This window comes from Quercus robur, chromosome 8 (assembly GCF_932294415.1).
Source record: "Quercus robur chromosome 8, dhQueRobu3.1, whole genome shotgun sequence".
Lineage (NCBI taxonomy): Eukaryota > Viridiplantae > Streptophyta > Magnoliopsida > Fagales > Fagaceae > Quercus > Quercus robur.
The window spans coordinates 9,005,364-9,077,452 of record NC_065541.1 but is presented as its reverse complement, the minus strand read 5'-3'; the positions used below and the strand labels follow the sequence as shown (position 1 = coordinate 9,077,452).

At 35.0% G+C, this 72,089-nt stretch overlaps 1 protein-coding gene and 1 long non-coding RNA gene across 4 annotated transcripts; one reads left to right on the top strand and one right to left on the bottom strand.

Annotated features, from left to right (window-relative positions):
• Positions 1–33,747: 33,747 nt before the first annotated feature.
• On the top strand, positions 33,748–66,786 carry LOC126694468 (glycine-rich protein DC7.1-like). Of its 3 annotated transcripts, XM_050390741.1 has the most exons (3): positions 33,768–33,959; positions 66,172–66,224; positions 66,366–66,786. In XM_050390741.1, exons 1-3 carry the CDS (start codon positions 33,869–33,871, stop codon positions 66,510–66,512), a joined length of 291 nt encoding a protein of 96 aa, XP_050246698.1. In that variant the 5' UTR covers positions 33,768–33,868; the 3' UTR covers positions 66,513–66,786. The 3 variants fall into 3 exon arrangements, with proteins under 3 accessions (XP_050246699.1, XP_050246698.1, XP_050246697.1); XM_050390742.1 differs by lacking the exons at positions 66,172–66,224; positions 66,366–66,786 and adding an exon at positions 34,596–35,025 and having other exon boundaries at positions 33,748–33,959; XM_050390740.1 differs by having other exon boundaries at positions 66,172–66,786.
• Positions 35,590–37,727, bottom strand: LOC126694469 (uncharacterized). Its single transcript, XR_007645779.1, has 2 exons — positions 37,076–37,727; positions 35,590–35,837 (listed from the first exon to the last, which is right to left on the bottom strand). It is a non-coding gene; the product is annotated as an uncharacterized LOC126694469 (long non-coding RNA).
• Positions 66,787–72,089: the final 5,303 nt, after the last annotated feature.

Sequence of the window (72,089 nt, the reverse complement as noted above, 5' to 3'; positions counted from 1 at the left end):
GATGGAAGTGTGACTGAATTGGAGTCACGTGATGTTGATTTCATTGAAAGTGAATTCCCTAACATAGGTGAGGTTGAAAAGAACTTGACACTTTATGAAATGATGGATCAAGAGGTAGGTGCCCCAAGTAGACTAGTAGAGGACAAGGAAGGAATTCCTGAAACTCCTAGAGACAGTGGGAGCGACTCACAATCTAGTGGGAGCACACCACTACAAGTTGATCCACAACAACCTCAGCCACGTAGAAGCAACCGTGGAAATATTCCTCGTCGTCGTTTTGAGATTGAGGGGGAAGCTTTCATGATTGCTTCACAGGATGATGATGAGCCAAAAACTGTGCAAGAGGCTCTCTCATCTTCTGTTAGTGATGAGTGGATGAAAGCAATGAATGATGAAATGGAGTCTATGAGGAATAATCAGGTCTGGGATCTGGTAGACCTACCGTCAGGGCGTAAAGCAATTGGGAACAAATGGGTTCTTAAAATCAAACGCAAGGCGGATGGGTCAATAGAAAGGTATAAAGCTCGATTAGTGGCAAAAGGATACACTCAAAAGGAGGGTGTTGACTACGAGGAAACTTTTTCTCCGGTTGTGAGGTTTGCCTCTGTTCGACTCATTCTGGCCATTGTTGCAAACTTGAATTTGGAATTATACCAAATGGACGTTAAGACAGCCTTTCTCAATGGAGAACTAGATGAAGAAATCTATATGGATCAACCTATTGGCTTTGTGACCAAAGGTCAAGAGCAAAAAGTGTGCAAACTTAAACGATCCATATATGGTTTGAAACAGTCATCTAGACAGTGGTATTTGAGATTTCATCGAGCCGTTCTAACGAATGGGTTTACGATGATCGAAGAAGATCATTGTGTCTACGTAAAACGATCCAAGGGAAGTTTCATTATTTTGTCATTGTATGTCGATAACATATTACTGGCCGATAATGACATGGAGATGATTATCGCCACAAAAGGGTGGTTGTCCTCTAACTTCGAGATGAAGGACATGGGTGAGGCAGATTATATTCTAGGGGTTAAAATCCTTAGGGATCGCTCAAAGAAACTTTTAGGTTTATCACAACAAACCTACATTAAGAAAGTTCTTGAGCGTTTCCAAATGCATAATTGCAAACCCATAGATACTCCAGTTGCCAAAAATGAGAGCTTAAGCCTGGATATGTGCCCTAAGACTAAAGATGAAAAAGAAAAGATGGCTCGTGTTCCTTATGCTAATGCAGTTGGAAGCTTGATGTATGCAATGATGTGTACTAGGCCTGATATATGTTATGCTGTTGGATTAGTCAGCAGATTTCAGTCTAATCCAGGACTTGCTCATTGGAAAGCTGTCAAGAGGATATTAAGGTATCTAAAATGGACAGCGGACTACGTCCTTTGTTATCAGGGTTCAGATTTGCGTATGATTGGCTATAGTGATGCTGATTGGGGTAGTGACCTAGATGAACGCAAATCTACATCTGGATATGCTTTCTTGCTAAATAATGGCGCCATCACTTGGAGTAGCAAGAAACAACCCTGTATAGCATTATCAACTATGGAAGCAGAGTATGTAGCATGTTCAGCAGCTGTTCAAGAAGCAGTTTGGTTGAGGAGGTTCTTTCAGAATCTTGAGGTTGTTAAGGATGCTTCAGATCCCGTTACGGTACATTGTGATAGCATGGCAGCACTTGCCTATGCTAAAGATTCTAAGTATCATGGTAGAACCAAACACATTGACATACGATATCACTACATCAGAGATATGGTTGCTCACAATGAAGTGGTTCTAAAACACATTTCTACAAGCCTCATGATTGCTGATCCTCTTACAAAGCCTATAGGAAGGGATGTCTTCCAGGCTCATGTTAGGAGTTTAGGGCTACGTAGAATATGATGATATGTTGTTTCTAGTTACCATTTATTGTACTCTTTTGGGATATTTTGTTTTAAATACATATGATGTTATTCAGTTAATAATATGTATATTTGCACACACATATACCATATGATGAGTTCTGTGGTATGAAAGGTATGTTGGCAGGTTTAGGTCGGCTCACTCACACGAGCAATCGCCTCTGGCACTTGAGTAGTGAGTAAAGATGAGACATTGTGTCATTCAATGCTTATGTAGCATATATAGATGGTTGACACAAACAGCTGTCGCCTTAGTTGGGACTAAGATGAGGTCTATAATATATTTATCTTGATTAGACCGTACATGGATAGCCCATGATCCATGTAACCTGTGGTTAGCCAGATGCGAGAACTTATTTGGTGCCTAATGTGGCAAGCGAATAAAGGACTCGAGTTAGGCGCTTAAGTAGCGACTAGACTAAGATTTGTACGGTGCATTGAGTTAAGACATACGCTCTTACTTAAGAGAACTCCACCGTAGCATGTATTTCATACTACATGTGCTTACTCGACCAAAAGTGGAGGTGAGAGAATAAATCCCTGCTTCTTCACCGTGTGAGTCCTATGGACCTTTCATTAAGATCCTTTTTTATGCCCTTGTTACTTTTGACTATGTCATGAAGCTGAGGTTTTGATGTCTGCTACTTTGGCATGTTACCTATGTCCATGTTGGATTCGGTCTAAAGGGACATTGCTGGGAAAGCGATTGGACCAAAGTTAAAGGACATGAGTGCAAATGGAAGACTATTTTTGTAACACATCCTTATATTTGTACTCACTGTCGACAGGTTATAGCGCTTAAGGTAGCGAAATAATCGTGAGTACATCTAGATAGTTATGTTGGATCAAGCATAAGTCTGAGTATTAAACTCAAGAGGGGTTAGAGATGCTTGATTCGATGTGTTAATATATGTCTAGGGCATAACGAGACACTTTAGGGATGTTGTTATGCTGGTCTTGGTATAAGATTTAGTATAGTGCTCCCAAATTTGTTTTTTCGAGTGTACTCGACGGTCGCACAACCTATTTGCCAGTATGAACACACTGAGAAACACATTGAGAGATGGATAATAGGGCCATGCCCACAGTGGATGAGTGGGAGATGTTAGAAACTGAAGAGAATATGGATGGACACCCAAAGTGGGCATGTCCTTCTGTATACTTCAGATTGTAACATCTAGGAGTTATGGAGTAATGGTTTAGACCATTACTCTACCCCACTAAGCCCACTATTCCACTCAGTATTAATGGAATGGTGTGTATATAAACACCAAGAGTGGTACCCATTGGATAAAAAAACGAATTCCACATTTCTCATAGTGTTTTTAGAGTGTTGTGAGGTTCTTAGGTTGTGGATTATGTTTGCGTCACTCTAGTAGTGTGCAACACCGTCGGAGAAACGTTTTTTTGGGTCGTGGGTTGCAAAAAACTGGAATTCAAAACGTGTTTGGATAGCTGGTCTACGTGGAGGCTGGCTCTAGACAACGTAGAACAATCTCAAGGCTCCTGTGTGATCGTCGGTTTAGTCCGAGAGAGGTATGCCGAAAAACCAATTATTTATATTCCGCTGCAAGTCTATGTTTCTTACACAGAGCTTCCTCCAGTTGCAAATATTCTTATTCGCAGATGCTCAAATTAAGCTTGTACTTTGTACTTCTTACATGTTTACTTCAACAATAGATGTATCTTGTAGAGTTTTGTTCTATTGTTATTTGAAATTTGTTCGTAATATTGGGTTTTAGTATGGACATCATGCATCCTAGCTTATTTCAAATCCATTTTTTATGGCACACATATGGTCACAGTTTTCTATTTATATTTATGCCAACAATGAAAACTAAATGATGCAAAATCTTTGGTATTTCTTCAAGTGAACTTCAAGAAAGCTTCAAAATAGAGGCTGCCAAAAGAAGGGTTTGTGATATAATGTAATATAAAAATGTTCACAATTATGTAATGTTCAACTTATGCAATTAATGGCATTCCATTAATATATGGGTTCCTGAAAAAGCTTATAGCTTGAAATACTGATGTATCGATCCATATTCTTTGTTATGCTCATGAGAAATATTTTTTAAAAAAATTATCAAGAAAATAGTGGAAATTTCTCCTATTAGGAAGAGGCCAATATATGACTTGCGTAAGTCATTGTGGTTTGCATTAAGTCACTACCAAGTATATAAATTTGGGATCAAATCATTCTCCTTAGCTAACACTAACAATGTCACCTTATTCAATTGCTTTGATTCATATTTTAAGCTTAAAAATGCAATAAGCACTAAAAGATGTCTGTCTCCCAATAAGGGAAGAAAGTTCCAACCAAAAAATGAACATTTCCAATTTGCCATGAATTGAAATATCAGTAAGTGTTTACAATTGGCATATTGTTTCACAAAAATAACACCAAACGAATCAATAATTACACCTTTCTAATACACCACTCCTTTAGTGCCTCCTTGAAGACTACATGTGATGCAAATACGAGTCCCTATGTTAGATGTACATTCTTCATGTTAGTGTGTTGGTTAAACTGGTTAAACTCAGGGAATCTAGACCTTGAATTCCTACATCATCAGAAAACCCTTCTACAATCCTCAACTTATCACCATGGTCTGAATCTCCTTCATTGTTCCAACCCAATAGAATCACATTGTAATTGAAGGGGTGGTACATTTGGTATAGAAGGTGAATTTGCAAGGAGTGACAGTGGACATTCATCCATGGTTGTAACACAAAATTAATAAGAAGATTAATAGAAAGAGCTGGAAAAAGAAAAGGAAGAAGAACAATATAGAAAATAGGGGGTAAAAAAACACAAAACTCCCTATGCATAAACTATTCCCTCAAAGCTAGAGATTTTTACAAGTCTACTTATTTAAATGAAACAATATGGAGAATATAATTAATTGTAAATGGCCAATACAAACAAATAAACACCTCGCACCTAGTGCTTACACCAAAGGATTCAAAAAAAAGAAAACAAAAATATGTAATACTCTGGATCAAAATGCATATGAAATAAAATCTCACTAATAACATGCTCACTCAGTGATCAAAAATATTTACAGTGCTTCAGACACACCCCACATCTAGGCTAATGAACTAAGTGGTATGAGACCCTTTATGCGCTCAACAAGATGCTCACTGATGAATTGAGTGGTATTGGTCCATCGTGGTCTAGGTTGTGCTATCAATTAAGGCTTGGTATTGGTCCATCCTTACCACACACGTGTAGGTTAGATTCGGGGGATTCCTTCCTGTCCCATCCAACACTTCCTAGAACCATCAACCAGTAGGTGTAAGACTGCTTGATCACTGTTCAGGCATCACTTCCATATTAATGCGGTTAGAGAGTTGGTTGAGAGGCAATTAATGCGGAGGTAGCAGCTTTTGAAGATATTTGTCTACCTTTTTATTCTTATCCTTGGTCCAATGTCCTACCCTTAGTTGTGATGTAACTTCGAAGTAAGTCCGTGATGATAAGGCATTCAGATTTACCTCGAACACATGTTACCGAGAAGGTTTTTGTCCTCGGATGATTATTGGGCCCTATCTCATATTGTCTCTACTCCTCTCTCCATTTTATTCCCCTTATGACCTTATTTGGGCCTCCTCAGATGGTCTAATATCCTCAGATAGAGACATAGGCCCAGTTAATACTGCTTTAACGATACTTCTTAATTAACTGGTCCCCACAATAGCCCCTCAAAATCTTGCTTTTTGACTCCTCGGAAGAAAAGGATGATTTTGATGTCCTTATCCAATCTTGTTTTTGGTTTTACTCTGTATTCCTGACCTCTTATATGTCTTTTTGTATGCTCTGGATACGCTCCTGACGCTTCGGCGTCCAGAGCGTGCCAACATTAAATTTTGGCGACGCCCCTGTCCCCCACGTTCAACAGTAAGATGTAAATCGTACGGTGGAGGGTTTTTCTTGTTTTACTATTGGGAACTTTCCCACTTGTACCTTCTGCGCTACTATAAATAGCTTTTCAAATCAATTTTCTCTCCTACTTTCAGCAATCACAAAATTCTAGAGCTTATACATTGAACCTCTCTCTTTCTTTTTCATTTCCTTGTGCATCAACAAATATTAGAGTTTTTTCCGAGGACCATTTTTCAAACCTGTAAGTCTTCTCGAAACCTTTTTAGTTTTCATCTTAAACTTGTTTATTTTCTTCGTAAACCTTTAGGAGAATGGGTAAGTTTCAATGTCTGGTTGAGTCCGAGGAGGGTATGAGAAGCTTCCGGGCTAAGTATAGGATCCCACCAACAGTGGGTGTGAGGTATGCGGCCCAGGGTGAGTGGGTCGGTGCTAGAAAAACAGGAGAGGTGGTCATTCCCATGATTGCCTTCATAGAAGGTGGGATGACCATTCCCATGGGTACTATTAATAGGAATTACCTTAGGTTTTTTAGGTTATCTCCTACACAGTGTGTCCCGAACATGTTTAGGGTCTTAGGAAGTATAGAAGTCTTAAACGAGAGATTGAACCTCAACCTGACCCACCATGATGTGAATTGGGTGTATACTCTGCATAATTTGAAGGGGCAAGGATATTACCTCAAGTCGAGGTACCCCGCCGTAAGGCTAATTCAATGCCTTCCCATCTCAAATAAGAATTTAAAGGAGGACTTCCTTATTTTTTCCAGGGAATGGCACGATGGTCTGCCCTGTCCAATGGAGGAGGGAGAACCAGGTGGAAGGATGGCCGTAGACTCATGAACTCTGGTTTACACATTTTTGTTGTTGTTTTGTGTCTCAATATTCTTGTTTCTAATGAAACTTTCTTTTAACTCAATGATTTCGTAGATAAGCGCTCTACTAAACCCAAACTCAACTTAGTCAACAAAGCGAGCTTGGATAGGGTGTTGCAAGCCGAAATATATGTGAACGAAACTGACGGTCAACTCCGAGCAGCCCATTTGATTCTTGGATACACACCTCTGTCGTTCGCCTTCCAAGTTCCTAAATACGTAATCAAAGCTCGCGACCCTCGGCTCCACCGTATCAGCGTTGCCTATCAAGGGTTCGTCATTCCAGAGGGTGTTCTGCTCTCTAGAGACACTCCCCGCACCCAGCCACTTTTCGTTGCCACTCCTTTAGTAGGAGCATCCTCATCCCAACTCGTTCTCAGGGAAGAGTAGGACAGAAGAGAGGAAGGGGAAGAAGAAGAAAGAGAGGAAGAAGAGGAAAATCCAGAGGAAATTGTAGACTTGTCAGACTCCTTGGACGAATTTGAGGTTTTTAATCAAACTATACACTCTGAGGACGATTTCGACGAAATGGGTGTACAAAGGAAGCCCCAACGAAGTCTCATGGAGCTAATAGAGAATCAGCCTGGGAAAGGTGCACCGGGGAAATCTGCATAGTCTCAGATTCCCCCTCCTCCCACCAAATCACCTCCTTCTGCTCCTCACCAACCTCTTCACTAGCCTCCTCATCAATCTCAACCGGTTAGAACTGAAGCTGCTGATTTAAAAAGGCGAAGGGAGCAGAAAGGGAAAGATGTGGTGGATATTGGAAGATTCCATCTGACCCGGGAGGAAGAGGCCCAACGAGCTGCGAAGCAGCAAAAAGTCAGTCTGCTTCTCAACGGGGCCTGGAGAGGTCAGACACTCAACCTCCTGAGCCACAAGCTTGGCTGCCAGCACCTACGCACGATGGAGAGCCCCTGAGGGTTGACGCATCACTCAAGGATTTCAACGGTGGCATTGGGTGCCACGTAGCCTCGGCTGTGGAGGAGGCTTTGTTGCTTCTACGAGATATGGCCGAGCTGAAGAATATGAGGAAGAACGAACTCTTCCTTAACAACAAAAGATATCTGGGAATGGTATAGTACTAACTCTTTTTCCCTTCTCTTTTTTTACTTGCAATTATTATTTACTGACATGTACTTTTTATTGGCTATGGTGTTGATCCTTCCCTTTTAGGTTATCCAAAATACTTTCAAATTGAAAGAGATTACCAACAACTACTTCCAGCAGTTGGAAGATGAAAGGAAAAGACGTACGGCTGCCATATAGACATTGACTATATCTGAGCATAACCTTGCTGAGGTGAAGAAAAAATTGACTACTGAGGAGCAGGCTCGCCGTAGTGTGGATTCGGCCTTGAAAGGCGCACAGAGACAAGCCGAGGACCAGAGGAAGTGTCTATGCGAGGCAAACGAAGAATTGAATGCTGCCAAGGAACAGCTGGCAGCCCTTAAAAAGCTGTTGGAGGAAACCCAAAGGCTAAAGGATCAAGCTGAAAAATCCAAGGAGGAGGCCGAGAAGGCAAGGGTTGAGGCCGAGAAGGCAATGGACGAGGCCGAGCAGAAGGGTTATGACCTCAGGGTAGCTGAGACCGAGGAAAACCTTAGGGTAGAGGTCCCAGTGGTATGCCGCATTTACTGTGCCCAAACTTGGGATGAAGCCCTTAACCGAGCTGGGGTTGAGACTTCATCTGAGTTGAGGAAAGCAAAGTATGTGTTTTACCCTTCTGCAATCCAAGCCTCAGATCCTCCTCCACTAAAAAAGAAGTGACTTCCATAACTGTTGATCCAAATCCAGAAGTATTGCTTCAGGATCCTCCTCCTCCTAGCCAACAAGAACCAACAAAAGAGACTAACGCTTCCCAAGAAGCCTCTTTGGATAAAGTTGCAGCCGTTCCAGAGGTAGAGTTAGCTTCTCAAGGCTTTCAGCAAGACTTGGCTTCTACAGTCATGCCAGCTAAGGGAACTTCTAAAGACAAAGAAGGAATAACTACCTCGGAGGCAGACAAATAAGCCAACCAAACTTCCAAGCTTCAAATTAAGTTGAAAAAATAGGCTTTATTTTGTAATTTATTTAGAAATTTTGTAAGGGATTTTGTTTCTGTTTGTTTGTTTTTTTTTTTTTTTTTTTTTTTTTTTTTTTTAAGACTTATCCTAATGAAGTATGCATTTTTACTTTTTGGAATTCGTTTGAGTTGTTGTTTATCTCATTTTTGTGTTATTCATTTTGTCATTCTAGTTTTGAGTAGTTTCATCTTGATTGTCCTTTGTTTATACAAGAGAAAAAACATAACTTACACACATTAATAGTTGGCAGCTAAAATGGATGATAACCATTGAGACTATAACATCACATAGATATATTTTGGATACGTATATATCCATTCTAATAAATTGAAACTTAAGGAAGCGTTCAAAAGTTGGATAAAGTTAAGTCCAAAGCACTTCAATTATACATTAAATGATGCTCACAGGCCTATTGGGATTTATATCTTCACTAGGTAATTAGGAACCCTGTGATCTGAGGATGGTACTTGAGGGTTTATTACTTTGAAATGCCCAAGTTCATGTGGTACTAGCATTTTAATAACAAGGGGCTGTATTAGTTTCCATTGAACCCGTTTAACGCTCCAATAGAGGTCATAGGGTATCAATTTCCACTAAGTTTGTGGTCCGAGGAACCTGACACAACTTAGTTTTTGTTTGATACTTCAATAAATGTCATAGGGTATTAATTTCAACTAAGTTTGTGGTCTAAGGAACCTGACATAACTTAGTTTCTGTTTAATACTTCAATGGATGTTATAGGGTATTAATTTCCACTAAGTTTGTGGTCCGAGGAACTTGACATAACTTAGTTTCTGTTTAATACTTCAATGGATGTCATAGGGTATTAATTTCCACTAAGTTTGTGGTCCGAGGAACCTGACATGACTTAGTTTTTGTTTAATACTTCAATAGATGTCATAGGGTATTAATTTCCATTAAGTTTGTGGTCCGAGGAACCTGACATAACTTAGTGTCTGTTTAATACTTCAATAGATGTCATAGGGTATTAATTTTCACTAAGTTTGTGATTCGAGGAACCTGACATAACTTAGTTTCTATTTAATACTTCAATAAATGTCATAGGGTATTAATTTCCACTAAGTTTGTGGTCCGAGGAACCTGACATAACTTAGTTTCTGTTTAATACTTCAATAGATGTCATAGGGTATTAATTTCCACTAAGTTTGTGGTCCGAGGAACCTGACATAACTTAGTTTCTGTTTAATACTTCAACAGATGTGGAAACACATGATGTATGATTGGCTTAAATTAAAATAAACCCAAACAAGACTACTTTTATTAATAATAATACCTCTTGAGAATGTTTACATTCCAAGGATGGAGTATAGCTTTTTCATCTAAGTCTTCCAGATAGTAGGCTCCTATTCCTGCTACTGAAGTAATCCAATACGGTCCTTCCCAATTAGGCCCCAATTTTCCCCAAGCTAGATTCTTGGTGGTTCCCAGAACTTTCTTCAGCACCAGATCTCCTACAGCTAACGGCCTCAGCTTTATATTGGTATCATAGCCTTGCTTAAGTTTATACTGGTAGTAAGCCAACTGGACCATTGCATTCTCCCTTCGCTCTTCGATCAAGTCCAAACTTTTTTCTAACAGCCCATTATTACCGTCTGAGGTAAATGCACTAGTCCTTAATGTTGGGAAACCAGTTTCCAGAGGGATGACGGCCTCGACTCCATATGTCATTGAGAAAGGAGTCTCTCCTATTGACCGTCGAGGCGTTGTTCGATACGTCCAAAGGACATGTGGCAATTCTTCCACCCATTTTCCTTTTGCATCATCTAGCCTCTTTTTAAGTCCGTTAACTATAACATTGTTGACAACCTCAGCTTGCCCATTCCCTTGAGGATAGGCCGGAGTGGAATATCTATTCTTTATCCCTAAGTCAGAACAATATTGCCTGAAGGCTTTACTATCAAATTGAAGGCCATTATCCGAGATAAGGGTGTGTGGAGTTCCAAACCGTGTTACAATATTCTTCCAGATAAACCTCTTAACATCTACGTCTTTGATGTTAGCCAAAGGTTCAGTTTCGACCCACTTAGTGAAATAATCCGTGCCGACCAGCAGATACAGTTTGTTTTCTAATGCTTTAGGAAAAGGACCTACAATATCTAAACCCCACTGAGCAAAAGGCCAAGGGCTGGAAAGGGGATTAAGAATTCCTCCAGGCTGGTGGATGTTTGGAGCGAATCTTTGACATTGGTCACATTTTCTAACATACTCCTGCGCTTCCTTCTGCATATTTGGCCACCAGTATCCTTAAGTAATGGCCCGGTGAGATAGGGACCTTCCCCCCGGGTGACTTCCACAAATTCCTTCATGCAGTTCCTCTAGAAGTGACTCTAACGTCTCGGGATGTATACAAAGCAGATACGGCCTAGAAAAAGAGTGTTTGTACAACTTTTTGTCCTCGGATAACCAAAACCGAGGAGCTTTCCTCCGTATTTTCTCGGCTTCTATTTTCTCTTCAAGCAAGGTGTCGCTTTCGAGGAATTTCAGTATGGGGTCCATCCAGCTCGGCACTGGGTTGACTTGATGAACCTGAAACACGTCCTTCCCTACTGGGGTGGGGGTGCACAAATCCTCAACGATTATCACCCGGGGCAAATTCCATGCTGAAGAGGTGGCAAGGGTTGCCAAGGAATCTGCGTGGGTATTTTCACCTCTGGGAATATGTGACAAGTCAAAAGATTCAAATTTCGTTTGCACACGCCTAACTTGACTAAAATATTCCTACATTCTTGCATCTCGGGCTTCCAGTTCCCCTTTCACCTGGCCGACTATCAATCTTGAATCCGAGAATACTTCCACTACCTTTCCACCCATTTTCTGAACCATATTCATTCCCATCAACAAAGCTTCATATTCTGCTTCGTTGTTCGTAGCTAAGAATCCCAGCCTCAAAGACTTCTCAATGACGATCTTTTCGGGGGATAGCAGAACTAGCCCCACTCCTGCTCCCCGTTGGTTTGCTACTCCGTTCACATATACTTTCCAAGATGAGGCGTCTTGTGTGGAGATTAGGCCAACCGAATTTTCATCCATGTCACGTTGCTTCATCTCAGCTTCTTCTAGGAGTTCAGCGAACTCGGCTACTAGATCGGCAAGGATCTGGCCTTTCACGGAGGTACGAGGCATGTACTTGATGTCGAAAGCCCCTAGGATCGTGCCCCATTTAGCAATCCTCCCTGTATAATCTACGCTTCTAAGTATAGACTTGAGCGGTAGTTGAGTTAGAACTACTACAGTGTGTGCTTGAAAATAATGTGGGAGTTTACGTGTTGCATGGACCACTGCCAAGATGGCCTTTTCCGGCGATAAGTATCGCACCTCGGCTTCATAAATTGACTTACTTACGTAATAAATTGGTCTTTGAGAGGCAACCGCTAGGTAAGCAAACAGGACTTTGTCCACCTCAGGGCTGGACATGATAGGCGGCTGAGATAAGTACTCTTTCAGTAACTGAAATGCTACAGCGCATTCCTCAGTCCACTCAAATCCTTTCCATTTATGTAGTAAACGGAAGAAGGGTCTGCACCTATCAGCTGACCAAGAGATAAATTGGTTCAAAGCGGCAGTCATTCCTGTCAGTTTCTGCACCTCTTTCGAATTTCGAGGTGCTTGTAAATCGTTAATGGCCTTAATCTGGTCTGGGTTCACGTCAATTCCCCTGTGAGTCACCATGTACCCCAAGAACTTTCCGGAGCCTACACCAAAGGAACACTTTGAGGCGTTCAGACGTAGCTTATGCTTTCTCAGAATTCCAAAAATACTCGTAAGATCTTCCACATGCTCGGACACCACTTTGCTCTTCACAACCATATCATCGATATAGACTTCAATGTTTCTGCCCAGTTGTGGTTTGAACATTTTAGTCATCATCCATTGATAGGTAGACCCTGCATTTTTCAAACCAATGGGCATCACTTTATAATGATAGTTTCCAATGGGGGTGACAAAAGTTGTCTTCTCTTAATCGTCCAATGCTAACGGTATTTGGTGATATCCTTGGAAGGCATAAAAAAAACTCATCCGAGGATGACCAACTGTTGCATCCACCAACTGGTCAATCCTCGGCATAGGAAAAAGATCCTTGGGACAAGCCTTATTGAGGTCTATAAGGTCCACGCACACCCGCCACTTCCCAGTCTTCTTTTTCACCACCACTGTGTTGGCTAACCATTGAGGGTAAAACACTCCTTGATAGCCTCGGCCTGCTTGAGCTTGGCCACCTCACTTCTGATAGCTTGGACGTGCTCTTTTGATGGGCGTCGAAGTGGCCGTCTCTTCGAAATAATGGAAGGATTCACATTGAGTTGATGACAGATGAAACTCGGATCTATACCCAGGGCTTCATATAGGCTCCATGTGAACACATCGACATTTTCTTTGAGGAATTCCACCAATTGCTCCTTCTCTCGCGAAGGCAGTTTAGCCTCAACCTGGAAGAATTTCTCCAGATCATCAGCAACAATTTCCCTCTCCAGATCTTTGCATTTTGCCTCATCGGCCAGTCCATTTAAGGGTAATGCTGGGGCTTTTAATTGCTATAAACCATTATCGGCGGTAGCCGAGGTCTCCGCCTCTGGCCAATGTTAGATAGCCGCTACCAAGCATTGCCGGGCTGCAGCCTGACTTCCTACTATCTCCAAAACTTGGCCTCCGGATGGGTACTTTACCTTCTGGTGTAGAGTAGAGGAGACTGCCCCTAGGGTATGAAGCCAAGGTCTGCCCATAATAGCCGTGTATGGAGAAAAAATATCTACAACGATGAAGTCCACCTCCACCATATCCGTATCGGTTTGCACAGGTAACCTGATTTGACCTTTTGGGACGACCATTCTTCCCTCAAAACTCACTAGAGGGGAACTGTAGGCTACCAAATACTCAGGCTTCAAACCTAGTCCCTTGTACAAGTCAGGGTACATTATATCAGCAACACTGCCCTGGTCAACCATTACTTTTCTCACATCGTACCCGCCAATTCTCAGTGTGACCACTAAAGCATCATCATGTGGTTGTATGGTTCCAACCTTGTCTTCATCTGAAAAGCCCAAAACCAACGAGATGTCTATCCTGGCTCTTTTAGACATTGAGCTATACTCCTCGGCTGGAGATCGGGATACTGACAGTACCCTGGAAGGACAAGATCCAGTCCTCCCCGGGGCAGCAAAAATAACGTTTATTGTGCCAAGGGGGAGTCTCGAAGAAGCATCTCCCCACATCTCCGAGCCTGCTTGGCTTACCCGACCATTGGAGTGGTGCAAGAGTTGCTTTAACTTCCCTTCTCGGACTAGTTGTTCCAGATGGTCCCATAAATTCCTGCAATCCTCAATTGTGTGTCCATGATCTTGATGATAGTGACAATAAAGATTCTGGTTGCATCTCGTAGGCTCTCTTGCCATCTTGTTGGGCCATTTAAAAAATGGTTCATTCTTGATCTTCTCCAGTACCTGTTGCACCGGCTCCCGAAATACAGCATTAATTACCTAGGTGTTGGCAGAACTTGACTACCCAACAAAGTCTTTCCGAGGTCGGTTATTGTTGTACCAGTCTGACCTGAAATCCCTCCTCTCCTGAGGGATTACCTTAGCCTTTCCTTTTCCCTGCAGTTGGTCTTCTTCTACTCTTTTGTACTTGTCAATCCAATCCATCAATTGGTGTACACTAGTAACAGGTTTACCAGTTAGAGATTTTCTCAAACCATGCTCGGTTGGAAGACCGGCCTTGAAAGTACTTATAGCCACATCATCATGCTCTCCCTCTATCTTATTACATATTTCCCAGTATCTATCTGAATAAGTTTTAAGAGTCTCACCCTCTCGCATGGACATAGACAACAAGGATCCCAAAGGCCGAGGAACCCTGCTGCAAGTAATAAAGCGAGCGCCAAAAGCCCGGGTGAGTTTTCTAAAGGAATCGATAGAGTTAGCCCTTAAACCGTTGAACCATCTCATCGCCACCGGACCCAAGCTTGATGGAAAGACCTTACACATCAAGGCCTTATCTCTGGAGTAAATAGCCATCCTTTGGCTGAAATGGCTAACGTGTTCAATCGAGTCTGTCCGACCATTATATATGGTGAATGTAGGCTGATGAAATCGCCGAGGAAGACTCACATCCTCTATATTCCTTGTGAATGGTGATTTGGAGACTTGGCTTAGCGCTTTGTTCATGGTGTTGTTCCCCAAGCCTCTGCAAGGCAGACTTTTGTACCTATGTCGGTGGTGGTGCTCCTCTTCATAGGAAAAAGTCTCGCTAGGCGGAGTTCTGGACCTCCGTCTATAACTAACACCATCTGTCTCATCAGAAGACGGTTCGGAGCTAGGTGGGGAACATTTTCGCCAAGCGTGATGCAACTCTCTTTTCAACTCATCAATTTCACATTGCATGTCCTTGTCATTCTTTACATAGGAGACATGACTCTTCCCTCGAGACTGGCTTTTGCTGGTATGAGTTGTACGCACACTTCCCCCACTGTCCTCTCTCTCCTAGAGGCTCCGGTGCGGATTGCCACGTTGGGAACCCCTCGACTCTGCTTGGTGTTGATCAGCGTCTATCTAGTGCGGCCCTGCTGCTGCCTGGTGTGGACCTACTTCCTCCATCGTGAATGTTGTAACCGAATTTCCTTTGGCCTAGATCAAGCTCTTCCCACAGACGGCGCCAAGTGTAGGGACTGGATTTGGATTGATCCCAAAACCGGATTAGGCTCAAACCCCTATGGCCCAAACAATGAATTTATAGAGCCTAGATAGAAGAACTAGATTTATCCCAAAAGAAAAAACGATTAGACTTAACAATTCAAGACAGTTTGACACAAATAAGATTAGAGAATTTATCCTCGGAACAAATTAAGTAATTTGTTTCATATGGTTTTCTTCAAAATAAAATTATACAAGAGTTCCAATCTCCCCTCTCAGTGCATTCTTCCAGGTTATATACTGCAATCTTGGTGTCATCCTTACCACACACGTGTAGGTTAGATTCGGGGGATTCCTTCTTGTCCCATCCAACACTTCCTAGAACCATCAACCAGTAGCTGTAAGGCTACTTGATCACTATTCAGGCATCACTTCCACATTAATGCGGCCAGAGAATTGGTTGAGAGGCAATTAATGCGGAAGTAGCAGCTTTTGAAGATATTTGTCTACCTTTTTATTCTTATCTCTGGTCCAATGTCCTACCCTTAGTTGTGATGTAACTCCGAAGTAAGTCCGTGATGATAAGGCATTCAGATTCACCTTGGACACATGTTTCCGAAAAGGTTTTTGTCCTCAGACGATTATTGGGCCCTATCTCACATTGTCTCTACTCCTCTCTCCATTTTATTCCCCTTATGACCTTATTTGGGCCTCCTCGAATGGTCTAATATCCTCAGATAGGGACATAGGCCCAGTTAATACTGCTTTAATGATACTTCTTAATTAACTGGTCCCCACAATCTATATATAAAAAAAGCAAATGCCTTGAAGCTACAGTATTTTTGGTTTGTTCAACTTGCAATGTTTCACTGACTGCTGCTTTTTTTTTTTTTTTTAATGCATAAAGCTAGAGTAGTTTTGCTATATTATTTTTGGTTTATTCAATTCGCAATGTTTCACAAAATAATAAAATATTAACACAGCAAATTGGCACAATATTTTCACAATTGTTGAGGTGTTAATTTCTTATCGGTCAAAATAAAATAATAAAATATCATATTGAAACCAACCACGACTAAAAATAAAGTTATTGTGCAAAACAAGTGTTACATTCACAATATTTTTCATAACACTTTCATATAGGTAGTAAATTGTTATTGGTTCTAATTTAAACTTGCTAATGAAATAACTTTTTTGCCCACCAATAACTTTATTGTTGCTTCTACATAAAGAAGTTTTTCAAAATTAAAATTAATAAAATCATATCTAGTTAAGATCGACAATGTTCCAAGAAAGATTAAGTGGAATGATTATATTATCGATTGAAAATGAAATATTAGAAGATTTGAATACAAAAATTTAATTAATCAATTTGCATCTTGAAAGACAAGAAAGATAGATTTTAAATGAAATATATTAGAATATAAAAATATTAAATAAATATTGATTTAATTAATACATAAATATAAAAAATGTCTCATTTTAGTTCTCGTCTAAGATCTCAAAATGTTTAGACCCAGCCTGAGCAAGTTGTACTCAAATACACACGAAACTTCCTAATTCCTATTAAAAAAAAGTTAAAAATAATCCAGATTGTTCGAATTTTTTTAACTAAATATATATTAGATTTTTTTAGTGAACTCTCAATTGTTAAATACGTTTCTCCCAAAAAAATAAATAAATAAATAAATAAACACAATCGAGATTGTTGTTGAAATTAAAATATGCAACTATTTATGTGTGATACCACTCATACTAGGTATGGTCTTTTTTATTTTTGCGTGGCTGGAATAGGTATAGACATAGTCATTAATTATGTCTAAAATATGGTAACAAAAATCAACATTAGCTGCTGAGCTGCACTGTTTCTCATGAAAAATCTAGAAGGGAAAGAAGAATAACTATAAACAGTGTGCATCAATAGATTCAATTCAATACTCCCTCTCAAAAAAAAAAAAAAAAAAAAGATTCAATTCAATACTATTCATGATTGACAGTAGGCTCACAGGTAACAAGGATATTTTGCAAATTTTTATATTATATATCCACTTATCCTTTTACGTTCTGCGTCAGACATGACATCAAAAGTTCATACTTCTTTCGTTTCTTGTTGACTTCTGGTGTAAACTATGTGAGTTTGATTTTCAGTCATGTTGTCGGTGAAGTTAGGTCGGCATACATTGATTTTCTTTGTTTTGCTTTTGTTTATTTTTTAAAGGTTTTTACGATGAACACGGAAGCTTTATTAAACAAATATATATATATATATATATATATATATTTTTTTTTTTGCTTTTGTTTATTTTTTAAAGGTTTTTACGATGAACACGGAAGCTTTATTAAACAAATATATATATATATATATATATATATAAAAGGTTTTTACGATGAACACGGAAGCTTTATTAAACAAATATATATATATATATATATATTTTTTTTTTTTTGCTTTTGTTTATTTTTTAAAGGTTTTTACGATGAACACGGAAGCTTTATTAAACAAATATATATATATATATATATATATATCAATTGAGTTACAAAATTTTTGAAGCATAATTAATTATTGGCTCCAAATATATTTGGAGTTATTTTTTCCAACCAATGATGAGAAAAACTATAATACTAACCATGTTTATTATTTAAATAAGTTACATAATTATAAAAAATGTCATGGGATCAAAATTATATATGAATAGTCTCTTCAATTACCACATAGCAGATTGAAATAAGGTAATCCTAAACATGTTTGAATATATATATATATATATATATCCATTAATTATAGCATGCTGTTACTGTTTGTGTTTCACCTTCATTGCTTAATGTCCAAGATAATATATACAATTGAAAATACCAAAAGAAGTAAAGAACTCTCTCTCTCTCTCTCTCTCTCTCTCTCTCTCTCTCTCTCTCTCTCTCTATATATATATATATATATATCAATAATAATTAACCTGTACTCACAGTTAACTAAAAAGCAAAATGAATGACATGACTATGTTACTAATAAGGATTAATTTGAAAGTGATAAATTTTTTTTTTTTTTTACAAGATAGAATTTCTACTATAACCTAATCTAAGTATATATGTGTGTGAAGCTTCCTCTTAGAGACTTGAACTCCGGTCCTTGCCCCCCATACTCTACAAAAACTTGTACTTGTTGAGTAACCATCGCACTAAGGGTGTGCGGTGGTAATTCGAAAGTGATAATTGAAGCTTCCCATTTATATGCAAATGACTGTATCCAGGGGTGGAGTGCCCCAAGGGGGGGGGGGGGGGGGGGACTGCCGACTCATCCCAAAAAATCCTTTAGTTATTTCTGTTTTAAGTAGTTGCCTACCTAACATTGTGAAAAAACAAAATAGAAAAACTCCCACTCCAGAAAAACAGGCCTGGCACCAATATAAAAAAAGAAAAAAGCTTGCCTCACGTATCAAAGCTTATGACTTTTTCACAAACTTAACGGCCAAAATGGGGATTTACCCATTTTTCACAAACTTTCCAGCAAAATGCTCCATGTCTGAAGCTATTTAGAGAAATGTCCTTGTTTTGAAACTCGAATTATAACGAACTGAAAATTATAAAAAATAAAAAAAAAATTTTAAAAAAAATTGTGGAACTCGAGTTCCTTGAAAATATTCGTGTTTTTTTTTTTTTTTTTTTTCTAGGTTCAATTTCGCTATAACTGGATTGTCCAAAAATCGAGTTTTACATTTGAAACTCGATTTTTAGTTTCAAAATAGGGGCATATCGTTAAATAGTTTCAGACATGAGGCATTTTGTTGAAAAGTTTGTGAGAAATAGGTAAAACTCTATTTTGGCCCAATAGTATGTATCTATGTATATATTGGGTTGGGGGCCCAATCTGAGGACATTAAGTAGTCCGAGGACGGATAAAACACTGTTATGGGAGTTCGTGTTAGTGAATGAAAATGTGAGGTTTGGTCATAAGAGTCCAAGAAGGTGGTCCGAGGATGAATGCCTCCTCGGTTGAGCAATGCCAAGGTCTGACGGTGTGGTCTGCCATCTAGGACAACGTTCTAGGAGGTTCTGTTGATAAGGACAAGCATCCTAGAAGCACAAGATAGAAGGAAGCCATATAATATCTAAGAGAAAGCTGCTACCACCTCATTGAATGCTCTGTAGCTAACTCTCTGGCCGCATTAATGAGGAAGTGATACCTGAACAGTAATTTTCAACCTTATAGCTACTCCCCAAAGATTTCAGGAATGTGCTGATGGGACAAGGATCAACACCAACAATCTAATCTACACGTGAAGGATAGAGATGAAAGAAGGAAGATAGTACAAAATAGAAAGAAGACCCTAAGGGAAAGGGGTCGGGAAATTAAGAGAAAAACATTGTAGCAACAAGAACTGTGCTTGTAACCAAATTCAAGAAATATATACAAGAACTGATCTCTTCGGATTGTGTCGAGGACGATTTTCTTTAGATAAAACCAGTCTATCTTTGCTTTATTGTGATTTGGATCCATTATAATTGTTACCTAACTCATTAGAGTCTAGTTTTCGAACCCACTCTCTACAAATTCATTGTATTGGGTTTTTTGGGCCTAGATTCTTTCTACCTTTTGGGCTTACGAACCAAATTATGTCCTTAAAATTGGCGCCATCTGTGGGAATTTCTTGTGTTGTAGTGAGTTTAACGTTTAATTATGGTAGGTTCAGGCCCAAATTGAGAGGAATCCATGGGGTCCCACCGTCAAAATCATTTTCTCAATCTTAAGCGAAGAAGGGATCAGGAAGTTAGCATGCATACCACCCATACTGGTAGGAGCCAGTCTAAAAGTGGGAGCCACATCTCTCATAAGGAGAATACCAAGGCCATGCAACTGGAGATTGACCGTTTAAGAAGGAGGTTACACCATGAATGACGAAGACAGGCCCCTTCCAATTTTGATTTTTCTTCTAACAATGATGGGAATGGTAGCTACAGGCTTAGATCAAGAACTCCCCCCCAGTGAGTCTTTCTCTTGTGATAAGGATAGCCATCGCAAGCACAGAAGTAAGAGCTCATCTTCCAAAAACCTGGAAAATGACGCTATGAGCAGAGCGTTAAACCAGATTTCCAGATCACCTTTCACATGCAGGATTTAAGGAGGAAGACTTCCTCGACGGTTCACTCAGCTAACATTCACCATGTACAATGGTCGAACAGACCCTGTAGAGCATGTGTGCCACTTTAACCAGAGGATGGCTATGCACTCCAAGAATGAGACCTTGATGTGCAAGATATTCCCATTCAATTTGGGGCTTGTGGCAATGAGGTGGTTTGATGGCCTGGGAAATGGTTCTATTGACTTTTTTAAGGAACTCACCCGAGCGTTTGGAACAACTGCAAAGGATTACAAAGAGAGGACACACCAAAGAGGATTATAGAACCTTGTGGAATCATCTGGAACAGCTGGTTAGGGAAGGGAGGTTAAAGCCATTTTTACATTAGCCTAGTGGACAAGGGGATCAGTTAGGATTGGGACCTTGGAGAGATGCTTCTTCAAGAGCCCCTTTGGGCACGATTAATGTTATCCTCGCTGTTCTAGGGACGATTGGCTCTCATCCTTCCAGGGTGATGTCAGTAGCTCGGCCACTTGTCGAAGACTCCAAATTTGAGTCGAAGAGGGCTATGATAGAGATCCAACCGGAATTGAGTTTCTTGGATGAGGACAAGATTGGCACCATATAGCCACATGATGATGCTCTAGTGGTCACCCTCAAGATAGGGGGGTATGATGTGAAGAGGGTGTTGGTGGATCAGGGTAGTAGAGCAGAAATTATGTACTTTGATTTGTACAATGGGCTAAACTTGAAACCTGAGGATTTGACAGGTTGTGATTCACCTCAGTTGGGTTTTGATGGGAAGGTTGTTATTCCAAAAGGCCAAATTAGACTACCCGTGCAGGCAGGTTTAGAGGTGGTGGAGGTGGACTTCATTGTGGTGGATGCTTATTCTCCCTACACTGCCATTGTAGCAAGACCTTGGCTTTATGCCCTGTGGGCTATTTCTTCCACCCTCCACTTGAAAGTGAAATATTCGTCCAGGATCAGATTGAGGAGCTGGTTGGGAGCTAGTTCGTGGCTAGGCAGTGCTTGGTGGCTGTAATTATGCATTAGCCTGAAACTGGGTCCTTGGCCTCTGCTGATAAGGGTTTGTAGCAATCGAAGACTCCAATGTTACCCACGGATAAGACATCAGAAAAGGTGAAGTGTGAGGAGTTAGAGAAGATTGTTATAGATGATGATTCAGAGAAGTTCTTTCAGGTTGGAGCTCAGCTGCCTCCTCGGGAGAAGGAAGAACTGATAGTGTTTCTTAAGAGGAATATCAACGTGTTCGCATGGAGTGCTTATGAAGCTCTTAGGGTGGATCTGAACTTTATCTGCCATCATTTGAATGTCAATCCGTCCGTCATCCATAAAAGGCAACCACCTCGGCACTCATCTAAGGACCATTCTAATGCTGTCAAGAACGAGGTAATCAAACTTAAGCAGGCTGGGGATATTAAAGAGGTGTTTTACCCTGAGTGACTAGCCAATGCTATAGTGGTGAAGAAAAAGAATGGGAAGTGGTGAGTATGTGTGGACTTCACAAATTTGAACAAGGTCTGTCCAAAGGACCCTTTCCCCATGCCTCGGATAGATCAGCTGGTGGATGCAACTGTAGGCCATCCTCAGATGAGCTTTTTGTATGCCTTCCAAGGATACCACCAAATACCACTGGCTCTAGATGGTTGGAAAAGATAGCTTTTGTCACTCCTATTGGAAATTTCCATTACAAGGTAATACCCTTTGGATTGAAGAATGTAGGGTCTACCAATCAGAGGATGATAACTAGGATGTTCGAGCTTCAATTCGGCAAAAATATTGAAGTTTATATAAATGATATGGTGGTGAAGAGTAAGGTAGTGTCCAAGCACGTGGGAGACCTCAAGAATATCTTTGAAATATTGAGGAAACATAAATTGCGCTTTAATGCTTCCAAGTGCTCTTTTGGCATGGGATCAGACAAATTTCTGGGCTATATGGTCACTCATTGTGGAATTGAGGTCAACCCTGATCAGGTTAAGGCAATTAATAGTTTGCAGCCACCTCGAAATCCCAAAGAAGTCTAGAAACTAACAGGAATGACTGCTGCCCTGAACAAGTTTATCTTTCGATCAGCGGACAGGTGCAAACCTTTCTTCCAGCTGTTGAATAAGTGGAAGAGGTTTGAGTGGACCAAGGAGTGTGCCTTGGCATTCCAGCAGCTTAAGGAATACCTTTCTCGGCCACCCATTATGTCTAGGCCCGAGGTGGATGAAATTTTGTTTGCTTACATTGCTGTGGCTTCCCATGCCGTAAGCCTGGTAATGATACGGGTTGATAATGGCGTGCAGAGGCCAGTTTACTATGTGAGCAAGTCTTTGCGTGAAGCAGAAGTTCGTTATTTACCACTAGAGAAGGTCATTTTGGCAATTGTACATGCTACACGTAAATTTGCTCACTACTTCCAATCTCACACAATTGTTGTTCTAACCCAACTTCCACTTCGATCACTATTTTGGAGTGCTGATTACACTAGAAGGGTTGCCAAGCGGGGCACGATCCTAGGAGCTTTTAATATTAAGTATATGCCTCGCACCTCTACCAAGGGCCAGGTCCTCACAGATTTGGTGGCCAAGTTGCTGAATCCCCATTAGGAGAGGAGATAGAGAAGCAAGACATGGATGGAAAATCAGTTGACATGGTCTCCTTGCAAGAACCTTTATTCTAGAGGGTATATGTTGATGATGCAGCGAATCAAAGAGGATTTGGAGTGAGGCTAGTTTTAATATCTCCTAAAAAGATAACTACTGAGAAGTCCTTAAGATTGGGTTTCTCAGCAATAAACAATAAGGCTGAATATGAGCCTATATTGGTAGGGATGACCGTGGTTTAGAAAATGGGAGGAAAAGCAGTAATGATATTCTTTGATTCAAGGTTGGTTGTAGGCCAAGTGAAGGGGGAGTTGGAGGCTAGGGATGTAAGGATGCAAGAATATTTAAATCAGGTTAGGCACTTACAATCAGGGTTTGAGTCTTTCAACTTACTACACATCTCTAGAAGCGGAAACACCCATGCTGATTCTCTGGCCACTCTTGCAACCTCCTCGGCGTAGAGCTTGCCTCGGGTTATCCTCGTTGAAGACTTGTGCAAACCTATTGAAATCAAGAAAGGGAAGGTCCAAATTCATCAAATTTGAATGGGACCTAGTTGGATGGACTCTATCGTGCTATTCCTTAAAGAAGATATCTTTTCCAAGGGGAAATCCGAGACTGACAAAGTGCTAAGGAAGGCTCCTCGGTTTTGGCTGTCCGAGGACCAAAAGTTGTACAAACGCTCTTTTTCTAGGCCATATTTGTTATGCATTCACCTTGAGGCATCAAAGCTACTCCTGGAGAAGTTACATGAAGGGATTTGTGAAAGCCACACAGGAGGCAAATCCTTATCTCACAGAGCCCTCACTCAAGGATATTGATAGCCAAACATGCAAAAAGAAGAACAAGAGTACGTGAAGAAATGTGACCAATGCTAAAAATTTGCCCCAAGCATTCATTAACTAGGGGGAGTTCTTAATCCTCTGTCTAGCCTTTGGACATTTGCTCAATGGGGCTTAGATATTATAAGACCTTTCCCTAAGACTGTTGGGAATAAGAGATGGCTGCTGGTCGGCACGGATTACTTCACCAAGTGGGTTGAAACTGAACCACTGGCAAATATCAGGGATGTGGATGCTAAGAAATTTGTTTGGAAAAATATTTTCACCCGGTTTGGGATTCCTCATACCCTCATCTTGGAAAATGGCCTTCAATTTGATAACAAAGCCTTTAGGAGGTACTGTTGTGACCTAGGCATTACGAATAGGTATTCCACCCCGACTTATCCATAGGGGAATGGACAAGCTGAGGCTATCAATAAGGTTATAGTGAATGGACTCAAGAAGAGATTGAATGATGCAAAAGGAAAATGGGTGGGAGAGCTGTCATACGTCCTTTGGACATATCAGACTACACCTTGTAGGTCAACAGGGGAGACTCCCTTTTTAATGACTTATGGAGTCGAAGCTGTGATTCTTTTGGAGACTAGATTCCCAACACTGAGAACGAGTTATTTCACTCCGAGCAACAATGACAGGCTGCTAGAGAAGAGTTTAGATCTAATTGAAGAGCGAAGAGAAAATGTCATGGTTCAATTGGCGTATTATCAACATAAGCTCAAGCAAGGGTATGATGCCAACATGAGGTTAAGGTCATTAGTGCCTGGAGACTTGGTATTGAGAAAAGTTCTAGGTACTGCAAAGAATCCAGCATGGGGGAAGTTAGGGCCCAACTGGGAAGGACCATATCGCACCACTTCGGTGGCTGGAATAGGTGCTTATTATTTTGAAGATTTGGATGAAAATGTTGTACCACGTCCCTGAAATGTAAATAACCCGCGAATGTATTATTATTAATGAAAGTTTCTTCTACCATATTTTTGTTTATTACATTATGCGTTATACTTCTTAAACTTATTTACTATTCGATCAATAAACTTATTTTTTATATACAATTTTAGATTACGAAAACTTGAATTTTTTTTTTTTATGACATAACAATTGATTTTTGATCTTTTTGAAAATTTACAAGCATAAAGAATATAAGAAAAACATGTAATCTAACGGTTAAATTTTCAAAATTCACACTCGATATAATGATATATAACGCTTTGTTTGTTTCATTGGAAAACATTTTGTAAAGATAATTTTTCACATTTTCCAGTGTTTGGTAGCACCAAAAAAAAAAAAAAAAAACTAGTCAATGGAAAACTATTTTTGGTCAACGAAAAACCCTAATAAAAATAAGGCTTGTTTTCTATGGGTTTTTTCCAAATTTTTTTTTTTTTGGAAAACAATCTCTCTCTCGCATATTGCATCTCCTATAAATATTGTCTTCGTCTATAGCTGTGGGAAACATAATTTTTTGGCGTCTTCTCTCTCTCATGTTAAGTTTTCTCACTTTTTCTCTCTTCCCTTTACTTTTTCTCTCCTCACATCCTCACTGTCACTAACTCTAGTCTCTCATCTTCCCATAGATATCTCTCTCTCTCTCTCGCTCTCTCTCTCTCTCTAATTGTCCCTCTTCTCTCTTTTCTCCATGTTTCTCTTTCCCTCTGTAACACAATTCTCTGATTAGATTTTTTTTTTCCTTCACTGATCGGTCAATAGCTTCGACTTGCAAAGGAGATCAAATTTGTAGTAGTAACTATTTCATTCCTCTCTACCAAAATTCCAATTCTTTGCTTTGAATTTCAAGCTCGATTTTCTTTTTTCTCTAAGAAATTTTTTATTTGATGGATTTCAGGCAGAAGTTACTTCTTTTTCGTACATAAAGTGCAAAAGAAGAAGAAGAAGAAGAAGAAAGAATGAATGAATGAATGAAGTAAAAGATGAAAATTTTAAACATAGTACCTATATTGCTCGAAATTACTTTTACATGGGACAATCTTTACCGTGGACTAATAATATTATAATATAATGAATGATAATTGTTTAGGAGAATTGCATTTGTTGGCAAATACTTTTTTTGTTGGCAGATACTATACAGTGATAATATATTATACGGTACATTATGTAAATACATAATTTAGAGTAATATTGAAAACTTGTGGTTGACCACAGTAAGCAATTAGTATACCAACAAAAAGAGTAGATGACAACTAATTAATTTTATGAGCAAGATGAATAGTAGAGATCATGAAAATTTGACAACTAATTAATTTTCATTGTATCTATTGTCAAAATTTTAGTATGAAAACCAAATTCATTCTTGGTTTTTTATTTATAATGATTACATTAGTTAGTTTATATAATATAAATGTTTTAAATTATACAAGAAATATTTTTAAAAAATTGCATACCAAACAGAAAAAATTCTCAAACTCATTTTCAAGGTCGTTACCAAACACTGGAAATTGAGACAATTTTCTAGAAAATGCTTTTTGGAAAATGAACTATTTTCTAGAAAACGTTAATGCTGAAACAAACAGAGTGTAAGTAGTTTCTAGGATTTCTCTTCAAACTAGTTTCGAGAGAAACTTTGTTCATGATGACGTAATATCTACTTTGACCAAATTATTTTATTTATAAAATTATGGACAAATAACAGAGTCATTGGTACACATGGATTTTTTTTTTTTAACTAATAGTTTAGATTTTAATTTAAAAATTTATCAAGATTTAAAATAAAACCCAAATTTAACCCCTCCCATCTCTCAATGTCGTCACTCGGCACTGATTCAAGCTCTGTTCTCTGGAATCTACCACCCACCCATGTCCTCAACATTTTGATCCATCCAAGCATTTATCCTATCTTGCAATGATGACAAGCACTATAGTAAGAAGAAGGAGAGCACTAGAGACGAAGGAGATGATGATAATGACAAGGAAGAAGTAGTGGTTTCTTAGCCATGCTACAAGAAGATCTGGTGTTTTCTCAAAAATTAGAGAAAATCTTGTCTATGTTCATGCCTCACAATATATAACACCCTAAAGATCCAAAACCTAATCATGATATAGAAGAAGCTAATGCTACAAACGAAAAAAAAAAAACCATCAAAACATAGAAAACGAATGAAAGATACAAGAAGTTTTGGTTTAACGTCCGACGTTGCTAGAGAAGGACAACTTGAATTGGGTTTTTTATTTTTTTTTATTTTATTATTATGTTTTGGTGTTTAAATTTTTTATTTTAAATCCTAATAAATCCTCAACATAAATATGAGTTGGATTTTTTTTTAATTATAAAAATGGCACATCAGTTCGTAAGAATGCCACCTTACTAAATATTTAATTTAAGTGTGTCAATAACTCTTTGTCATGTGTCTCTAATTTTGTAAATAAAATAATCTGGTCCAAGTCAAATATTGTATCATTATTCTCTAAAGCCACATAAGATATAAACTAACAGATATAGACGAAATGATGAAAAGTAGAATGTTTTGCAAAGTCCATGGACGAAAAATGAACCTTTATAAAAATTTAAAAATGAAAATAATATTTTTACCCTAAATTATTATTATTGATGATGTTGGTGGTTACTAGTTAGTCCACCTGAGATTCATGAGATCCAATAAAAAATTTATTAATTAAACTACTGTAAAAATTGTTGAATATGTAGCGTAAGGTAACACGTTGCTCAAGTAAAGAGAGAATGATTAGAAATACAAATTCAAGGATTGTGATTACTGCTTAGGTAGGTATTGCACCATATGCAAGAGCTTTTAATGACGGAATTTCAATCTCATTAATCATTGAATAAAAAAAATTTTAAAAGTTAAAAATGAATTGCCAAGTAAAAAAATTTTGTGATAAAAATGCAAGTAATTGCACGTGGTTGAATACCACCCTACTCAATCCCAAATTCATTGTGGTTTACAGACAATATGGTCCTGTAAGGGCTGTAAGCCCGTGTTGATATTGGTTTAAAGTCAAACTTTTGGGACAGTTTCCTATCGTTTTGTGACACAATGACGCAAGGAGGGACGTACGCATGTAGGTTAAGTACCTATTGAGCTTTTTCTTTAGAGCAAATTAGAAATACAAATTGACCTATTATATAGTGAGAATTGTTAAACTTTAATTCGATTTTGGAAGAAACGAAGAGTAAAAGAAAGGAGTTGAAAATTGAAAGGGTCTAGTTTTTAAATAGATTTTCCTTTAAAATATTCTCTCTCTTTCTCCAATGTTGAAAAACCGACGTAACCGGCAGACAGCAAAGAAGGAAAAAATAGAAGATGATCAACATTTGATGTGACTTTAAAAAAATAAAAATAAAAGTTATATATATATACAATAATGGCCTTTGATTACAGCTTTCTTATACATTTGCATGAAATATAAAGTTATATTTTTTATCTGCAAGAGAAACATTTTTCTTGATTTATAAGATACCAATTTTTTTTTACATGGATCTACGATATCACGAGTGCAATCACTTCATTCCCTACACAATGTATACGTAAAAGAATTCTGGTAAATAGTTATGTTTTGAATACCCACTTAAAATCTAAGAGCATCCACAGCCGGAAATGACATCTTATCCTATTTTACCATCCCAAAAAGCTACTTTATCAATTATACCATACCATTTTTCAATACACCCAACATCCCAAAACTCTATTTCTTTTCTCAGTTTATTTAAATATTCTTTTTTATTATTTTTTTACTATTTCTCTCTCTCTCTCTCTCTTTTCCTTTTCGTCTCTGTCCCTCAACCTCTGGCACAAGAACGGATAAGAAAAAAAAAAAAAAAAAACAACCGGCAAGGTCTCTCATGGGCTTAACACCACCACCGTTCAACCACCGTCAAACCAAAACCAAATTAAACCACCATCAAACAGCGCCACCAGCCCAAAGCAGCACCACCACCCCAAAGCAGCACCACCACCATCAAACCAAAACCAAAACTACATTAAAAAAAAAAAAAAACCATCAAGCCCAACGATCAACCCATTAAAAAAAAAAAATCAATATCGGAGCCATTAAAGCTCCGATTCAAACCCATCGGAGCCACCACTAGCAAACCCATTCAAAACAAATCGCCACCACCATCAAACCAAAACCAAAACTACATTAAAAAAAAAAAAAAAAAAAACCATCAAGCCCAACGATCAACCCATTAAAAAAAAAAAATCAATATCGGAGCCATTAGAGCTCCGATTCAAACCCATCGGAGCCACCACTAGCAAACCCATTCAAAACAAATCACCAGCAAATCCAGCCCTCACACCGATCCAAACTCAGCCCTCACGCCGATCCAAACCCAACCCTCACACCGATCCAAACCCACGCCACCACCTGACCTATGCATGATTCACCGATACACCGATCCAAACCCACGCCACCACCTGACCCATGATTCACCGATACACCGATCCACCGATCTCCATGCCGTGACCACGAACCAAACCCAGCTATAGTGCAAGCCTTGAACGAGAAAGAGAGATGTGAGATGAGAGAAAGAGTGAGGAAGGAATCCATAACAAACCCATCGGAATTTATAGCAGACTGATCTGAGACAAACTGATCTGAGATTTTTTTTTTTTTTATATGGAAACAAACTGATCTGAGATTTTTTTTTTTTTTTTTTATATGGAAACAAACTGATCTGAGATAGAGTAGAGAGCAGAATGAGAGGAGGAAGAGAGAGAAAAGAAAGAGAAATAACGAAAGAGGAGAGAGAAATTCCCGGGTTAAATGAGAGAGGAGAGAGAAATGAGAGTATTAAAAATTTGTTTTTTTTTATAACATTCAGCTACAGTACCATCTTACATTTGAGATGGTACTGTAGCTAAATCCCAAATTTGGAATTGGCATATGGCATATAGCCTTCCCATTGTTGAGTAGTTTTGGGGCTTAAATGCCAAATGTTCCTAACATTTGGCATTTAGAAGCTCCACTGCTGATGCTCTAAGAAGCATAGATACTATATTTAGGGTGTCGTATCTGTGTTGTACTGATGTCATACTGGTGTCGTATTAACAATTTTATATTATAATTTTTCAAAAATTGCTCATGTCACTGTATCGTACTCGTATCCGTTCTGTACTTGTACTCATGTCTGTATCCGTGATTCTTAACTTAAAGTTCACCTCAAATATGTTAAAAAAGTCTATAAAGAAACATGATTCAATGGGTGATAAATTCAGAAAACAAAAGAGAAGATTTTATGGGTTATTAATTTAATTATTTATCATTCTCAAAAAAAAAAAATATATATATATATATATTTATCCCAGAAAGAAGATCAAATTTAAAAATGACATTGCGCATCTAAAGCAAAAGAAAAGTAATATTGTTCGATCTATTCTAAATTTATATTTTTTCTAATATGGGGAGATTTGCAAATCTTTTTCATTCGAGGTCGGATAAAGAGATTTGTTACTATTCAGTTTATTTTTACTACTATTTATAAGAGCATTCACACTAGATGTGGTAAATGTGCCAAATGCCAAATATTTGGCACATCAAACACAAAAAAAAACCCATTTATCAGATGTTCCAAATCTCATAAATTATGCAACAGTGAACAGTACCCTCACAAATTTGGCACGATACGGACGAAATGTGGCATATGATTTATTATTTTTTTTATTCGGCTTTTCTCTCTCCTCTCACTTCTTTAATTGATTTTTTCTCTCTCCTCACAATCTGTCTCTCTCTCCCAACTGGTGTTCTTTCCTCAAATCAAACCCAAAAATCTTCTTTCTTCTCTCTTTGGACCTCAAATCAAACTCCAACTCCTAGTTCAAAACAAAACCTAGAAATGGAATCATCACAAACCCAGAAAGAACAAATGAATCGACGATGAAGGCGAGGTAGAGCTTGGTGCTAGGGACAGCGAAGCCATGAAGATCGGCGTGCGAGCAATAAGCGAAGTTCGTGAGGGTGAGGTCCGCCGTCGGAGTGTTCGTCACGATCATGGGATCGAAATCAACATGGACATCGACTTTGAGGTGAGATCAGAGTGTTCGTCACGATCGCGGGCATCGATGTTGAGGTGAGATCGGAATCGTGGGTTGCCGGTGCTAGTGGGTTTTGGTTGCCGGTGCAAGTGGATTCGTGGCTTTGGGTTGGCAATGCTAGTAGTTTCATGGCTTTGGGTTACCGGTGCTAGTGGGTTTTGGTTGTGTTTTCTGGGTTTGAGTTGCTGTGTTTTCTGGGTTTGGTTAAGTGTGTTTTAATGGGTTTTGTGGTGGGTTGTTGATGACGGTGGTTGTGGTGGTGGTGGTGGTTTTGCTTTCAGTTTTTTGTTTTGCAATGAATTGTGGCTGCCACGATGGTGGTGGTGGTGGCGGCAGTGGCGGCAGCAGTGTTGTGGTTGTTATTTATTGTGTTAGATGTATTATTTTATTGTATTGTTTATATTATTTTAATGTGTAGTAAATATTATTTGAATGTATAGAATTGAATGATAAAACATCTGATAAATGGGATGTTGTAAAATGATATGGTAAAATAATAATGTAGGGCTTTGGTGTGGCAAAATGGCATAAATTATGCCACAGCTGCTGTGGATGCTATAAATCTCACTGTACTTTTTGATACTATTTACGATTCCCACTGTACTATTTCAACTAACTTTTACCTTTAGGACAAAACTTGGGCACAGTACCTTTGATGTTGTTCCTTAGGTTCTCTCTTAAAATTCAACCATGTAGCTGTTTAACTAAAAAATACATTTTCATCTTATGAGAAAAAATTCACATAACTAAATCTTAAGAGGAGAACCTAAGAAATAGTATTTAAGTATTGTATGTAAGTCTTACTCTTACCTTTATTTACAACACTTTCACTAAAAAGTTTTTAATTTTAACAAAATAAACCGATTCTAATCAGACTATAAATTTATGTTTTTCGAGTCCAAATCTTCTGTCCCACTTTTTCTGCTCCACTCTATACTCCACCAATAAAAATTTGTCACGTATTCACCTAATTAATTAAATACTATCATTAATTAATAATGATAATATTAATAAGTCAATAATAATAGTATTTAATTAATTATGTTAATATGTAGTAATTTTTTATTAATAGAATATAGAGTGAAGCAGGAAAAATAGGACAGAAAATTTGGATTCATATTTTTCTCGCGTGGGGGAGATTTGCAAATCTTTTTCATATACGGCATCGGATAAAGAGATTTGTTACGTCGCTTTTTCTTTTTTGGCTAATTAAAGCGATGTGAGATAACGCACAGTTCAGTAAAGATATTGGTCCCTGCCCCAACCTCTTTGCGGCAATGTCTTTTCACATTTGCTTTACAATATGAAATAAAAACGACGAGTTAGAACATAGCAACAAAGCACAACTTGAATCGTCAATAGTTTTTGTTTAAGCAAACTCTTGAGAGTTGAGACACACACAAACATTGGGGTCCTACACCATTTAACGCATTCCCACGCCAATAATTCTGGCTCCTCCATGTGCATGGCTTGCGGTTTGTGGGCAATAAAACTTTGCCACCGGCCTTAGATGCACCCATATTCCGAACTCTAGAGTAGTAAGAATATTAGGTGGTAATTCAGACCCCAAAAGAAAATGAATTAGGTGGTATACAATTATTTATAATTTTTGTCAACAAATAGGTCAGTACCGGTGGAGTACAAATCTTAGGACAATATTATATAGATTGAGGATAGGTTTTCAATATCATAGTTGATTATAAATATATATAAAAAATACTGTTTCTCATGTGATTGTAGTCATATTTTCTTATTTCAAAGATTGTAAGAATATAATAAACAAGTTGCAATTTAAATTCCCAATACTAGAAATTGATTCACCTAGTCCAGTCCCAACTTATAGGAGTTTATAAACTAAGCCTCAAATCCTTGAATATATAAGATGCAATTATAGTTGAACTAAGCTGATCAAAATGACCCATTTAGGCCATTATAATGGATTAAAAGCTACTTACTTTACACAAACTAAAGGCTAAAGGTGTGACCGTGTGAGCACATAGGATAGGAAGGCTTTTCATAATGAGTCGACATGCATTACCATCATAGTCCATCAATTTGAACCTAACTATTTACCACGTGGTTCCATGAATATCTATCTTGTGATGTTTAGGCCTGTTTGGTTAGCTAAAAAAACACCGTCTTTTGTTTTCATTTTCAGATTTTAGTGGGTCCTATTATTAAAAAAACTGATTTGGTTTTAGCATTTGTATTCAATTTTCATTTTCAATATCATAAAAGTTGAATTTAAATAGAAAAATAAATACAATTTTTATGCGTTTTCATTTTGTATGAATATGAATATAGTAGCATATTCGTAAATATTGTGAAGACACAAAATTACTTTAGTTTAGTGATGTGATGTGTGTGAGTGAGAAAAGTTACTTTAAAAAAAATGATAACCAAACTTGGGTATAATATATTCTATATCCAAATTATGTATTCAAAATAACTTACCAAACACTACTAAATATAAAAATAAGTGCTTTTTTCCATATTCAAATTCAGAATTTAAATATAGAATAAAGAAAATGAAAAATCGATACAACAATTTTTTAAACCAAACAGGCTCTTGATCACTCTAGATGAAATTGGACTCAATCAATCTACACCAAAGCTACGTGCCAATTCGATCATATTTTTTTGGATAATGATCATTTTCTTTGGCTAAAAAAATAAAATAAACTTTTGTGGTCCCATTTTCACCTCCCAACATAATTAATTTTAGACTCTTAATAATAAAATGTTGACTTTTGACCATCACACTTCACACATATCATCAAAGCCAAACAAAACTTTGGGGTCCCATCTCTCTCTCTCTCTCTCTGTTTCAAAGTTCTATAAATTGGGAGAACCACACTGCTCTTTCTAATCCACTACTACAGAGAATCTTATTAGAGTGTGTGTTTGCTTAGTACATTTGTCTTCAATCCTCTTGTGTTGCTAAGGAAAATGGCTTACTCAAAGACTTTCCTTCTTCTTGGTCTTGTCTTTGCTGTGGTTCTTCTCGTCTCCTCCGAGGTCTCAGCTCGTGAGCTAGCTCGTAAGCTACTTTCTTGAGCTAAATATATGCCTTTACTATTTTTCTTTAAGCCCAAATGTCTTTTTTTTGTTCTAGAATTGGTGTTTTCGGTTTATGTAAAAGACAGAGGTTCACCAACATGCATCAAATGCCTTCAAATACCAACTTGTCATGGGAAATTTACCAAAATTGCATAATTGAAAGTGACCCTCCTTGTAGCAAATATACTGCCAATGATTCTATTCGATCGGTTGGAGCTAGTTTTTTTTACAAGGACATAAGGTTACCATGAATCTTGGTCACTTGGTTATAATATCTCTGAGTCAATCAAAGTGTAAAATGACTGTTCATTTATAATGATAATATATGCATTCACTCTGACAAGAAACGATAATAAAATAAACAAAGGAAAAAAAAAGATATAGTACATAGTTTTGTTAATCCATACTGATTAAGGAAAAAAGTAAAAGAAAGAAGCATTGCATCCTTTTGTTTTACAAAATAATGGAGCATCATTTTCATGAGTTCCATGTGGGAAGTATATACTTTTAAGCTCTTATGTTTTGTAATCCATTATTTTTTTTATTATATATTTTTCAGTACACCTTGACATTATATTTTAGCCATGTTGTAAACATTTTTCATTTCTTTTTGTAGAGGAGACTGTGCAAACTGACGCAGTGAATGAGGACAAGCATGGTCATCACCATGGACACGGACACGGACACGGTCATGGCCATGGACACCATGGCAAACCAGGTCATGGTGCTGCTGGAGAGAAACTTGAAGAGACCGACCAAAATTAGATTAATCCTTTGTCCTACGGTTTCTGAATGGGTGTGTATTATCAATATGTGTTACTTGTCTAAGCTTGTATGCCAATAAGGTTTAACTTTCAACAATAGTTTCTACCCAGAAAAAAAAAAAAAAAAAAAAAAAAAAAAAAAAAAAAAAAAACTCTCAACCACAGTAGGTGTATAAGCTTTATCTTTGTTTTCTTTGTCATGTATGTCCTGCTCTTTATGTTTTTTTTTTTAACTGCTTTTTATGTAATAAAAAAGGTGCCTGGACCTATAATTTCTTGCAATTTGTCTACCTATAATTTCTTTTGCTTCTACCCCTACCTATAACTTCAATTGCATTACGCATTGACTGTTTCAAAATGAACTTAAGTAGGTAAAAAAATTATTACCTAAATCTTGGTAATTCCTTTGATATGGATAATTATTTTGTGGGGGCAGTTGTATGCAAGTACAACTGCTCCTCATAGTATGTGAGGTCCATAGAATGTTGGAAATAAAGGAGAGATAATATCTGAATTTTTCTTGAAAATTACACAATTTGATTTTATCAAAAGAGGTGGCGGAGATGAGGCGTGGATCAAGTCATTGTCTTAAGACAAATCGTGCCGTCTATGGTATATCCGATGTAGTTAAACAAATAGTTTATGCACGTTGTCCCCAAAATACAACAATCTAGCCACCTTTGCTGATTATCCTTGCGAGCCTACACCGCTCGTTGGCATCCTATAGTACTTTCTTTTCCCATAAAATTTTGTAAAAGATAGAATATTTTTGTGAGTAGTAAGAAGCAATAAATGGTAAGTGCTTTTTTTTTTTTTTTTTTTTGAGAAACCAGCCAGGAAGGCTACTTTAATTAAAAGACGAAAAAATCGACAAATAACAATTATACAAATCCGGAGGAGCAGACTCCATCTAAACCAATAAAGGACTAGACAACCTAGGTCTCTTAGCCAAGACATCCGTTAAAGCATTACCTTGCCTACATATATGAGCGAAAGGAAAACTCTGAAAAGAACGAGAAAACAATAAAATGTCATGAATAATATGACCACGATGAATGTAATAAAAGTCCATTACTAATAGCATGAATGGACGACTCCGAATCACGAGTCTTTTGGCTTAATATTGTTAAATTCGAAGTTAATTTGTGCTATAGGTACTGTTTCAACTTATTTAGGAATTTGAGGAAAGAGAGTGAATTTCGGCAATACCGTTGCCGAAATTCAACAAAAGTAGGAGAGAGAAATTTTTGATTTTCGGCAACACCATCACCGAAATTCCTTCTGCACATTTCAATTTTTTTTTTTTTTTTAAGAAATAATATGTGCACACAATTTTTACAATAATTTTACAACATTTTCACAACAAATCACAGGTAATTAGTTATTATTAGTTAAAATTTGAATTTAACACTGAGATTACTTTTTTAATCCAACAATAACAACTTGCCACTTAAAATTTGTTGTAAAAATATTGTAAAAATTGTGTGCACATATCATTTCTTAAAAAAAAAAAAAAGGTGAAATGTGGCAATGGCATTGCCGAAATAGGAGGGAAAAATTTTTCCCTCCTATTTCGGCAATGCCATTGCCACATTTCACCTTTTTTTTTTTTTTTTTTTTTTAAGAAATGATATGTGCACACAATTTTTACAATATTTTTACAACAAATTTTAAGTGGCAGGTTGTTATTGTTGGATTAAAAAAGTAATCTCAGTGTTAAATTCAAATTTTAACTAATAATAACTAATTACCTGTGATTTGTTGTGAAAATATTGTAAAAATTGTGTGCACATATCATTTCTTAAAAAAAAAAAAAAAAAAAAAAAAAGTGAAATGTGGCAATGGCATTGCCGAAATAGGAGGGAAAAATTTTTCCCTCCTATTTCGGCAATGCCATTGCCACATTTCACTTTTTTTTTTTTTTTTTTTTTTTTTTAAGAAATGATATGTGCACACAATTTTTACAATATTTTTACAACAAATTTTAAGTGGCAGGTTGTTATTGTTGGATTAAAAAGTAATCTCAGTGTTAAATTCAAATTTTAACTAATAATAACTAATTACCTGTGATTTGTTGTGAAAATGTTGTAAAATTATTGTAAAAATTGTGTGCACATATCATTTCTTAAAAAAAAAAAAAAAAAATTGAAATGTGCAGAAGGAATTTCGGTGATGGTGTTGCCGAAAATCAAAAATTTCTCTCTCCTACTTCTGTTGAATTTCGGCAACGGTATTGCCGAAATTCACTCTCTTTCCTCAAATTCCTAAATAAGTTGGAACAGTACCTATAGCACAAATTAACTTCGAATTTAACAATATTAAGCCAAAAGACTCCCGAATCACCCTCAAAAACAACATGACGAAGACCAAGTTCTTGAGCAAAAAGAACCGCACGCCTAGCTGCCAAAGTTTCAAGAGTAAAAGCAGAATCTGGAATAGGAATCTGCTCTGCCAAAGCTGCAACCACTTCTCCATGTTCATTCCGAACGGCAACTCCAATACCTGCTGCCCTTAAATCTTCAAAGATCGCCCCATCAAAATTTACCTTCACCAAACCCGCATCAGGAGGCTTCCACTGAGGTCTCTGTGCACGAACCTTCTTGCTGGGACAGTGCCGAACCTGTTGAAACTCCTGCAGATGACGCCGTGCAACACCAGCTATTTTATTCAACGGCCAGACCCCCTCTCCCACGCGCAGCATATTCCGGCGACTCCAAATACTCCAGCATGTCATCGCAAACACTTCAGCGTTCAACGAGGAACAAAACACCAGCTCAAGCAGATCCCGAAACGAGCTGACCCTGGAAAATTCAGAAGGTAGAGACGTGAAGCAAGAACCCCACACCGAGCAAATATCCTGACAAAACCAAAGGGCATGAAAAAAAAAAATGTTTTTGAAAAGTTTGTAGCTTTCTAATTCAAAAATAAAAATGTGTGTCTACTTTCCACATATATATATATATATATATATAAAGCAACATCCTTAGCAGAAAAATAAAAACATTTGCTAACTATAGAACTTTAAATAGTCATAAAATTGTTGAAATCAAGATGTGATGAATAGCTTTCTTTATATACATATATTATATATAAACCGGTCAAACCCACTTGCCAAAGTATATACATTAAGGTGAGGTTAGTTAATGGACAAATCAATTTGTCTTTTAGTGTCATAATGCCATTAAAAACAAAATTACAGCTCCTAACGTGGTTGTCTTTTAGCTATCAACTAATACTTTCTTTTGAAACTTTGACTATACATAATAATTACAATCAAGAACGGAAAGCAATATATAATGCTATAACCCATCAACGGTAAATTATATAAATATATAGTTGTGCAATATCTGATACTTTCTATCTATAACGTTGCTATTAAATATATTAAAAGAAACGTTTTAAAGCAAAAGTTTATAAAAGAAAGTATACTAAAAGCTAGCAATATATAGTATTAAAATTCACATTAATTTTCATAAATTTCCTGATTAAAATCATTGACAAAAGCTATTCAAATTTTGAAATATATTTGAATTTCAAAATTTAGCAACGAATATGACATTAAGAGATAATTGATACACATAAATGAGTATTAAAATAAATATAATATTTTTTTATAAAAATATCCAACATAGAACAAATGTATTAAATGAATAGAAAAATTATTTTATAAGACCGTTTTATTTGCAAGACATTTCTCTTATATGTGTGGGCATTCACACGTTGTGAAAAAGAGATCTCATAAAATACATTCTTAAGACTCCACCAATCCGTGATGACAATTAGAAAAGAAAGTATCATTATCTGCGGTGCTGGAGTGGTTGTAACTTTGTAAGTAATAACTAGCAACAAGATAAGATTTAATACTAATAGTCACGATCTCATAAATTATGGGCAATTAATGTAATAAAGTTTTTAGGGACAAAATGGGCTTCTGCCCTTTTCAGCCAAATTAATTAGTTTTTTTCCATTCTTCCCAAACTAAATAGGGAAATGCTCTTCTTTTGAAACTCGACTTTTTCAAAATCGAGTTAAGCCCTATAGTGACGTTTTTAAAGACTTATAATGACGTTTTTAAAGAAGGGTAAAAAACTAATTAATTTGGCTGAAAATGGCAGAAGCCCATTTTGTCCAAGTTTTTAGAAATTGACATTTGGAGAACCACCTATTCTTGTACTCGAATTTTTTCATAGGTTGGTTGTGATCGATGACCGCTTGAATTCAACAACTACCATATTTTTTATTGCCTTTTTGTTTTGATTGAGAGAAGCCAGCCTATGTAATATCCATTTTCTACTTTATTTTCATATATCTCACCAAATGAACTTGGATATATATATATAGTACTACTTAGAAGCTTCTCTTTCGGTCTCTTTCCCAAGCTTCTAACCCCCTTTTGTGTTAATGTAATAGTACATAAATTTAAGAATTTTATACATTACAGCCCTATGTTGTGCATAACCAACAACTGTTTTGTGACCCTTTTTGTGTTTATTCCGTTGGATGCTAAGGCTTGCTATGTATTAAATAATCAGAAGGCTGTGTTTGTCTATCTTGGACATCTCTAGACTCTTGTGCGAATCATTTGTTAGGATATATTGCATTTGCCATTTGCGGGGCACTTCATCATCTTCTTAATTTAATTATTTTTATTGAATATATATAAGAGTTAAAGAGTGCATGTGTTTCAGTTTGTATAAATTTTATACAAAATGGGAACTTATAGTAAGAACCTAGCACTTCATATTAGTTTTATATAAACACTATCCATTTTTCTTTAGCTGAATAGTATAATTACATCCTTTGTTTTTGTCTTGCCAAAGTATCATTAGTCCATATTGGAAATATTCTTTGTTTTTTGCATGAACTCATATGTTCTACTTCTTTATCACTTTTCCATATCTTCCGCTTACCCCTGGCCTCTTTATTATTTTTTAGAGTTAGTAAGGGTCTATTTGAATACCACTAGTTACTAAACACTGAAAATACTATAACAAAATAATTATTAAATATGTGAATAATGTCGTAGAATCTAGTTTTGAAATTGTTTTTCTGAAAAAAATATTTGCGGGTCCCGTGAATAGTGCACGGGACCACCATTATTTCAGCTAAACACTGGATTGCACATTTCCGTGTGTTCCAAATGCACACTAAAATTGATGTACAAAGAAAAAGAAAAAAAAAATTATACAAAATTTTAAATGCCAAATATTATAACTGACGCGCCCTACAAATTAATATTTATATATCCAAATTTTTTATTTAAAAAAAAAAAAATAACACTACAAACTGAGAAGTTAAAGTAGATACTTGTCCTCTACCAAGATGGACTTTAAAAAATGATTTATTTTGGAAAATGCAACTTCAAATAGTCATTCATGTCTACCTATATCATAGACATTTGTATATAAAGCTAGGATCAGCAGCGGGAGATGGGGCACTGAAAGTTTTAGGATTGAAGTTTAGTATTTATGTAAACAAAACCAAAAATAAACAAAACAAAACGAAATATGATATTTACAGACCATTTCTTTTGGGAATCAGTAAGCTTAATTAGTTGATGATGAAGAGAAGCCTCATGAGAAATGAAATCAGTAGCGTTTAGTGGCTATTGAAGAAGCCTTGAACTCCAAAGTTTTAGACTTGGACTGGGTCCGAGACGTAGAGTCCCTCTCTCATTAGTAGTGCTCTCAACATCAAGCGCTGTAATAGCTCCTCTAATTTTTTGTTTTTTTTTTTTTTTTTTTTTTTTTTTTTTTGGTTTTTGGTTGGACCTATTGCAGCTCTTTCTGAACGCCGTAACAGGTCCTTTGTTCAAAAACCCTTAAAAACACTGCTATAAACCTCCCATACTTTCAGGATTTTAAGCGGCATTAGTTAAAAACATAGTTATAGTTTGCCTATAGCAACGTTTCTTTGAAAACGGCGCTACAAAAATACGGTTATTGACCTGTTTTTTTTTGGTAGTGAAGGACGTACTTGATGTAAATTGCAGCATAGCTAAGTTAGCACACAAAAATTGTGATATTGAAATTGTCGGTTGCTGTAGAGGGTATGGGCTACATTTTTGGCCATGATTCCATTTAGATAATAATAGGACCACAAAAAAGTCAACAACTTTTGCTACAATTCGACACGCAACGAGTTGTGATTGGTGAAGGTGTAGACCTTCCCCTTTACCTTCATGTATCAATTATAACTCTCTACATGACAAAAGTTATGAACTTTTGTATGATCCTAGCATTTTTCTTCCGTCTATTAATAACCATTGGTAATTAACCAATTCTGTATTCTTGAAAGAGAGAGAATTGGAAGTCATCCATAAAAAAAGTGGTCAATTTTGGGAGTGACATGAACACACATAGAAAAGTCATCCATTGAGGTCAATCTATGTTTTGTCACAAATGAGAGTTAGAATGAGAACAAATATTGAAGCCATGGTATCATGTTGACTATAACAAAATTATATATAGTGTGGTCAAATGGAATACGTAAATATACCGAGAATGATGATCACACCATAATATGATGCATCCTTACGTAGTAAATTGTACCCATGAAAGGATGATTTGATTCACATACAATTATATAGTTTGGCAAAGAGATATGACCCATGAGGGACACATAACCCTTTCTAGGGTTATGACTCATAAGGCGGTGTAAATACTAAATATTTCTGTAAATAGAAGGGTTTTTTGAACATTTAGGCCATTCTAATCCTTCTACAATTTTCCTCCATATAATCACCGCCTTCACGAGAACCCCATATATTCTTCTTAATTTGCGACTAGTATTTTCAAACCCGTATGTTTCTTTCTTTGTTGGGCTAAGTATGTGCCTTTGCTATTTTATGTATAATTAGCTCAAATGTCTGTCAACTTCTGCAATTGGTGTATTAGGTTTACATTAGGTGCATCCACCTAATTAATGCCTTTAAATACCAAACGATGTTAAATTACGTGGCCAACATATTGTGGAAAATATATGCACCAAATTTTGGATATATAGTTGCATGTGTGAGTGTGAGGCAGCTCTGTACGTAGCAAATATACTGCCAAAAATCCTTGCAACAATGGTCAATATTACATTTCCACTCCACTAACAATGGGACAAAGAAAACCAAAAAAAAAAAAAAAAAAAATCCAAGAAAGAGACTATTTCATTTTCCTATCTTTACATATTAAACATGCAAAATGAAAATGCACTTTTATATTTGTTTAAAAAATAAGGGATTTTCATGTGAAGTACTTCAAGTTCTTATATTTTTAAAATCAAAATTTTTAAATGCATTGTAACACTGTAGTTACCCATTTAATTTTAATTCATTTTTGCTAAGAATAGAGTTCAAACTAAGACGAGTGGAGCCGAGGAGGCCAACTCTACTTACCTTCCACGATGGAGAGGCCTAGAAACATAGGGGAAACGAGGATGGCCTAGAAACTCAAGCCAAGTGCCAAGTGCCATATAACCCATAATCCATATGTATTTTCACATATGTATTTATGCATGGACATGTTCAATTATAGTGGTACTTCCACACACACACACATATATATATATAAAGCCAAGTGCTTATAGAAAATTCAATTTAAATCCAAATTGACTTTCAATTGGAGTCTAATGCACCAAGTGTCCAATTGAACTTTCTTAATTTTGGTGTACCACAATAATGACATTGCTTCAATCTCAATACAACATACTTATTACTCAACTATTCTTAAGATGAGAACCCTACAAAAATGTGTGTCCCATTCATTGTTAAAATCTATCTTTGTCTCATTCATTGTTTATATATGTGTCACATAAGAAAATGAATTGGTGTAATAGTTCTTTAAATAATCACAAAAATGTTATTATATACTTCTAATTTATGTCAACCTGCTTCAAACCTTATATCTTCATTTGATAGTTGTGCTTCAGATTCAAAGTTAGATCTACATTTCATTACTTCTTGGCAAAACTCTAAGGTATTTTTTCCTTTTTTCTTCTCTCCTTTTTATTCTTTAATATGTTATGTTATCTATGTGAATATCAAATGGATATTGTGGGGGAGTGGACTTGAGCCCACCCTGAAGACCTTAGCCCAAGGAAGGAACACCAAGAAGTCTCCTCTATGGTAAGGGCCCAACCCAAATACCGACGAGGTACCAAAGGAGCCCACTGTTGGGAATAAGCCTTTTGAGGAAAATGCTGAGAAGATCCAAGAAGCCTGTGTTCTGGAGGAAGTGCGATCCATCGAGGAGTGCCCACCTGTGTTGCCGAAGAATCCTCTCTCCATCTGATCACCACGGGAACACATCGAGAAAAATGCAGAACCCAATTAAAACTTCTCTTACCTAATGTCAACTGTATTAAATGTTGATTGATTGGCCTAAATAGGGAGGACACCCCCAAAATCTACCTTCATGATCTAGAAATTGTAGGGAAGAGTGCTAATGGGACAAGTATCTCCCCAAAATCTAGTTAAAGGGTCGGAAAATTGGAGGAGGAGGAGGTGAGCTATAAAAGGGGGAGAATGGCAAAGAAGGTAGGGGGTTCAGAAAAATTGAGAGAGGAACTTGAGAGAGAAAGTGAGAAGAGTTTCCACAAGTGTTCATCCCTTTGAATTATTGTAAGGGAAAACTCTTTCCATATATATATATATATATATATATAAAAGTAGTTATTCAGTCATTTTCATCTTTGATTAGTTGTTTAGTTCTCCCATTGTAGATTTCCATTTCTTACCTATCTTAAATTAATTGTGTAGATCAAGAACACTTGAGTAGTTCATTTGTTTTTATGTTTTTGACCCCTATATATATGACATTAATAGTATTACTATAATTGAACATGTTCATGCGTAAATATGGGTTACAAGCTAGTTTTATTATAATTGAAGCTTTAACACTTAAATTTGAAGAAGTTTAAATTATTACTTGAATTGGAATCTTATTTTTAAAATTTTAAAAAATTACATATTTAATGGTCTACCGTACTTTAATTTTGATATTTAAAAAAATCGGGTCGGGTTTTAATTAGCAATAGGCTTTTATCATATAATTTAAGGTTTTTTTTTTTATTAGCTATTTTATTCTTCAATTTTAAATATCTGAGATTTTTTTTACTGTTTATATATATGAATTTTAACCACCATACCATATATCACGCTAGCCTGCTACTAGTTCGTACGTATTAAACTATAACACTGTTTTCCATGTGATGATCACCCTACTAGGGAATTTTCTCTTGCATGCAAAGCGTGGGAGAACAAGTAAATTAGAAGTTAACTAAATGATATATAAAAATCTCGTATATAAGAAAGAAGCTTAAGAATATATACTAAAATGATGTTAATTTTGTTTATATTATATTTGAAAATACTGGTGAAATTACTATTCTACTTGAAAAAAAAAATCTTAAATATAAATGTTTTTAGTGTTAGATACTTAGATCTACAATTAAAATTAATTGAATCCCTTTTTCATAAGTTCATTATAGATTTTCTTCCTAATTATTTAATTTTTTTTACCTAGTATTTTTTATTTTATTCTTAAAATTGTATATATTGTATGATTTTGCATAGTTTTTTTTTTTTTTTTAACTTTTAGCTTATTTGCTTATATAAAACTTTTTAAAAATCTTTCTCAAAAAAAAAAAAAAAAAACTTTTTAAAAATCTCTTTTTTTTTTTTTAGTACAACAATAATTTTGCTAGCTTTCGGCAAATAAACAAATAAGTTTTCAACAAAACCTAATCTAATTAAAAGCGCACCTAGTTTAACATTATTCCATGTTTAATGTATAACATGTATGTGCCCCTTTTTTCCCTTCTTTCATGGAATTAATTATTAAACTAGTAGAATATTAAAATTAATTGTCAGATTATAAACTTAATTATTTTTGTGTTATTCAAGTTTTATCTTTGAGTTTTTTTTTTGTTTTTTTTTTTATTTTAATTGAATGTGTTGAAAATATGCACACAGACTTCTATATGCTTATGCATGCTTACTAGTTGCAAACAATTTTTATTTTCTTTTGAGTTAATAATTGCAGTGCAAATATGTCTTTGATGTGATGCATATTACGATAATGTGACATTAATGTTTTTGGTTTATTTTATTTTTTCTAATATTACCTTAATCTAAAATTACAAAATATATCACACCATCTTAATCTTATCACATTCTTAAACAATATAATGTTGTATTCTTGTATTGAGATTACATTAATGTAAGATTATAATAATGTAATATTATGGTATAATATAAAATCACGGCAAACCAGACGCCCCTTAGAACTAGGTTAATAAACCCCCAGTGTATGATCTATGTGGCCTATATGCTTGAATTAGATTCTGTGATCCCCGTGTATGCTCTAAGAGGGATCTAGTTTAGTTAGATCTTTATTTGAACAAGGCCTTACTGATATAAATGGAGGCTGATGGTGTCACAAATCATCCAAGTCCATAACTCGTCCATATGTCTCGTCCAATGAAAGAAGCTACGATAGGCGAAGTGAATGTTCCAAGCGTTCTGGCTAACCTCGTCCATCTATGGACGGACAATACCTCATGGAATCCTACACATCATTTACGCAGGACAAGCCTTCCAAGACGGTCTCGTCCATCTTTTACTAAAGATGGACAAGTTCATCGTGGAAGTCTCGTCCATCTTTACTAAGGATGGACGAGTTCACCGGCCCGTCCAACCCAGGTAACTTCCACAGCGGTTATGGAAGTTACTCCAAATTCTCCGGACTCCTCGACATTGGGAACGGTTACTAAACAGATAACCGTTCCACGCATACTATATAAGGCCTCTTCGATGAAGGGTAAGGGGATTCAGACAATTTCATTTTGAGAGAATACTTCTTCCTTACAAAGAGTTCAAAAGTAACTAACTTCATCATCGGAGGATTTTTGGCTGGTCCCCTCTGATTCAGTGTTCTTTGTATTACAGGATATAGCCCAAAGATCATCGTTCGAGTCTTGTCAACCCACTGATATCCAAGGAATCATCAGAGGCTAATCCTTAGATCTGGTGGACTTAGAGCATCCACAGCAGTGGAGCCAAATTTTTAGCTTTTTAGCAGCATAAAAAGTCACTTTATCTATTTTACCTTCTCACATCCAACAGCAGTGGTTTTATTTTAGCTTTTAACACAATAAAATAATATAAACACTACAATAAAATAATATTTCATTCAACCACCAAAACACAACCACAACCAAAAGTAGTGTGAACGCATGGTGGACATTGGGAGAGACACGGAGAGGTAGTGAGGAGAGAGACAAAAGCAGTGTGAACGCAAATTTTTTTTTTTTTTTTTTTAACCTTTCAACTACAATGCACAGCCAAAAGTAGTTGTGCACTATAGCTGTGGAGCCAAAAAATATAGATTTGGCTTCACTATTGCAGGGTACATTTTGATATTTAGTGGTGCTAAAAATAGCTATATAGCTATTTAGTTTTTAACACCACTATTACTAGTGCTCTTAACTATTATCCTAATTTCAAAAGTTAGGTCTACTTTAGCTAGACCTATGCATAGAGGTCTAAGTTGGTTTCTACACTTCATTATATATAATTAGGTAACGACTTCTTTCTCCACCATAACCTCTAAGTTAATGGTGTATTCTCAAGCCAATATCTAAAATGGACACACATCGACCAACACCTAAGAGAGTCAATCAATTGGTAGCCATTAAGGCATTGATGAGTAATGCCTTAGGGTTCTCACAAGCCTAATCTAGGACAAAACATTTGTATGAGACTTTGGAAATCATACTTTTTTTTTTAATTTTAAAACTCCATCTATCATTTTGAAAAAAAAAAAAAAAAAAAAAAAAAAAAAAAAAAAAAAAAAAAACCTATTTATCTTATGATTATAGTCATATATTTTGTTCAAGGATTTAATAATATAACAAGGTTAGAAATTAAACTCCCAACTAAAAATTGATTCGTTTGGCTTGGTTTCTAAGTTTATGACCTTTAAAAATTAGTTTTTGGCTAAGTTGTAACTCTTTGACTAAGATGTTAAGAGTCATGTATGATGATTCCTTGATTATCAGTGGGTTGATAATACTTGAACGTTGATCTTCGGGCTATCTCCTGTAATTCCAAAGACACAGAATCAGAGGGGACCGGTGAGGACCGGCCAAAAATCCTCCGATGATCAAGTTAGTTACTTTGAACTCTCTGTAACGAAGAAGTATTCTCTTAGAAGTAAGAAAAATGTCTCAATCCCTTTTTCCTTCATCGAAGAAGCCTTATATAGTGTGTGGAACGGTTATCTGTTTGGTAACCGTTCCCAGTGTCGAGGAGTCAGGAGAATTGGGAGTAACCGCTGTGGAAGTTACCTAGGTCGGACGGGCCGATGAACTCGTCCATCCATAGTGAGGATGGACGAGACCTTCATGAGGAGCTCGTCCACTTTTAGTCCATCCATAGTAAGGATGGACGAGACCTCCAGGATGATCTCGTCCACTTTTAGTGAAAGACGGACGAGATCATCTTGGAAGGCTTGTCGTTCATAAATGACGAGTAGATCTTGAGGTATTAAGCTCGTCCATATACGGACGAGGGTCGTTGGTACGCTTGCAATTTTCTCCGCCTATTGTTGCTTCTGTCGTTGGACGAAACATATGGACGAGTTATGGACTTGGGATTATTTGTGACACCATCAATGTAGGAGGTTTTTGTTTTTTTTTTTTTTTGTGTGGATAATCTGATAGTTGGGGGAGTGGGAATTTGAACCTCGGATGTCATGAGTCATGACATACCAGAAGGTACCAACCAATTCAAGTACAAAGTTGTTGGCCATATTTAATAGTTTTTAAACTAAACATAAACCCATCTAATGCGTTATCTAAATTATCAAAACAAAGGTTTATCATCTTTAAGAGTTTAACCAAGCATAACACATCTGTTTAATTGATTAAACACAACTTTATGCTACCTAAAGCCATTAACTTAATTAGCACATAAATTTTGAGAATATTCATTTTAAAAAAAGATCCATTTCAAGTGAAAATGGAAAGAACACATTTTAGAGTTAATGTTGTATTTCTTATATCTAACTATGTATATGCTATACTCAAATAATAATAATAATAATAATAATAAACCACTATATATGTACATGTTATAATGTCATTTAAATTTAAAATGATATGTCATTCATTAGACACAACTTTATATTTTTAATATTTAATTTGAAATATGAAATGGAAAGAATCCCAACATCCTATGATATATTATCTTATAATTAACTTTGCATAAAAACCGCATTGTGGCCATCATACAATCCCTTTCTTTTTTTGGGATAATGGTCATGCCCTTTGGCTAAAGTAAAGCATGCATATGGTGTCCCATCCTCATCTCTCAACCTAACTAAATCTACACTATTGAACTCCATTGCTAAATTACTTCACAGTTTGATTGTCGGCACTTCACAAATATCATCAAAACCAAACAATTTTTTTTTGGTCCCAACTTTCTCTTTATCTCTCTCTCCAAAATTCTATAAAAAGGGAGTGCCACTCTGCTCTTAACTCAACCACCAAAGGTACAGAAAATTTCCTTAGCGTGTCTTAGTGTGTATTTGCTTAGTGAATTCTCTCCAATCCTCCTGTGTTAAGGAAAATGGCTGACTTAAAGTCAAATGCTTTTCTTCTTCTTGGTCTTGTCTTTGCTGTTGTTGCCCTCATTTCGTCCGAGCTAGAGCTCAGCTCGTGAGCAAGTTCCTTTTCAAACCTGTAAAGTTTCTTAATTACTTTGTTTAGTTAAAAATGTCACTTTGCTATTTTCTTTTTCTTTTTCTAGCTCAAATGCCTTGATTGTTCCACGATTGGTGTTTTTGGTATAGGTAAAACCAAAATAAACCAAACTTGCATTACTTCTAGTGTGACAGTGTGAGGTTATTTAAAAATAATCCTCTCTAACCACGGTCAATAACCTTCATCTAAAATCTATAGTGTCTTGATCTGATGATAAAGAGCAATTATTAGAAACTCTCTCACAAAAAGAACGTGTAAATTCACCATTTACAGAAATATAGTAATAATATACATTAATTTCCTCTTACAAGGGGGAGCAAAACAAACAGAGAGAGTACTTAATTTTTCTAATCTATGACATGCATGCATTGTATGCATTAATTTGTTTCACAATATATGAAAACATTATGTTCATGTGTGTTTCATAGGATGTACTTTAAGCTCTTATGTTTCTTAAATCGACAATTTTTTTTTCTTTTGCAGTACACTGTGACATTATAACTTATCATTCATTTTTGTAGATGAGAGCGATTCAATGGAGGAGGCCAATATAAATGCTGAGCTTTTAAATGAAAGGCACAGGAAAATATCTATTCACTGCAAAAGTAGTAATTGTGGTCACTGGGGACTAGGTGCTGATCATGATGTCGAGACACATGAAGTAGTCGGAACTAAAACCAAACATGTTATGTTTTGAAAAAGTGTAACAATAACTAAAACCCACTTTATATATATATGCATGACTTTGGTGGTGCATAGTTTGGGGTTATCTATTTTGTGCTTTTACATTGAATGACATAGTATTCTAGTATTTCAATTTTCGATTTCAAAACTTTGAGCTTCTTTAAGTTGAAGGGTCAAAGTTTTTTTAAATTGATTAACTGACAATGAAATCAGTATAAGGATCCATTTAAAACATCAAAACTTTACCAAGACTAAATAAGAAACTAAAACTAGCACACAATCAGCCAGTTTGCAAGCCCATTCCTCAATATCCAAAAGAACAAAACTAAAAAAAAATTGACATCTACAGCCATTTCAGAGGTTTACAAAATCTTAATGGGGAAAATAAAAAATAAACTATATATATATAAACCGACTAAGGTTCTGTTTAATGGCCCTTAATATTCGAACTACACCGTTCGCTGGGATTAAACTCATGATCTCTTATTCAACCATTAGAGACTTTGTCAGTTGAGTTAAGTGAAACCCTTCTTCTTTTAAATGTCGTTTAATAAACAAATGTACCAATATAAGTAAGGAAATTCAAAAATGGTATTGGGAATTTCATGAACTTCAAAATATATGACAATATACAATCTATCACCATACTACAACAACAAGAACAACAATCTTTAGTCCCAAAATTTTGGAGTTTCCTATAGATTCTCAACGGACTAACAAGTTGGAAGCAGGGGTAGATTTGAACTCAGGTTCAAACCAATAGAAAGAATTGAATAATGCCATTGAACTACAAGAATATTGACTTGTAATGGCCATTCAAATTAATGGCTTCTGCTATAGTGAGAACTCCTTCTTGTTAAAATACTCCCATCTAAGATGATGATGAGATTGTTAAGTACTTCCCAATTAGTGAACTGAACCATCATATTTCATGACACAACAAAACAAAATCCCCCAAGCATCTTAAGCCCAAATCATTACCACATGAAACCTAGCCAAACACCACATATATCATGGAATCTAGAGCTACTTACTATAAATAAGCTTTAGTTATGCACTATATACAATCTTGAATTAACAAATGCATCAAATTTTATAAAATTCTCACACATATAGATCCAAAAACATAAATAAATGAAAAAAAAATTTTGGGTTTTGAGAAAAGTACAAATTAGTAGAAGGTCCTCTATTTTATGAAGCACGGGTGCAGTTTCGAATTAGGGTACGGGTACAGGACTCGGCAATTTTTGAAAAAGTAGGGTGTGAGTGCGGAGATTAAAAAATTATTAAAAATAATTTTATTTATGTTTTCTTTATATTTTTACTATTAAAATATTCTTAAAAAACACATTACTATGGCCTTGGTTCACAAAACAAAGAAAGAAGAAGGCAAGAAACACAAAACAAAACACAAAACAAAAAAGAAAACACAAAAGAAGCAACAAATATTCAGAATAAAATTGAGGAAGGATAGACTTAGGATGTTTAGGCCCCATTTCAAAGCCGATTTTGGCTGTTCTAGCATGATTCAAGGCCGATTTCGGCCGTTTCGGTTAGTTTTGGCTGTCGGCCGATATAATCCGATTCGACCGGTATGACCCGATTCTGGCCGAATCGACCCAGTTCGGCGTAAACCAAAGCCGAGTCAGCGCGAATCCAAAAAAAAAAAATTTAGACGTAGCACCAATGCGCGAGCAACGGTGTCGATGGCCGCACCCCACATCGGACTCCGACGCGGCACCCTCCCAGTCGCATCAGTGCTTCCTAGCCTTTATTGCAGCAAATTATGGTGCAAAGAGACGTAATGATCCCAATCACTACAAAAATTAGGGTTGTCACCAAGAACCCCATGTCGATTTCTCTTCGATCTACAATGTAAAGAGAACCCAAACAATATTAAAATTTGGGGAATTTGAATTGGGATATTAGGGTTTTGATAAAGCTCAAAAATTGAACTAAGAAAAAAACGAATCGAATGTGAGATCTCCCGAAATGTAGAATTTAAGGGGTCTGTTTGGTTGACGAGAAAATGAGAAAAAAACGAAAGGGAATATTTTCTTTCAGAGATCTCAACACTGAAACTTCGTAGATAAGCATTACGAAGGAGAAGGAACTAGATGAATGGGAAATGAAATTGTGCAGATTCTGAAATTTTGGCCCAAATTCTTTTGGGTTGCAAAAAGTACAAATTTAATTGGGCCGAGGTGACCCACAGCACTGCGAAGTTGGGCTTAATTTTAGCATGAGTCTTATCCCCTTGTTTGGTTGGGGGTGATTTTTAGAGAGGATTGAAAATATAAAGGAATATTTTGATTTTTCTTTTGTTTGTTATGAAAGAAAATGCAGAGGAGAGAAATTAAAGAGGTAGGGAAGATGATATACCATGGATATTTGTGGCAGTTTTTTCAAAAAAAAAAAAAATCTAGAAAATGAATCACTTTCCAAAAATCATTTTGTAGAAAACTATCCTATTTTATCGTGTTTAGTAGCAACTTTAAAATGAGTTAGAAAATTATCTTTTGACTTTCCCTATTTAGTGAAAAATAACTCTAACTCATGTCAAGCTAAACAAAGAAAGTCAAATGATAGTTTTCCTTTGAATTTTTTTTTTTCCAGATACTATCAAATATAGGAAAACGCCAAAAACTATATTCAGTATTGGTGCATTTGGATAGCAGGATTTGCGCATGTGGATTTGGATTTAAGCGATTAAAATCTAAATATCATGTTTGGATAGTTTTAGAAGATCAAGAATTTCGATTGACAAATCCCCAAAGGATTTTAACCCTTTAAAATATTTGGATTCAAAATGATATTTAAAATTAATGGATTTAAAATGAAAGCATTTAAAATATATTGATTTAAAATCTTAGTTCAAATTCAAATTCAAGTTTCCAAGCGCAATCATAAGATTTTTTATACATTAACGGAAATCATTCTTTTCTTTTCTTTTCTTTTTTTCTTTTTTTTTTTTAAGGCTGTTAACGAAAATCTATTTATACAGAACTAGAGGCATATCTGCAGATGTATAGATATGTGGTATCTTTTGTATACGTGTATCTATATTATTTTACTTTGTCATTTATTATTTATTTTTATATTAATAATTTATACTTTGATTATTTTATTCTTTGTCACATTACAATGTCAAATTTGAAATTAATTTTTTCTTCATGCAATTATGTTTAATACTTTATAAAAATTAATTTTAATTTCTTTGTTTATATTTTATTAATTTCTAGTTTTCTTACATAAGTGGTGAAAATGTGTTTACAATTATTTAGATATTTTTCTCTTTATTAACATGCTAATATAATAATTAGCATATCACGTCAGTGCACATAAAAATAGTGTTAGTAGTTGAGCCATTTTAAAGTAAGAAAAATATTAAAATTATTAACAATTTCAACGGCTACACAACTGCAACAATGCAATGGACCTGTACTGATAGGCCCAATGTAGGAACCTAAACCCATTGAGTGCTATAATAGGACCTGACCCGAGAATGTAAATGACAATGGGTCAAATGATGTTAATTTAAGTTGCTAAAAGATCTAACCTATTTGGGCCAAAACAAAACCCATGAAAACCAGAACTTGATGATGACCACGTATGATATGAGGGTGATTGAAATCAATAATGATTAATGATGTGCTCCTAACATATGCAATAGATTTTAGATTTTATTTGGCCACCTGCGTGGGAGCTTGGGAATGAGAAAAATGATTTGAAGGGAAGGTTCTAAGAAGGTAGTTTTATTTGCTGAATAACCAAATTTGTTCTTTTTTTTTTTTTTTTTTAAATGATAAATTCCAATAAACTACCCTGAGATTTGGGCTAATACCAACAAAGTCCAGAACTTTTCAAAAGTGACCTAGTTGGTCCCTGGACACAATTTGATCCCTAAACGGCGTTTAGACCCGTTAAACAATTTGGGTTTTGTCTCAAAATTGTTATAATATGGTGTTTTTGTTGGTGTATGATTTTGGATATGCATATCTGCTTTGTGATCAGGGATTTTTGGGTTTTATATGGCTAAGTGTACATGTTTGTATAATCATTTTAATAGAACTCACAACTCATAAATGTTAGCATGAATATAAACATTCGGTAAAGAAGAGAGATTCTAAGTGAGGAGAGGGAGAAGAACGGTTAAGAATGAGTAACAAGCCTAAATGCCGTTTAGGAACCAAATTGTGTTCAGGGGACCAACTTGGTCATTTTTGAAAAGTTTTGGATCTTGTTAGTATTAGCCCAAACCTCAGGGTAGTTTACTGAAATTTACCCAAAAAATAAATCTGACCACTTATTTTGAATATTTAAAACACTATTTTTTTTATATAATTAAAACATTATATTCATTAATCTATATAATTTATCTCTATTAACTATATAAAAAGAGTAAATAGGCTTAGGAATAGTGTTTTGGTTTAGTCAAGCTTTTGGACTTGTTCTAATGCTACTAAAAAATCTTTCATACTTATTCAAGGCATTTGGCCAATCTAGTGAGATGGATTTTTTTTTCTTCTCATGTACACCAATTTGTTTTTGTTTTATATTATTTATCTATATATATATAAAAGAAATAAATAAATTTAAAAAAAAAAAAAAAAGCAAAGTTACATTATTTTTGGTTTGTTCAACTTGTACTATTTCACCAGCCACTTTTTTCTTTTTAATGTGTAAAGCTACAATAGTTTTGCTACATTATTTTTGATTTGTTCAATTCGCAATGTTTCACAAAATGATTTTCAATAGGCTTAGGAATAATGTTTTGGTTTAGTCAAGTTTTTTGACTCATTCTAATGCAACTAAATAACCTTTAATACTTATTCAAGGCATTTAGCCAATCTGGTGAGATGGATTTTTTTTCTTCTTATGTATGCCAATTTGTTTTATATTATATTATCTATTTATAAAAAGAGCAAATGCATTGAAACTATAGTATTTTTGAGTTGTTCAACTTGCATTGTTTCATTGGCTACTTTTTTTTTTTTTTTTTTAATGCATAAAGCTATAGTAGTTTTGCTATATTATATTTGGTTTGTTCAATTCGCAATGTTTCACAAAATGATTTTCAATAGGCTTAGGAATAGTGTTTTGGTTTAGTCAAGTTTTTGGACTCATTCTAATGCTAGTAAAAAACCTTTCATACTTTTTCAAGGCATTTGGCCAATATGGTGAGATGGATTTTTTTTCTTCTCATGTACACCAATTTTTTTTGTTTGTTTTTTTTTTTTTTTAATATTATGTTATCTATATATAAAAAGAGCAAATGCCTTGAAGCTACAGTATTTTTGATTTGTTCAACTTGCACTGTTTCACCGGCCACCTTTTTTTTTTAATGCATAAAGCTAGAGTAGTTTTGCTATATTATTTTTGGTTTGTTCAATTCACAATGTTTCACAAAATAATAAAATATTAACACAACAAATTGGCACAATATTTTCACAATTGTTGAGGTATTAATTTCTTATAAGTCAAAATAAATTAATAAAATATCATATTGGAACCAACCACAACTAAAAATAAAGTTATTGTGCAAAACAAGTGTTACATCCACAACATTTTTCACAACACTTTCATAACAAACCATAGGTGGTAAATTGTTGTTGGTTCTAATTTAAACTTGCTAATGAAATAACTTTTTTGCCCACCAATAACTTTATTGTTGCTTCTACATAAAGAAGTTTTTCAAAATTAAAATTAATAAAATCATATCTAGTTAAGATCGACAATATCCCTTGAAAGATTAAGTGGATTAGCTATATTATCGATTGAAAATGAGATATTAGAAGAATTTGAATACAAAAATTTAATTAGTCAATTTGCATCTTAAAAGACAAGAAAAATAGATTTTAAATGAAATATATTATAATATAAAAATATTAAATAAATATTAATTTAATTAATACATAAATATAAAAAATGCCTCAATTTAGTTCTTGTCTAAGGCCTCAAAATTTTTAGAGCCAGCCTAAACAAGTTGTACTCAAATACACATGGAACTTCCTAATTCCTATTTAAAAAAAGTTAAAAATAATCCTGATTATTCGAATTTTTAAAACTAAATATATATTAGATTTTTTTAGTGATCTCTCAATTGTTAAATACGTTTCTCACAAAAAAAGAAAAAAAGAAAAAAAGAGAGTTAAACACAATTGAGATTGTTGTTGAAATTAAAATATGCAACTATTTATATGTGATACTACTCACACTAGGTATAGTCTCTTTCTTCTTCTTTTTTTTTTTTTTTTGGTGGCTGAGAGTAGGTATAGACGTAGTCATTAATTATGTCTAAAAGGTATAGTCTCTTTCTTCTTCTTTTTTTTTTTTGGGTGGCTGAGAGTAGGTATAGACGTAGTCATTAATTATGTCTAAAATATTGTAACAAGAATCAACATTAGCTGCTGAGCTGCACGGTTTATCATGAAAAATCTAGAAGGGAAGAAGAATAACTATAAACAGTGTGCATCAATAGATTCAATTCAATACCATATATGATTGCCAGTAGGCTCACAGGTAACATGGATATTTTGCAATTATTATTATTATTATTATTATTTTATATTATATATCCACTTATCCTTTTACGTTCTGCGTCAGACATGACATCAAAAGTTCATACTTTTTTCGTTTCTTGTCGAGCTATATATGTGAGTTTGATATTCAGTCATGTTGTCAGTGAAGTTATGTCGGCATACATTGATTTTCTTTGTTTTGTTTTTGTTTATTTTTTAAAGGTTTTTACGATGAACACGGAAGCTTTATTAAACAAATATATATATATAAATTTTAAGTCGAGGAGAACCTGAATCGTTAATGACTTGACTAAAAATACAAAAATAATATCAATAGAGTTATAAAATTCTTAGAGCATTATTAATTATTGGCTCCAAATATATTTGGAGTTATTTTTTCAACCAATAATGAGGAAAACTATAACACTATCCATATTTATTATTTAAACAAGTAACGTAATTATTAAAAATGTCATGTGATCAAAACTACATATGTATAGTCTCTTTAATTGTAACATAACAAATTAAAGTAAAATAATCCTAGATACGTTTGAAATAAAAAAAATTAAAAAAAAAATCCATTAATTATAGCATGCATGCAGTTACGTGTTTATGTTTCACCTTCATTGCTAAATGTCCAAGATAATATATACAACTGAAAATACCAAAAAGAAGTAAAGAACTCTCTCTCTCTCTCTCAGTATATATATATATATTTCAATAATAATTAACCTGTACACACAGTTAACTAAAAAGCAAAATGAATGACATGACTACGTTACTGATAAGGGCTAATTTGGAAGTGAAAATTGAAGCTTTCCATTTATATGCAAATGACTGTATCCAGTGACTGAGCCCCGCCTCCCGGGGGGGGGGGGGGGGGGTGAACTGCCCCCTGACTCATTCCAAAAGATCCCTTTTTTTTTTTTTTTTTTTTTTTTTTTTTGGTTTAAAAGGAATTATTATTAATAAACAACTAAGCCAAAACGGCTAAGTTAGAGGCAACAAGCCTACTTACACCATCCCCATTAGTATCAAAATACACAAAGTTTGCTATTACATCAGATGGGGGATTATCCCAAACAACAAAATTTTCCTACATCGCTCCTCCAAGCTTAGCCATTGTGAAAAGATAAAATAAAAAAATCCCAATCCAGAAAAATAGGCCCTGACACCAATATAAAAAAGGAAAAAAACTTGCCTCACGTATCAAAGCTTATGACTCTTTCACCGACTTGACTTATTCTTTTAAAGTAGCTTACATCTTTTCCCACGTTTTAACCCATCGACCAGTGTTTTGTTTTGTTTTACTTCTTTTCTTTTTCTTTTTCTTTTTTTTTTTCACTATTCATATCACAATCTTGTTGAATAATGTGATGAATATTACAAATTTTATTACATTAGTCTGATAAGATGATGTATCACCATCACAAAAAAAATCAATTCATATAATTTTTTATTATTTTTTCTAGTAACACTAACCACATTCTTACCATATCAATTTTGTTATTATTATCAATTAATATTTTTTAGATTAATTTCATTTTTAATAAGGAATTTAAATCTTGCCTCTCCTAAACAAAAATCCTGACTCCGCTCTGTATCCCATTTATATGTGCTATAGTCACATAAAAATATTCATGCTTTAAATGACGACACATGCATGGATGCAAGTTGTATATATCATCACATGCAAATCAAGCTAAAGTCTATGTGCATGTATTGTGTGTAAAGAACTAACCCGTTGAACCTTGGCATAGCCGCCATCAAGCCAGATTTTCAATTAAGGGGGTAAAGTAGGAACAAAAGAAATTCATAAAAATCTAGAATAACATCTATTTAGTATTAATAAAATATAAACAAAATAATAAATATAAAATAATTTTTTTTAACGCATTACAATACATTTATGTTGTTGCTCAAATTAATTATATAGTTGCTAGGTAAAAAAGATTACTAGAAAATAAAAAATTCAAAGTCAATTGTTGCTAAGATTAAGATTGTTGTTAAGTTTAATTACTATTGCTAAGTTAATTATTTATGTCAAACAATGTTCTTCTTGTCTTTAACGTAAATATGCTAAACTAAAGACAAATTTTCATCTAACTTTATCAAATATTCAGCAAGTCATCAATCATTATTAGATAAAAGCAATGATAATCAAATGTTCAACCAACCATTAGCAACCAGTAACTAACTTTATTTAACTATTCTAGTCTCTACTCTAATTACTTTATTTACTCTTTAAAGTGATCGGGCCAGCACTAATTCAGGGCTTTTCTTTTTTTGAAATTTTGAAACAATTTTGACTAAATGTATCTGATGGGTTTGGTAAATTTTTGGTAAATGTTTGATCTTACATATGCCGGTTGTTTAATTTTTGTAATTAGGATGTTATTTGGGCTTTTTTATTTTTATTATTTTTTTCAAGAGACTAAAGATGTTGCTAGGGGGGAGGGAGGGGGAGTTCAATTATATTGGACCAAATTCTAAAATATACCTAAATGTTAAGGGAATTTTTGAAAAGTTAGGGCCACGATGGCCTCCTTTGGCACCCCTAACTTCGTCCCTGGCAGTCATAGCCCCGGGGGGGGGGGGGGGGGGGGAATGCCCCCCTAATGCCCCAAAAATTCTCAAGTAATATATAGTATAAGGTCTTATTTGCATACACAAGGACAATCAGCTTTTTTACATACATATTGTACTTGTACCGTGTATTAGTTCATTGTATGAAAACAATTTCACATTGGGGGCCACTGCAACTCTTTTCTAAAAAGTAATGGTTCCCAGTTTATAATAATATTATAGTAAAATAAAACCACTTGTACTGCCTACTTCTCCACCACTATTTTTGAATAGAATTATGAAAAAAAAAAAAAAACCTACTTTCACTCACTAGTCATTATAGCACCTCAATAAAGTTGAAGACCACAAAATTTTTCACCATTTTTTGTCAAAGACTCACAACTATTGCGTGGCAGAGTGTGATTGTTAAAAAAAAAAATTGTGAGTTTATGTGTTAGTATTTGTTAATCACTCACAGTCTGGCATATCAAAGTTTTGGCAAAAACATTGTGAAATAATTTATGGTCTAGAACTACTCATAGCACCTCCGTTACGTATAGCAATTTTTTCTTTCCTCACCAGCATTTTTCAATCTTAAACCCAAGTTTTTTTTTTTACAAACCCAAATTTTAATTGTATATGACAATTACATTTGCATATAGTTGTTTATTTATTTTGTTAAAAATATGTGAGGGGTTTTACAATTCGTTCCAATACTAATAGGCTTAGTCTGCAATTGAATGCTATAAAAGATTTGTGTCCCCTCATCCTTCACCAATTGATTGTTGGATAGATCGGTAAGGCACATGGTCCGACAAGTGTTATCAGAGCTTGGTCATAGGTTCGAGTCGTTGGAGCCGCATTATGAGGGAGGGATTATGAGGGATTTCACAATTCGCTCCAATACCAATGGGCTTAGTCTGCGATCGAATGCTATAAAAGATTTGTACCCCTCATCCTTCTCCAATTAATCGTTAGATGGATCGGTAAGGCACACGGTCCGACAAATTATCAATTAATACTTTTTCAAATTAATTTTACTCTCTTTGGATCTTGTCCCCCTAACCTAAAATCCTGGCTCCGTCACTGGTGTAGCCTTCCCGAAATTGATAGGATGCAACTAACACTATCCACACTTAATGGTATTGGTCACTACCATTAATTGTTTCATACATCTATGTTAAATCACAGCTACAAGTTTATGATAAAGAATTAAAGATAAAGCTACACAGTGCATAGATATTTAGGTCTCGTTTGATACGTGTGTTTAAGTAATAATTTTCAATTTTTTTAAAAATACATATGTGTGAAAATACATATAGTGTTATTTAAAAATTAAAAATATGTATTTAAACACATATACCAAATAACCTTTATCATAAATAAATGCAGGTTGCACTTCACCATTATAGGCACATGCATTTATTTATCAAAAAAAAAAATAAAAGGTACATGCATGGATATTTACGAAGTTCGTTGACCAAAAAAAGACATTATCTACGACACTACTGTTACCATGACGTAAGAAGGGACGCAACCATGCAAAAAGAAGGAGAGCACTAGAGACGGAGAAGGAGATGATGACAATGACAAGGAAGTAGTGGGTTTCTTAGGCATGCTACAAGAAGATCTGGTGTTTTCTCAAAAAATAGAGAAAATCCCGTCTATGTTCATGCCTCACAATTAACATATATCACCCTAAAGATCCAAGACCTAATCATAAAATAAAAGAAGCTAATGCTCCAAACGTAAAAAACCATCAAAATATAGAAAACGCATGGGCAGCTTAATATATTTGGGGACCTAAAACAAAAATTGATTATCTTGTTTTAGATGCAAAATTACTACTAATTAACAAAAATTACGTAGAATTTTTTCTTTTTTTAGAAATTTTATAAACAAAAAAAAATTTGACATAATTTTTCATACTTGTTTATATGGTAGATTAATAATAGTAAGTAAAAAAAATGATGTCAGTGGTGGATTTAGATGAGAACTAGTAAAAGTTTGCTAATTAAACTCTTATTATTATTCTTATATTTTTTAGAAATACAACATTAACAATATTTTTTTACAACAAATCCTAGGTTTTAAGTTGCTTTTTCTTTTTCTTTTTCTTTTTTCTCTTTGAAAATATCACTATAATTATTTTTTTGCCATCAATAACAGGTTGTAATAATCTATTACTTAGCATAATTGTAAAAGTGTTGTAAAAAATATTGTAGATGTTGCATTTTTCTCTATTTTTTATTTGTTTTTCATCTGGTAAAAAAATATTATTTTATTTATTGATTATAAATAACCTTATTAGTTAAAATTTAGGGGCCTTTTTTTTTACTTGGGGTCTTAGGCGACCGCATTTTTAGCTCCACTGTTTAGCTAGCACTGAGAAAACAAATGGGAGATATAGGAAGTTTGTAAGAATGCCACCTCTCTCAATATTTAATTTATGTGTGCCAATAACTCTTTCCCACGTGTTCCTAATTTTACAAATAAAATAATTTGGTCCAAGTCAAATATTGCAAAGTTCATGGACAAAAAGCGAATTTTTATAAAAGTTTAAGGATGAAAATAATATTTTTACCCTAAATTATTATTATTATTGATGATGTTGGTGGTTACTAGTTAGTCCACCTGAGATTCATGAGATCCAATAAAAATTTTATTAATTAAATTACTGTAAAAATTGTTGAATATGTAGCGTAATGGAACTCGTTGCTCAAGAAAGAATATCACCATAAAGAGAGATAATGATTAGAGATACAAATTCATGGATTGTGATTACTGATTAGGTAAGTATTGCATCATGTACAAGAGCTTTTAATGACCGAATTTCAATCTTAATCATTGAATAAAAAAGAAAATTTAAAAAGTTAAAAATGAATTGCCAAGTAAAAAATTTTGTGATAGAAATGGAAGTAATTGCACGTGGTTGACTACCACCCAAACTCAATCCCAAATTCATTGCTGTTAACGGACAATATGGTCCTGTAAGGCCGAGTTTTTTTTTTTTTTTTTTTGAGAATAACTGTAAGGCCGTGTTGTATTGGTTTAAAGTCAAACTTTTGGGACAGTTTCCTATCATTTTGTGACACAATGACGCAAGGAGGGGCGTATGGTTAAGTACCTATTGAGCTTGTTTTTTTAGAGCAAATTAGAAATACAAATTGACCTATTATATTGTGAGAATTGTTAAACTTTAATTCGATTTTGGAAGAAACGAAGAGAAAAAGAAAGGAGTTGAAAATTGAAAGGGTCTAGTTTTTAAATAGATTTTCCTTACGTATGGTTAAGTACCTATTGAGCTTCTTGATTTTTTTAGAGCAAATTAGAAATATAAATTGACCTATTATATTGTGAGAATTGTTAAACTTTGATTCGATTTTGGAAGAAACGAAGAGAAAAAGAAAGGAGTTGAAAATTGAAAGGGTCTAGTTTTTAAATAGATTTTCCTTTAAAATATTCTCTCTCTTTCTCCAATGTTGAAAAACCGACGTAACCTGCAGACAGCAAAGAAGGAAAAATAGAAGGTGATCATCAACATTTGATATGACTTATAAAAAAAAAAGGCAGAAAATTTTATGTGACTTGAAGTAGACATTTGAGAAATTATTGAGGATCGTTGGGGTTTATACAATTATGGCCTCCGTTTATAGCTTTCTTATACATTTGCATGAAATATAATGTTATATTTTTTTACCTGCATGAGAAACATTTTTCTTGATTTATAAGATACCAATTTTTTCTTTTACATGGATCTACGATGAGTGCAATCACTTCATTCTCTACACAATGTATACGTAAAAGAATTTTGAATACCCACTTAAAATCTAAGAAGTATGGATACTATATTTAAGGTGCCATATTTGTGTTGTACTAATGTCATACTGATGTCATATTAACAATTTTATGTTATTCAGAAATTGCTCGTGTCACTATATCGTACTCGTATTCATGTTTGTACTTGTACCCATGTTCGTATCCGTGATTCTTAACTTAAAGTTCACCTCAAATACGTTAAAAAAGTCTATAAAGAAACATGATTCAATGGGTGATAAATTCAGAATACAAAAGAAAATATTTTATGGGTTATTAATTTAATTATTTATCCCAGAAAGAAAATAAAATTTAATAAAGACATAGCGCATCTAAAGCAAAAGAAAAGTAATATCGTTCGATCTATTCTAAATTTATATTTTTCTCACATGGGGAGATTTGTAAATCTTTTTCATTCGAGATCGGATAAAGAGATTTGTTATTATTCAACTTTTTTTTGCTACTGTTTATAGGTCCCACTGTACTTTTTGATACTATTCATAGATTTTACTGTACTATTTTAATTAACTTTTACATTTATTTACAGTACTTTCAACAAAAAATTTTCAATTTCAACAAAATAAGCAAATCCTAAACAAATCCTAAATTTATATTTTTTGTAGGGGAGATTTGCAAATCTTTTTCATATATACGACATCAGATAAAGAGATTTGTTACATTAAAGCGATGTTTTTTTTCTTTTTTCTTTTCCTTTTTTTGGCTAATTAAAGCGATGTGAGATAACGCTAAGTTCGGTAAAGATATTGGTCCCTGCCCCAACCTCTTTGCGGCGATGTCTTTTCACATTAATTTGCTTTACAATATGAAATAAAAACGACGAGTTAGAACATAGCAACAAAGCACAAAATCGTCAATGGCTTTTGTTTAAGCAAATTCTTGAGAGTTGAGACACAAACATTAGGGTCCAACACCATTTAACGCATTCCCAGTTTCCCACGCGAATAATTCTGGCTCCTCCTTGTGGCTTGCCGTTTGTATGGGCAATAAAACTTTGCCGCCGGCCTTAGATGCACCCATATTCCAAACTCTAGAGTAGTAAGAATATTAGGTGGTAATTCAGACCCCAAAAGAAAATGAATTAGGTGGTATACAATTATTTATAATTTTTGTCAACAAATATGTCAGTAACGGTGGAGTACAAGTCTAATCTTAGGAACAATATTATATAGATTGAGGATAGGTTTTGAATATCATAGTTGATTATAAATATATAAAAAAAGAATGTTTCTCATGTGATTGTAGTCACATTTTCTTATTTCAAAGATTGTAAGAACATAATAAACAAGTTGCAATTTAAATTCCCAATACTAGAAATTGATTCACCTAGTCCGGTCCCAACTTATAAGAGTTTATAACTAAGCCTCAAATCCTTGAATATATAAGATGCAATTATAGTTGAACTAAGCTGATCAAAATGACCCATTTAGGCCATTATAATGGATTAAAAGGAATTTACTTTACACAAACTAAAGGCTAAAGGTGTGAGCACATAGGATAGGAAGGCTTTTTATAATGAGTCGACATGCATTACTATCATAGTCCATCGATTTGAACCTAACTATTTGCATCGTCCTTCCATGAATATCCATCTTGTGATGCTGAGGGCCTATTTGGTTAGCTGAAAAAAAAAACACAATTTTTTGTTTTCATTTTCAGATTTCAGTGGGTCCTACCACTAAAAAAAACTGATTTGATTTTAGTATTTGTATTCAGTTTTCATTTGCAATATTCTAAAAATTGGATTTGAATACAAAAAATGAAAATAATTTTTTTACGTTTTCATTTTCTATGAATACGAATATAGTGGCATATTCGTAAATATTGTGAAGACATAAGGTTACATTTATTTTAGTGATGTGATGCGTGTAAGTGAGAAAAGTTACTTTTAAAAAAAATAGAAAATACTGACCAAACCTGGGTATGATATATTCTATACCCAAATTATGTATTCAAAACAATTTATCAAACATTACTAAATGTGAAAATAAGTGTTTTTTGCTTTTTATTATTTTATTAGGTAGTTTATATTATTTTATTAGGTTTTCTGTAAAAATAAAAACTAGGATGTAGGGTGAGTTGTAAAATAGGTTAGTAAAATAGATAAAGTAGTGTTTGAGGATACAAAATAGAGTTTTTTTTTTGCATCCCAGATGCTAACGCTCTTAGGGTCCATTTGGTTGGGAGGATGGAAAAGTGGGAGAATAGAAAATGGAGAGAGGATGAAAAAGTGGGAGAATAGAAAAAATTTTAGTTTCCCTCATTTTTGTTTGTTCGAAAGGGTAGAAAAGTGGAGAGATAGAAAACTTTTTTGTTTGGTTAAAAATAAAATTTGTATAAATTTATCATCATGTTCCTATTAAATAAAACAAAAAGTAACACATTATACTTTTAAAAAAATTGTATATAAATGGACACTTTAGTAAAAAAAAAAATAGCATAAGAAATTATCCCAAAACTGTTTTCTAAAAAAAAAAAAAAACAAAAACCAACCAAAATTAATGAAAAAATAAACATATGAGCACCCAAAAAATAAAATAAAATAAAGAAGAAGAAAGTTATACGTCCAAAAAGAAAAAGAAAAGAAGCCAACATGTCCAGACAAAAAAAAGAAGAGGAAGCCAACACACATTAGTAACAGAAAGAAAAAATCAAAGGGAAAAAAATTTAAAAAAAAAAAAAAAAAAAAAAAAAAAAAAAAAAGACCAACATGTTGGAGACTTGGAGGTGAATTCCAATGGTATTTTTGAAAACTCATTTCATGAGTTTTCTCTTCCCCGTTTTCTCTTCATTTTGGGGAAAAAACTTTTTGATAAATCCAAGGAAAAAATACCTGGGTCCCACCATTTATTTTCCTTCATTCTCATCCAACCAAACACAATCTAAAAAATTTTATTCTCTATTTTCTCTCCAAAACTTTCCATCCACCCTATTTTACTTCTAAACAAACAAACCCTTAATGACTCTAGACGAAGTTGGACTCAATCAATCTACACCAAAGCTACGTGCCAATTCGATCGTATATTTTTTGGATAACGATCATCTTCTTTGGCTAAAAAAGTAAAATAAACTTTTCATGGTCCCATTCTCACCTCCCAACATAATTAATTTTAGACTCCAAGTCCTAATACTCCAATGTTTACTTCACACTTGACCATCACACTTCACACATATCATCAAAGCCAAACAAAACTTTGGGGTCCCATCTCTCTCTGTTTCAAAGTTCTATAAATTGGGAGAACCACACTGCTCTTTCTCATCCACTACTACGGAGAATCTTATTAGAGCGAGTTTGCTTAGTACATTTGTCTTCAATCCTCTTGTGTTGCTAAGGAAAATGGCTTACTCAAAGACTTTCCTTCTTCTTGGTCTTGTCTTTGCTGTGGTTCTTCTCGTCTCCTCCGAGGTCTTAGCTCGTGAGCTAGCTCGTAAGCTACTTTCTTGAGCTAAATATATGCCTTTACTATATTTTTTAAGCCCAAATGTCTTTTTTTTTTGTTCTAGAATTGGTTTTTTTTGGTTTATGTCAAAGACAGAGGTTCACCAACATGCATCAAATGCCTTCAAATACCAACTTGTCATGTGAAATTTACCAAAATTGCATAATTGCAAGTGACCCTCCTTGTGGCAAATATACTGCCAATAAACCTATTCGATCGGTTGGAGCTAGGTTTTTTTACAAGTACATAAGGTTACCATGAATCTTGGTCACTTGGTTATAATATCTCTGAGTCAATCAAAGTGTAAAATGACTGTTCATTTATAATGATAATATATGCATTCACTCTGACAAGAAATGATAATAAAATAAACAAAGGAAAAAAAAAAAGATATAGTACATAGTTTTGTTAATCCATATTGATTAAGGAAAAAAGTAAAAGAAAGAAGCATTGCATCTTTTTGTTTTAAAAAATAATGGAGCATCATTTTCATGAGTTCCATGTGGGAAGTATATACTTTTAAGCTCTTATGTTTTGTAATCCACTATTTTTTTTACTATATATTTTTCAGTACACCTTTGACATTATATTTTAGCCATGTTGTAAACGTTTTTCATTTCTTTTTGTAGAGGAGACTGAGCAAACTGACGCAGTGAATGAGGACAAGTACCATGATCACGATCACCATGATCACGATGACCATGATCACGATCACCATGATCACGATCACCATGATCACGATCACCATGATCACGATGGAGGTCATGGTGCTGCTGGAAAGAAACTTGAAGAGACCGATGATCACGATCACCATGATCACGATGGAGACGGTGATCACCATGATCACGATCACCATGATCACGATGGAGGTCATGGTGCTGCTGGAAAGAAACTTGAAGAGACCGACCGACGTGGACGTCGTGGTGGTGGCAGAGGACGTCGTGGTGGTGGCCGTGGACGCCATGGATAACCAGGTCAATAGGTCATGGTGCTGCTGGAGAGAAACTTGAAGAGACCGACGAAAATTAGATTAATCCTTTGTCCTAAGGTTTCTGAATGGGTGTGTCTTATCAATATGTGTTACTTGTCTAAGCTTGTATGCCAATAAGGTTTAACTTTCAACCATAGTTTCTACCCAAAATAAAAAAAACTCTCGACCACAGTAGCTGTATAAGCTTTATCTTTGTTTTCTTTGTCATGTATGTCCTTTTTATGTAATAAAAAACGTGCTTGGACTTGTGAAATTCAGGATGTCTTGCAATTTGTCTACCTATGGCTATAATTTCTTTTGCTTATACCCCTACCTATAACTTCAATTGCAATACGCATTGACTGTTTCAAAATGAACTTAAGTAGGTAAAAAATTTATTACCTAAATCTTGGTAATTCCTTTGATATGGATAATTATTTTGTGGGGGCAGTTGTATGCAACTACAACTGCTTCCTCATAGCCTGTGAGGTCCATAGAGACAAATGTATTAAGTGAATAGAAAAATTATTTTATAAGACCGTTTTATTTACAAGACATTTCTCTTGTATGTGTGGGTATTCACACGTGGTAAAAAAGAGATCATAAAATACATTCTTTAGACTCCACCAATCCGTGATGACAATTAGAAAAGGAAGTATCATTGTTTGTAATGCCGGGATGGTGGTAACTTTGTAAGTAACAACTAGCAACTGTTTTGTGACCCCCTTTTGTGTTTATTCCGTTGGATGCTAAGACTTGCTATGTATTAAATAATCAGAAGGCTGTGTTTGTCTATCTTGGACATCTCTTCACTCTTGTGCGAATCATTTGTTAGGATATATTGCATTTGCCACTTGCGGGGCTCTTCATCATCTTCTTAATTTAATTATTTTTATTAAATATATATAAGAGTTAAAGAGTGCATGTGTTTCAGTTTGTATAAATTTTATACAAAATGGGTACTTATAGTAAGAACCTAGCACTTCATATTAGTTTTATATAAACACTATCCATTTTTCTTTAGCTGAATAGTATAATTACATCCTTTGTTTTTGTCTTGCCAAAGTATCATGAGTCCATATTGGAAATATTCTTTGCTTTTTGCATGAACTCATATGTACGTTCTACTTCTTTATCACTTTTCCATACCTTCCGCTTACCCCTGGCCTCTTTATTATTTTTTTAGAGTTAGTAAGACTGATGTACAAAGAAAAAGAAAAAAAAATTATCCAAAATTTTAAAAGCCAAATATTATAACTACGCGCCCTACAAATATTTATATATCCAATTTTTTTATTAAAAAAAAATTAACCCTACAAACCGGGAAATTAAAGTAGATACTTGTCCTCTACCAAGATGGGCTTTAAAAAATGATTTATTTTGGAAAATATAACTTCAAATAGTCATTCATGTCTACCTATATCATAGATGAGCATTTGTATATATAGCTAGGATCAGCAACGGAGGATGGGGCACTGAAAGTTTTAGGATTGAAGTTAGTATTTATGTAAACGAAACCAAAAATAAACAAAACAAAACGAAATATGATATTTACGGACCATTTCTTTTGGGAATCAGTAAGCTTAATTAGTTGATGATGAAGAGGAGCCTCATGAGAAATGAAATAAGTAGCGTTTAGTGGTTGTTGAAGAAGCCTTGAACTCCAAAGTTTCAGACTTGGGCTGGGTCTGAGACGTAGTCCCTCTCTCATTAGTAGTTCTCTCAACATTAAGCGCAGTAATAGCTCCTCTAATTTTTTTTTTTTTTTTTGGGTTTTTGGTTGGACCTATTGCAGCTCTTTCTAAATGCCGTAACAGGTCCTATTTTCGAAAACCCTTAAAAACACTGCTATAAACCTCCCGTACTTTTAGGATTTTAAGTGGCGTTTGTTAAAAACATAGCAACGTTTTTTGAAAACGGCGCTACAAAAATGTTGTCATAGACTCTTTTTTTTTATTTTTGGTAGTGAAGAACGTACTCGATGTAAATTGCAATATAGCTAGGTTAGCACACAAAAGTAGTGATATTGAAATTGTCGGTTGTGGTAGAGGGTATGGGCTACATTTTTGGCCATGATTCCGTTTAGATAATAATAGAACCACAAAAAAGTCAACAATTTTTGCTGCAACTCACCATACGACGAGTTGTGACTAATGAAGGTGTGGACCTTCCCCTTTACCTTCATGTATTAATTATAACTCAATATATGATAAAAGTTATGAACTTTTTTGTCTTTTTTGTGATCCTAGCATTTTTCTTCCGTTTATTAATTATAACCATCGGTAATTAACCAATTCTGTTTTCTTGAAAGAGAGAGAATTGGAAGTCATCCATAACGAAAGTGGTCAATTTTAGGAGTGACATGAACATGCATAGAGAAGTCATCCATTGAGGTCAATCTGTGTTTTATCACAAATGAGAGTTGAAATGAGAGCGAATATTGAAGCCATAGTATCATGTTGACTATAACAAATCACATGAGAATTATATATGATGTGGTCAAATGGAATATGTAAATATACCAAGAATGATGATTACACCATAAATATGATGCATCCTTATGTACTAAATTGTACCCATGAAAGGATGATTTGATTCACACACAATTATATAGTTTGGCAAAGAGATATGACCCTTGAGGGACACACAACCCTTTCTAGGGTTATGACTCATGAGGCAGTGTAAATACTAAATATTTCTATAAATAGAAGGGTCTTTTGAACGTTTAGGCCATTCTAATCCTTCTACAATTTTCCTCCATATAATCACCGCCTTCACGAGAACCCCATATATTCTTCTTTGCGACCAGCATTTTCAAACCCGTATGTTTCTTTCTTTGTTGGGCTAAGTATGTACCTTTGCTATTTTATGTATAATTAGCTCAAATGTCTGTCAACTTCTGCAATTGGTGTATTAGGTTTACGTTAGGTGCACCCACCTAATTAATGCCTTTAAATACCAAACGTTGTTAAATTACGTGGCCAACTTATTGCGGAAAATATATGCACCAAATTTTGGATATATAGTTGCATGTGTGAGTGTAAGGCGGCTCTGCACGTAGCAAATATACTGCCAAAAATCCTTGCAACCATGGTCAATATTTACGTTTCCACTCCACTAACAATGGGACAAAGAAAACCAAAAAAAAAAAAAATTTCAAGAAAGAGACTACTTCATTTTCCTAATCCTTACAGATTAATCAAGCAAAATGAAAATGCACTTTTATATTTGTTTAAAAATAAGGGATTTTCATGTGAAGTACTTCAAGTTCTTATATTTTTTAAATCAAAAATTTTAAATGCATTGTAACACTGTAGTTACCCATTTAATTTTAATTCATTTTTGTTAAGAATAGCATTCAAACTCTGATGAGTGGAGCCAAGGAGGCCAACTCTACTCACCTTCCATGATGGAAAGGCCTAGCCACATAGGGAAATGAGGATGGCCTAAAAACTAAAAGCAAGTACCAAGTGCCATATAAGAGCATTAGCATCAGTAGGTGCAAAAGTTTCATTCTATTTTACAATAAAACCTTACTTTTTTTATTTTACACAATCAATTTACAAAAACGTCTGTGATTATCTAAAATACACTCTTTTATTAAAATAATACTTTTTCACATTTTTTTTTATTTCCCTTACCCATACACGACCCTACCACCTTACCACACATCACTTCTCTGAAACACTCTCTCTCTCTCTCTCTACTTTCTTCTTTTTTCTTCTCCTTCTTTCTTCTTCAATGATTTTTCTTCTTCAGCATCTTCTTTCTTTCTTCTTCTTCTTCTTCTTTTTCTTTTGCTATTCTTTCTTTCTTCTTCTTCTTTTTCATTTCTAAAAAAAAAAAATTCTTTCTCTTTCTCCCCCTCTCTTTCTCTATCAAATTGATGCTCTCTTCAAATCTGAAGAAAAAAAAAATTCTCCCTACCAAGCTTCCATGGCTCAATACACTCACACACTCTCTCTCATGGCAGCGGTAAGCTTGGGTTTTGGGTTGATTTGTATTTTGCCAAATGGGTTTTCTGTTGTGTTTTATTTTGAGTTGATTTTAAGTTGGGTTTGTGATTTTCATTAATTTTGGGTTGATTGTGTTTGGATTAAATTGATGTTGTAATGGGTTGGTTGTGGTGGTGGTGTTTGGTTAGTTGTGATGGTGGATGGATGTTGGGGTCGGCTTCTTCTTCTTCTTCTTCTTCTTCTTCTTGGCATTGAAGAGTGGGTGAGAAAGAGTCTGACAAGGCAAGGGAGAGGAGAGAGAAAATAGAATAAAATAAACATATAGAGCTATAGTAACAGTGCATATATACAAGGTTACTGTAGCAATTTTGCATATAAACAGTGTTTTAGACAGATTGATGTGGGTAGATTTTGAGCAAAAATGTGTAAAATTTGCATTTTTTTTCTATTTTGCACTGACTAGTGCAATTGCTCTAACCCGTAATCCATATATACTTTTGATATGTATTTATGCATGGACATGTTCAATTATAGTGGTACTTTCACACACACACACACACACACACATATATATATATAAAGCCAAATGCTTATAGAAAATCCAATTAAAATCCAAATTGACTTTCAATTGGAGTCTAATGCACCAAGTGTCCAATTGAACTTTCTTAATTTTGGTTTACCACAATAATGACACTGCTTCAATCTCAATACAATATACTTATTACTCAACTATTCTTAAGATGAGAACCCTACAAAAATGTGTGTCCCATTCATTTTTAATATCTATCTTTGTGTCTCATTCATTGTTTATATATGTTTCACATAAGAAAATGAACTGGTGTAATAGTTCTTTAAATAATAACAAAAATGCTATTATATAATTCTAATTTATGTCAATTTGCTTCAACCTTATATCTTCATTCGATAGTTGTGCTTTAGATTCAAAGTTAGATCTACATTTCATTACTTCTTGGCAAAACTCTAAGGTATTTTTTCCTTTTTTCATCTCTCCTTTTTATTCTTTAATATGTTATGTTATCTATGTGAATATCAAATGGATATTGTGGGAGAGTGGACCTGAGCCCACCCTGAAGACCTTAGCCCGAGGAAGGAAAACCAAGAAGTCCCCTCCGTGGTAAGGGCCCAACCCAAATACCAACAAGGTATAAAGGGAGCCCACTGTTGGGAAGAAGCCTTCTGAGGACAATGCTGAGAAGATTAGAGAAGCCCATGTTCTCGAGGAAGTGTGATCCAACCAAGGAGTGCCCGTCCATGTTGCCGAAGAATCATCTCTCGATCTGATCACCATGAGAACACATCGAGAAAAATGCAGAATCCAATGCAACAATTACCTCCGCATTTAAAACTTCTCTTACCTAATGTCAGCCTCATTAAATGTTGATTGATTGGCCTAAACAGGGAGGACACCCCCAAAATCTACCTTCATGATCAAGAAATAGCAGGAAAGGGTGTTGATGGGACAAGTATCTCCCCAAAATCCAATTAAAGTGCAAGACAGTTGGAGGAGGAGGTGGGTTATAAAAGGGGGAGAAGGGCAACAAGGTGGGGGGTTCAAAAAAATTGAGAGAGGAACTAGAGAGAGAAAGTGAGAAGATTTTCC

What these genes read in the sequence shown, in the direction of transcription:
- LOC126694468 (XM_050390740.1), top strand. Translation starts at nt 33,869, where the DNA reads ATGGCTTACTCAAAGACTTTCCTTCTTCTTGGTCTTGTCTTTGCTGTG. An exon ending in CTCAGCTCGTGAGCTAGCTC is followed by an intron (nt 33,960 to 66,171) that starts GTAAGCTACTTT and finishes TTCTTTTTGTAG; the next exon opens with AGGAGACTGAGCAAACTGAC.